This window comes from Salmo salar, chromosome ssa10 (genome assembly GCF_905237065.1).
Source record: "Salmo salar chromosome ssa10, Ssal_v3.1, whole genome shotgun sequence".
NCBI classification, from domain to species: domain Eukaryota; kingdom Metazoa; phylum Chordata; class Actinopteri; order Salmoniformes; family Salmonidae; genus Salmo; species Salmo salar.
This window is the reverse complement of record NC_059451.1, coordinates 97,671,303-97,743,391: the sequence shown is the minus strand read 5'-3', so window position 1 is coordinate 97,743,391 and position 72,089 is coordinate 97,671,303. Positions and strand designations below refer to the sequence as shown.

Genomic DNA, 72,089 nt, shown 5'->3' with positions numbered 1-72,089 from the left:
TACCTTAGTGTTCTTGGGCACAGGGTCTATGGTGGTCAGCTTGAAACATGTTGGTATTACAGACTCAGTTGAAAATGTCAGGTTGAAAATGTCAGTGAAGACACTTGCCAGTTGGTCAGCGCATGCTCAGAGTACACGTCTTGGTAATCCGTCTGGCCCTGCGGCCTTGTGAATGTTGACCTGTTTAAAGTTCTTACTCACATCAACTACGGAGAGCGTGATCACACAGTCGTTCAGAACAGCTGATGCTCTCATGCATGCTTCATTGTTGCTTGCCTCGAAGCGAGCATAGAAGTAATTTAGCTCGTCTGGTAGGCTCGTTTCACTGGGCAGCTCGTGGCTGTGCTTCCCTTTGTAGTCTGTAATAGTTTGCAAACCCTGCCACATCCAACAAGCATCGAAGCCGGTGTAGTACGATTCAATCTTAGTTCTGTATTGACGCTTTGCCTGTTTGATGGTTAGTCGGAGAGCATAGCAGGATTTCTTGTAAGCTTCCAGGTTAGAGTCCTGCTCCTTGAAAGTGGCAGCTCTACCCATTAGCTCAGTGTGGATGTTGCTTGTAATCCATGACTTCTGGTTGGGGTATGTACGTACAATCACTGCGGGGACGATGTCATCGAGGAACTTATTGTGTACTCCTCAATGCCATCAGAAGACTACCGGAACATATTCTCTCTGTGCTAGTAAAACATTCCTGTAGCTTAGCGTCTGCGTCACCTGACCACTTCTTTATTGACCGAGTCGCTGGTGCTTCCTGCTTTAGCTTTTGCTTGTAAGCAGGAATCAGGAGGATAGAATTACGGACAGATTTGCCAAATGGAGGGAGAGGGAGAGCTTTGTATGCGTCTCTGTGTGTGGAGTAACGGTGGTCTAGAGTTTTATTTCCTCTGGGTGCACATTCAACATGCTGGTAGAAATTAGGTAAAACGGATTTAAGTTTATCTGCATTAAAGTCCCCGGGCCACTAGTAGTGCCGCCTCTGGATGAGCGTTTTCCTGTTTGCCTATGGCCATATTCAGCTCATTGAGTGCTGTCTTAGTGCCAGCATCGGTTTGTGTTGGTAAATAGACAGCTATGAAAATGTAAGAACGCAAAAACGACAGGCTGCATGACATCAGCGTAACTGGTGTATTTTAACACCAATAAACCCATCTGTTTAAAAATTAAGTTAGTATATGTCAATCTAACAAACCAGGCAACTAAAAGCAACTTTCTAAACATTGTTTTGGTTAGTTTCTAGCTTGTTAGCTAGTTAGCATTTCTTGTCATGAGTCTTGTTCTGGAGGCAGCTCTGCAGAGTGGTCACTAGCTGGCACAGGCACAAAGTCATAAACCTAACCCTAACATTAACCCTAACCTTAATGACACCGTTAACCCTAATGCCTAACCCTAACCTTAAATTAAGACCAAAAAGCAAATGTTTGTTTTCATGAATTTTTACAATATTGCCAAGTCTGACTTTGCAGCTAGGCCAACTAAGGGGAAATCACTCCATTCTTGCCCAGGGGCAATTTCCCCCAAGTTACCTTAAGCATGTCATGATGATCAGAATATGTGCAAGGAATGACGTCAGGTGCCAGTTTTGCATTTCTTTCTCAGGTTGATGTTTATTGTTATCAAGTCTGGTCCTGGAGGCAGAACTGAGCAATTTCCCCTTAGATAGGACATGCAAAAGTCAAAATAGGCTATATTGTAAACATTTTTGAAAACAAAAATTTACTTTTTGGTCTTAATTTAAGTTTAGGGTTAGGCATCAGGGTTAACAGTTTGTTTAAGGTTAGGTTTAAAATCAGATTTTATGACATTGTGGCTATGCCAGCTAGTGACAACTCTGCAGAGCTGTCTCCAGCACATTAATGGGATGCAACTGAAGCAGCTCAGTTGGTAGAGCATGGTGTTTGCAACACCAGGGTTGTGGGTTTGATTCCCGCGGGGGGCCAGCACAGAAAAATAAAAAAAATGTATGAAATGAAATGTATGCATTCACTACTGTAAGTCGCTCTGGATAAGAGCATCTGCTAAATGACTACAATGTAATGCAAATGTAGCTCGACTGAATCTTGTATGCTAATATTTTCCATATCATTATTTCTCTCTCATTACAGAGTCCTCTCCAGCCACTTTGAACCAAATGATCTTCCATTTACAATGCCTTCTCACAAGGGAATGACCACAGCAGGTCGTAAAGGTATTGTTTGTTGTTGTTCTTAAAAACCTCTTAAGGATTGGATCCTTCATCTGTCACGACTTCTGCCGAAGTTGGTTCCTCTAAACTGCTCTGGCTATTCACCAAGTTCTGCTCTCCTGCGTTTGACTTCCCTGCCACCAGCTACGTACCCCTTACATCATCTAAATTTCTGCCTAAAATAACATACAAATCTAACTGCCTGTAGCTCAGGACCTGAAGCAAGGATATGCATATTCTTGATACTATTTCACCTTCACACCTCTAGAAGGTCAGGCGGGGGTGGGTGTGGCTCCCACAGGTCATGTTACTCTCAACCACTATTGAGGATTAAAAAACATGTTAGAACTCAAGTTTACTATTACTTATTTTATTTCCCCTTTATTTTAGCAGTGGGTGAGCACTGCATCAATACATCAAATACACAACACAGATCCATAAACATGTATTATATATAGTATGGAGAACACAATCACTATAATGAAACATGTGGATCAATAGGCAATAACACACATAGACTATACTAATATATTGTATGCCTCAGGTCTATATATATATTATATATACGTAAATAGAAATCAAAGACAAATAACTTAAATTAATATGCAACCATTTAAACAACTGGATTAGCACGAGAAGCAAAAACATATTTTATTTACTGATCTAAAAATCTCCTTCCAATCTTTTATGCGTGTCACTCCTCGAGTCACTCTCCCAGTCAATTTCTGCAATAATCTCATCCAAATGTGTATACTTGAAGTTCAATTTAGCATTTATAGTCTTAGCAGCCATGTTGTACTTCTTAAATGTTGATTTTTTTTTTTTTGGAAACTATCTAGCGATGCGTAATGTAAACTCCTGTGCGTTCTGTGTATTTTTGATGGGCAATGAATCGCTTTGCGCGCAGCCATAGGACAATGGCCTTTACTCATTCAAAGGGCCATCACATACTCACGTAAAACCCAACTCATTGGCTATCTAGCTAGCTATGTTTCAAAACAATAGGTGGTCATTGGACCAAGAGACTGTCAATGAAGTGAACACCACCTGTCTCATTGGTGAGTAATGATGTCTGTCCTACCTGGGCTAAAATAAGTGTTGTGTAGCCAATACATAATGTAGAAGGATGAACAGTTTTTGATTGCCTTCTATAGTGTCCGAGGGTTGCACAGAAACCAAACTTGACTGGGTGAAACAAGGTTTAGCGTTTTAGATTTCATAGATTGTTTTGTTGCAAGTTGAAAGAGTTGGAATTAATGGGAAATGCTGTATACAACATGGATCGTGTTATAGTGGCCAATTTGTTGATGTAAATATTGAGGGGTGCAGGGCTCAGATTGTAACCCTGGCGAAGGCCCCACCCCTGGTTAAAGGATTTTGTTATTTTCTTGCCAATTTTAATGCTGCACGTATTGCCAGTATACATTGATTTAATTATGTCATATGTTTTACCCCCTACACTACTTTCAATAACTTTGTAGAACAGTCCCGTATGCCAAATAGAATCAAATGCTTTTTGGAAGTCGATAAAGCAAGCGTATATTTTGGTATTATTTTGGTGGATATGTTTATCTATCAGGGTGTGTAGGGTGTAAATATGATCGATCGTGCGATGTTTTGGTATGAATTCAATTTGGCTTTCACTCAAGACATTGTGCTTATTAAGGAAGTTTACAACTCTTACATTTATAATAGTACAGAAAACCTTCCCCAGGTTACTGTTCACACAAATGCTTCTGTAATTGTTAGGGTCAAATTTGTCTCCATTCTTAAAGATTGGGGTTATGAGTCCTTTATTCCAGATGTCAGGTTAATAACCTACACTCAGGATCAAATTAAACAGTTTTAATATAGCCAATTTAAATTTTGCACTAATGAGTTTGAGCATCTCATTTAGGATGCCATCAGGTACGCAGGCTTTTTTAAATTTGAGGGCCTGAAGTTTCTTATAGAGCTCCTGGTCAGTCATTGGGGAGACCAATGGATTTTGATTGTCCTTTATAGCATTTTCTAATCCATTCAACTTCTCATGAATTTGGTGTTGTTCTGCGTTTGTGTCAATTTGAACGGTGTTGTAGAGTGTTTTACAATGGGTTGTCCATATGTCACCATTTTGTATCGCTAATTCCTCTTGTTTCGATTTTTTTAGTTTTGCCAGAAGTTGTTTGTGTTTATGGACTCCTCAATTAATGTCAGCTGCTTGCTGTTACACTGTGTTTTTTTTGGTTCTGAGTGTACGTTTATAGAGTTTTAAAGTCTCACAGTAATGAAGGCGTAATTCACCATTATTGTGCTTTTGGTTGGCTAGTGTTCTAAGTTTTGTCCTTAGAATTTTACAATCTGCATCAAACCAGTTGTCATCTGTGTTTTAAATTATTATTTTTTTAAATCCATTTCAATTGTGCTTCTTTTGCCGTTTGCCTGAATATATAGTTGATGTTTTTTACTGCTGTGAGTGAATGTGGTATCCAGAAAGTTATCTAAGATTGTTTGGATATTTTGGTATTCTTCTGTGCTGTTTTGGGCCCATCTGTATGAATTTCTGATGTTGTACAGCTTACTGGGTTGTGAATGTGTGGTTGTTTTTATGACTGTTCTTTTGAGGAACAACGTAATTTGGCTGTGATCAGACAGAGGTGTTAGTGGCTTGACAGTGAATGAGCTGAGAGAGAAAGGGTCAATGTCTGTAGTCATATAGTCTACTGTACTGTGGCTAAGAGGTGAGCAGTAGGTGAATCTCCCCAAAGAGTCCCCCTATAACCTACCATTGACAAAGTACAGACCCAGGCTTCTACAGAGCTGCAACAGATCCCTTCCGTTTTTGTTGACGGCGCTGTCACTGTTGTTTCTATGGGGAGATGAAGACAGTTAGAAACAGTATGGTCTGTAATAAAGCTGTCCCCTCGTGTGGTCATTAGATCAGGTAGTGTTCCTGTGTGCGCATTTGTGTCTCCACAGATGAGCACATTTCCCTGGGCCTGGAAATGGCATGTCTCTTCCTCAAGGGTGGGGAAGATCTCCTCTGAGCAATATGGGGATTCTGAGGGGGGGATATATATTGCGCAAAGGAACACATATTTTTCTGTCAGTACAAGTTCTTTTTTCAGTTTTAACCAAATATGATATTTACCAATTTTAAGGGGATCAATTATATTTTGTAGTTCAGATTTATAGATAAAAAACATGAGCTGGCGCTCACCCAGAATAATAGTTTGTGTGGAGGTGCTGACTAACGGCGAATAAACTATAAACTATCAAAATAAAGAAAGTTGCACACCATGTATAATCTCCCAGCAATTTAATGGATATTTACCAATGTTTCGGCATCACTGTGCCTTCCTCAGGGTAATTTCATGAATACTTGAACCAGGTTATGTAGACACACAGTGCAATTAGTGTAACCAATGACAGTGGTGTCATAATGTGTGTCATAATGATTAAGTTAATTAAAATTAATTAGTGAAACTGTTAGTTCGGATTTGTGCCAAATGATCAGTCCTCCAGAGTCTCTGCCTCTATTGACAGAGCTGTGTTTCTGTGATGGCACAATTACCTCTCTGTAGCCTGTGGGACAGTGAGTGACAATGTCAACCTTACACCATGTCTCCTGCAGAATGATGACGTCAACATCTTTAAGATTTTTGTTGAACTCCAGTGCTAAACTTTTCAGTCCGAAGGTTGATGAGTTTAGGCCCTGAATGTTCCACATGCTAACTGATAGTGATGTCATGTTGCAAAAAGAAAGAATATCAGTAAAAATACAGTAACTACTAACTAATAAGTTGTTAAGAGTGAGATAAACAGGATAACAGCTAACATTTTTTCTGTTATATATATATATAAATATTCCTATTCATTGAACAAGTAAACTTTTAGTACAAAAGGAGTGTGTGTGTGTGTCTGTGTGTGTGTGTGTGTGTGTGTGTGTGTGTGTGTGTGTGTGTGTGTGTGTGTGTGTGTGTGTGTGTGTGTGGCATGCATCCGTGTATGTGTGTGTGTGTGTGCATGCATGCGTCCGTGTATGTTTAGTGCAGTTTAGTGCAGATGTATTGGAGCTATTTAATCTAACTTAATCCTACAGGGTTCTCTTGTCCTCTGACAACCTCCGCGTAGCTGCGCTGGTCCTGCTGTTGGGCCCTGTGGAGTGGAGGGGGGCCAGGTCTGGGCCGTGGGGCTTCCTCTCTGGTCTGGTAGAGATGGTGGTCTGGTGTGGGGTAGTAGGCTAGGCCCAGTCCAGTCTGGCTAAGCCGATGGAAGTGGTGATGCTCTGGTGGTGGGTGGGGCCTGTGGGGTGCGCTGGGTCTGGTGGTGCGTTGAGGGGGCCTGGGACTCCTTGGTGGTGCAGTGGTCTGGTAGGGGTCTCTGGGTGGTCCTCTGTCCAGTGCGGCATGGGGTGTTTGTCTACCATGTGCCACGTCCTTTAGAGACTTGGCAAACATCCCTACTGTCTGCTTCCTCAGGTGGGAGTGGTCGTGCAGATGCTCTGGGGTGATTGTTGGGTGGTGAGCAACGTGCACATTCGGGAGTAGGCCACACCCTCTGGTGCTATCAGCATTGACTTTCTGAATGATATGGGGATGAAAGTCTTTGCGGGGTAGCAGAGTGGAGATGGTGATGTGGGAGTTTAGGAACCACTCAGAGGCCCTTTCTGCTACTCTGTTGACCAGGCTCAAATCAAATCAAATTTTATTGGTGACATACACACGGTTAGCAGATGTTAATGCGAGTGTAGCGAAATGCTTGTGCTTCTAGTTCCGACCGTGCAGTAATATCTAACAAGTAATCTAACAATTTCACTACAACTACCTTATACACACACACAAGTGTAAAGGAATGAATAAGAATATGTACATATAAATACATGGATAAGCGATGGCCAAACGGCATAGGCAAGATGCAGTAGATGGTATAGAGTACAGCATATACATGTGAGATGAGTAATGTAGTGTATGTAAACATTATATAAAGTGGCACTGTTTAAAGTGACTAGTGATATATTTATTACATCCAATTTTTAATTATTAAAGTGGCTAGAGATTTGAGTCAGTATGTTGGCAGCAGCCACTCAATGTTAGTGATGGCTGTTTAACAGTCTGATAGCCTTGAGATAGAAGCTGTTTTTCAGTCTCTCTGTCCCACCTTTGATGCACCTGTACTGACCTCGCCTTCTGGATGATAGCGGGGTGAACAGGCAGTGGCTCGGGTGGTTGTTGTCCTTGATGGTCTTTTTGGCCTCCCTGTGACATCGGGTTGTGTAGGTGTCCTGGAGGGCAGGTAGTTTGCCCACGGTGATGCATTGTGCAGACCTCACTACCCTCTGGAGAACCTTACGGTTGTGGGCGGAGCAGTTGCCATACCAGGCGGTGATACAGCCCGACAGGATGCTCGCGATTGTGCATCTGTAAAAGTTTGTGAGTGTTTTTGGTGACAAACCAAAATTCTTCAGCCTCCTGAGGTGGAAGAGGCACTGTTGCGCCTTCTTCGCCACGCTGTCTGTGTGGGTGGACCATTTTAGTTTGTCAGTTATGTGTATGCCGAGGAACCTAAAACTTTCCACCTTCTCCAGTATGAGGTTATTTTCCTGACACCACACTCCGAGGGCCCTCACCTCCTCCCTGTAGGCCGTCTCATCGTTGTTGGTAATCAAGCTTACCACTGTAGTGTCGTCTGCAAACTTGATGATTGAGTTGGAGGCGTGCATGGCCACGCAGTCATGGGTGAACAGGGAGTACAGGAGAGGGCTGAGAATGCACCCTTGTGGGGCCCCAGTGTTGAGGATCAGCAGGGTGGAGATGTTGTTTCCTACCCTCACCACCTGGGGGCATCCCGTCAGAAAGTCCAAGACCCAGTTACACAGGGTGGGGTTGAGACCCAGGGTCTCAAGCTTAATGATGAGTTTGGAAGGTACTATGGTGTTAAATGCTGAGCTGTAGTCGATGAACAGCATTCTTACATAGGTATTCCTCTTGTCCAGATGGGTTAGGGCAGGGTGCAGTGTGATTGCGATTGTGTCGTCTGTGGACCTATTGGGGCGGTAAGCAAATTGGAGTTGGTCTAGGGTGTCAGGTAGGGTGGAGGTGATATGATCCTTGACTAGTCTCTCAAAGCACTTCGTGATGACGGAAGTGAGTACTACGGGCGATAGTCGTTTAGCTCAGTTACCTTTGCTTTCTTGGGAACAGAAACAATTGTGGCCCTCTTGAAGCATGTGGGAACAGCAGACTGGGATAGGGATTGATTGAATATGTCCGTAAACACACCAGCCAGCTGGTCTGCGCATGCTCTGAGGACGCGGTTAGGGATGCTGTCTGGGCCGGCAGCCTTGTGAGGGTTAACACGTTTAAATGTTTTACTCACGTTGGCTGTGGTGAAGGAGAGCCCGCAGGTTTTGGTAGCGGGCCGTGTTGGTGGCACTGTATTGTCCTCAAAGCGAGCAAAGAAGTTGTTTAGTTTGTCTGGGGGCAAGACATCGGGGTCCGCGACGGGGCTGGTTTTCTTTTTGTAGTCCATGATTGACTGTAGACCCTGCCACATACCACTCGTGTCTGAGCCGTTGAATTGCAACTCTACTTTGTCTCTATACTGAAGCTTAGCTTGTTTGATTGCCTTGCAGAGGGAATAGCTACACTGTTTGTATTCGGTCATGTTTCCGGTCGCCTTGCCCTGATTAAAAGCAGTGGTTTGCGCTTTCAGTTTTGCGCGAATGCTGCCATCAATCAACAAGGAGGCTCACATGGGGACACCTACTACAGAGAGAAGCTCTCTGCCCCCCCGACACATCCCCACACACCCCTCCATGTACACAGGCCCTGTGTACCCCAGCCACAGACCATGAACGCACTAATCTGGTAAAACCCACTGAGTTGGCATCCTCATTGACTCAAATGGGAAATTCATCCATGAGGATAAACTCTTCCCCCAACACAAGGTGTGCAAAATCTGGTGCCCAAAAACACTGTGTACATCCTGCCTACTCTCTCCTGCTCCTCTATCAGGTTGTTGGTGCCGGTGTGAATAATAATGTGGCCTGGTGTGCCAAAGTCATCCTGTGTTTTTGGGCACCATATTGTGCACACCTTGTGGTGGGGGAAGAGTTTGTCCTCTTGGATGAATTTCCCATTTCAGTCAATGAGGATGGCCACCTCAGTGGGTTTTACCAGATTAGTGTGTTTACGGTCTGTGGCTGGAGTACACAGGGCCTGTGTACATGGAGAGGTGTGTGGGGGTGTGTCAGGGGGGCTCAGAGAGCTTCTCTCTGTCATAGGTGTCCCCATGTGAGCCACCTTTTTGACTGGGGGTGTGGGTAAAGGGTTGTCGGTATGGGGGGATTGTGGGTAAAGGTGGGTCAGTGGGGTTGTTAGGGGTGGTGAGGGGCTGCAGCTTCTCTCTAGGAGTCTCTACAGTCTGCTCTCTGTGCTGCAGCACCCTCTTGATGACAACTCCTTTGCCATCTCCTCCTTTACCTGCACCATCTCTCTCCTCATGGTGGCCTTTACCTCCTCAAGGCTCTCTCTCAGCTCCTGGACAGAGTTCTTCAAATCAAATCAAATCAAATGTATTTATATAGCCCTTCTTACATCAGCTGATATCTCAAAGTGCTGTACAGAAACCCAGCCTAAAAACCCCAAACAGCAAGCAATGCAGGTGTAGATGCACGGTGGCTAGGATAAACTCCCTAGAAAGGCCAAAACCTAGGAAGAAACCTAAAGAGGAACCAGGCTATGAGGGGTGGCCAGTCCTCTTCTGGCTGTGCCGGGTGGAGATTATAACAGCACATGGCCTAGATGTTCAAATGTTCATAAATGACCAGCATTGTCAAATAATAATAATCATAGTAGTTGTCGAGGGTGCAACACAAGAGTAAGTGTCAGTTAGCTTTTTCATAGCCGATCTTTGAGAGTATCTCTACCGCTCCTGCTGTCTCTAGAGAGTTGAAAACAGCAGGTCTGGGACAGGTAGCACGTCCGGTGAATAGGTCAGGGTTCCAGCAGGTCTGGGACAACAGGTCTGGGACAGGTAGCACGTCCGGTGAACAGGTCAGGGTTCCATAGCTGCAGGCAGAACAGTTGGAACTGGAGCAGCAGCACGGCCAGGTGAACTGGGGACAGCAATGAGTCATCAAGCCAGGTAGTCCTGAGGCATGGTCCTAGGGGCTCAGGTCCTCCGAGAGAGATAAAGAAAGAAAGAGAAAGAGAGAATTAGAGAGAGTATATTTCAATTCACACAGGACACCGGAAAAGACAAGAGAAATACTCCAGATGTGTCAGACTGACCATAGCCCCCCGACACATAAACTACTGCAGCATAAATACTGGAGGCTGAGACAGGAGGGGTCAGGAGACACTGTGGCACCATCCGATGAAACCCCCGGACAGGGCCAAACAGGTAGGATATAACCCCACCCACTTTGCCAAAGCACAGCCTCCACACCACTGGAGGGATATCTCCAGCCACCAACATACCATCCCGGGACAAGGCCGAGTATAGCCCACAAAGATCTCCGCCACGGCACAGCCCAAGGGGGGCACCAACCCAGACAGGAAGACCACGTCAGTGACTCAACCCACTGAAGTGACGCACCCCTCCCAGGGACGGCATGGAAGAACACCAGTAAGCCAGTGACTCAGCCCCCGTAATAGGGGTAGAGGCAGAGAATCCCAGTGGAAAGAGGGGAAACCGGCCAGGCAGAGACAGCAAGGTTCTTCAGCTGGGTCCTGCACTGGTTCATCTGGTCCTGTAGAAGCTCTGTGTCTGGGCTGGTGGTGGTGTAGCTGGGGGGCTGCTCCTTCAGCTCAGTAATCCATACTTAATAATCCAACAGAGCCAGCCAGTCTCTCAGCAGACTGATGGTAGTGTGGTCTTGGCTCTGGTGGTTGTAGGCAGGCAGGGGGGAGGATAGTCCTGCTGTTGGGGTGCCTGAGGTGAGCGGAGAGGTCGGGGTGCTGTCCTTTTCTTTTTTGCTTTCTGCTATCTTCCTTAGGGTGGGGAAGTCTGTCAGAAACCTGTTTTCCTGGTCCTTATCGCTGTCCTCAAAAATGTGGATCTGCCTTCCCTTGCGGATGCCTTTCTTTGTGGTATAGCTGAAATGCCTGGTTACAGCTGTATGCCAGGCAGTAGTGTGGTCTGTGTAAAATAACAGGTTTGTAACAGTTCTGTTTTATGAGCAGTCGGCAAACAAAGTTTCTGTGTTCTCTCTCAGAATTCTGTGTTTAAAATTGATTCTTCCCTTCTCTGATTTGATTTCTGCTAGGTATTCAAAAAGGGGGGGCGTCTCTCAGTCTCTGCTGCTGCTGGTGCTGCTAGTGCTGCCTCAGTGGCCATGTTGCTATGGTTACCGCCAGTAAACAGTTGGAGCTAGACGGTAAGCTAGCTGACAGATTTGAATTTGGCTAGCTATCACGATGGAGATTGATCTTTTAACTCTCTCTCTCTCTCTGTCAATCTTTTCCTCCTGTGTTGATCTTCAGTTGTACAATTTGATTACCTATACATGTTTTGCTCATTTAATCGTGTCAATCTCACTCTAAACAAGCAAAAAGTTATAACAAGTCAGGAGCTGTTCTTCTGCATGACTTCTCTCTCAGAATTTAGTTTTTCTCTCTCTCTCTTTCTCTTTCTCTTTCTCTCTCTGTCTCTCACTCTCTCTCACTCTCTCTCTGAGAAGCAGTAACCAGCTTCAGAATCCATTGCATGGTTTCTGCTGTAGTGGAAGCCAATTAAACGAAGCTCCAATAAATCACATTGTCACCTCCGCCTGGTCACCTCGTCAGAGGCCTGCAAATAAATGAGTGATCGTGAAATCACACACTGGGCTTTAAATACACTACAGAATTGGTGTGTGTGGGTGTGTGTATGTGCACAGTAGTATGTGAATATAGGTGCTTATGTGTGCAAGTACTGTATATGTGTCTGCGCATGTATAGGACTGAGTAATATATGTGTTCTGTTTGGTGCCTAAAGCCCCTCATAGCCATGCATGGGGAGGACATGGAGATGGAGAGGGGAGGGGAGGAAGAGAGGATGGGGTGGCAGGCAGGGTGAGTAGATCAGGGGCTAGGAGGGTGGGGATGGGGGTGGTGGTGTGTGTGTGTGTGTGTGTGTGTGTATGTGGGCTGTGTGGTAGTGATAGCGAGGGGACGTAAACACATCACAGAACACCAGTGGGGAGGTTAAATGTAAATGCACGGTCTCCATGGACACAGCAGAACCCTGAGAACATCACAAGACTAGTCCTACGTCTCTCTCATGTCGACAGGAAGGAAGGCGATCTCTTTGTTGTCTAATTCCCTCTCTCTGGAGTCTCCAACGAGCGAGTCAAGGCGGATCTATTTTCTTTGCTCTAAAGAACACGCAGCACTAGCGGCATCCGTAGTACAGCTTGGTTTGACTGTGAAACTGGACTGTGAACGGCCATTTTGTGTAGGCCTACGTCAGGTGTCAAGTGCCTTGCCCCTCTGCCTCTTCATTGCAAACACTCTATAGAGCCCTCATCGCAGCACTTTTCTCAGCATTGTCAGGTGCTTTCCACTGGTCTCAGGGTCATTCTCTAGTTCCCAGCAGAACAGTCAAGTTGTGGTGAAGTGTTGGCCGGCTATGCTGATGTTGACCTGTGAACTAACAGGGGCCTGAGAATACGTCTGCTTTCAGCCGGGGTAGAAGAGCTCTCTCCTCAGGGGAATTAAGGGCCTAAATGAGGACCTTGTCCATTTCCAGTAAACAGGAGGAGAAAGGGGACAGAAAAGCTTTCATAAATCTTGTTCCTGTGCGAAAGAGAAAGTATACTGTCTCTAGGATGCCGTCCATCAAAAGATTTTATTGAACTTCGATCTCCCTCCAAGTATCCTTTGTACAGACTATTCCTACCAGGGCAGTGAGTGTCCAAGGGAAGGCTATGGTCAGGATGTAATTGTTGCCAAGAGCAGATTTTCTACAATGTGATGTCTCTCAGCTTGCTAATGCAATCTTGTAGATGTCGTCGAAACACCTCCCAAGATGCTTCCTATTCCTGTACAATGAAAGATGGACATCTCACTGCCATTTCCATTTCACATTGCCATGAGGCCACTATTGTATTTGAAACACAAACAGTATATGCAATGATTGCTTGTTTACTCTTCATAAGCTTTGAAGTGCTATCACAATGATGGCACCCCAGCCTAAGCATCATCAGTAACACCAGCTCATTCTCCTTCCCAGAATCCTCATGACTCATAACCCAAGCGCCTATAACACAATCACAGACACAGCAGCTCCCCCAATGTGGTAGAAATACCCCTTCATCTGTTCATCTTTCCGACACTGTCTGTGTGTGTGTGTGTGTGTGTGTGTGTGTGTGTGTGTGTGTGTGTGTGTGTGTGTGTGTGTGTGTGTGTGTGTGTGTGTGCAAGCGAGAGAGTGTGAGAAGAAAGAGCAAGGTGGGCGAAGGTAGATGTGCTGCAATGTATAGCAGAGAACAATGGACACACACACTTACAGTACATCACACACATCACACAAATATGGTCATGATAAGTACAAGCTGATCAAAAACTGTGCTGGGCTTGTGGGCTAGTTCTGACTTCATTTTTTTGTAGATGTTGTGGACATTGTAAGAGAGAAAGTGGAGTTAATACCATTTTGGTGTGTATGAATACCCAATCCCTCTGGCTGTGAGCTTTGGGCTGAGCCTGTTTCCTCTATTTGACTTAGATAGTTTGTGTGTATGTATTGATATGTAGGCTATGTGTGCCTTTTTTAAATGGATGTAGTTCTGCCCTTGAGCTGTTCTTGTCTATTCATCTTTTGTATTATGTCATGTTTCATGTTTTGTGTGGACCCCAGGAAGAGTTGCTGCTGCTATTGCAACAGCTAATGGAGATCCTAATAAAATACCAAAATACCAATACCAGAGCATCCCTCCACATAAATCCATATAAATTGATGTTTTAAAACTGCCACCCTGTGGCTAAATGTTCACACTACACTTTCTCCATCGATTACTTACCAATTTTTCTCTTTAGATGCTTGCAGAGGGGTCAACACTTACATTATTAACTGCGTTATACACACATTATTAACTGTGTAGGCACATAAATGATTTTGTTAATGACTTCAATTTGCAGGTGTTCGATTGCAGCCCTTCATTGTTCATACTTGATCTGGATTAATTCATAGGCTTTCTCTGGCCCTGGCCAAATGGCTGTCTGATTTACATAGCAAGCACCAGGTTCCTTTCTCTCAACTCTATTTAGTAGAATCACATGGGTATCCTTTTAATTAATGCTGGATGAAAGCTCACAGAACCACACTCGATGAACAACTCTAACCAGACCGCCGTGTCTTTACACACAACCACATATCTTTAATTAAAAACAACATTACTTTTATGTCCTTCTATACAATATGTACATCTCTTGAACCACGTGCAAAGCCATAATAATAATACATTACATTATATATACATATCAAAGAATACAATGAAAACCAGCTTTTCCCAGGGAACTGGTTTTCAGGTCGTTTTCAAGTCTAACACCAAATTGAAGGTAAAACCTGAACACTGAAGTACTGTGCTGAGTGGAGGGCATCTCTACCTGATCAGTTTGTGTTAGGGCCTTCTAAAGTCAGCTCAGAGCACTGTACAGTTCAGTGTTACTCTGATCTTTACTGATCACACTCCCTGCGTCGGTATGACAAGAAGCAGGTAGATGGGAGGAGGAAGGAGGGAGAATGGAGAAAGATGTTGGCAAATAAAAGTAAGAGGGGGAATAATGATGAAGAAAAAGAGGGAATTGTTGGTTGAAGAGAGGGAGGAAAAGAGAGATACAGGGCGAGTCACATCCTTGTGATGTCACTTCATATGGCTCTCTATCCAGTCTTTAAAGTTGGCCACATGTGTGTACACTGTAAACAGGTCTGGGTCACACTCTCCCTGGTCATACCCGAAACTCACCAACCCCAGCAGCCGCCACTCCCCTTTGGACTTGTCCCGCCCCCCTGGAGAGGCAAGAGAAGGGTCCTGGGCAGAGCCTGTCTGGGCAGGAAGGATCAGGATACCCCCTGTGTCCGCGGGACAGATGTTAGATGGGCTGTAGTCGGGTCGCTGGCGGCCACAGAGCATGTTGTCCGTGACGCTCACGGGCACCCCTTTACGGGCATACTGCTGCTCGCAGGGCACCACGTCAGCCAGATGCTGCACACCCACCCTGGCCTGCTCCTCTTCCCCAATCCGGGGATCTGGTTGGGGGCCCAGCCCGTCACCAACCCTTCTCTGGAGGTCACCTCTCCACCCTGGGTGTCAGGTAGGCAGAGGGGCAGGACCTTCTCCCCAATACGAGCCTTGTCCAGCAGCTTGATCACTGCCAGGTCTGAGTCAAGAACCAGCGGGTCGTAGTTGGGGTGTATAGAGATGGAGGCCACCTGAAGGAAAAGAGGAGGGATGGGAAGAGAGACAGAAAGAAATGATTATCAGGGAGTGAGAGAAAATAGACTGGTCAGAGAAAGAAACAGTACAGGTGGGATGGTCAGGGATGGTCAGGGAGCGAAGGGATAGTTAGAATGAAGAAGGAATTGTCAGAGATAGAGAGGAGGGATGGTAAGAGAAAGAATAGAGAGAGAGAAAGGCCGTGTCAAAAAAAGAAAAGCTGTAGAGAGAATAGAGATCCTGTGCCAAACGTAACAGCAGGGTGACAGCTTGGCTGTCAGTGGAATGACGTTAGCTGTGCTAGTTACCTGGCAACTCACTCACACTCCTCAATCATGTGCACATACACTATATATATATATATATATATATATATACACAAAATTATGTGGGCACCCCTTCAAATGAGTGGATTTAGCTATTTCAGCAACATCCGTTGTTGACAGACATAAAATTGAGCACACAGCCATGCAATTTCCATAGACAAACATTGGCAGCAGAATGGCCTTACTGAAGAGCTCAGTGACTTTCAACGTGGCACCGTCATAGGATGCCACCTTCCCAACAAGTCTGTTCGTCTGTTCATCATTTCTGCCCTTCTAGAGCTGCCCAGGTCAACTGTAAGTGCTGTTATTGTGAAGTGGAAATGTCTAGGAGCAACAACGGCTCAGTCGTGAAGTGGTAGGCCACACAAGCTCAAAGAACGGTACCGCCGAGTGCTGAAGCATGTAGCGGGTAAAAATCGTCTGTCCTCGGTTGTAATACTTACTAACGAGTTCCAAACTGCCTCTGGAAGCAACATCAGCACAAGAACTGTTTGTCGGGAGCTTAGTGAAATGGGTTTCCATGGCTGAGCAGCCACACACAAGCCTAAGCTCACCATGCGTAATGCCAAGCCTCGGCTGGAGCGGTGTAAAGCTCGCCGCCATTGGACTCTGGAGCAGTAGAAACACGTTCTCTGGAGTGATGAATCACGCTTCACCATCTGGCAGTCTGACGGATGTATATGAGTTTGGAGGATGACAGGAGAACGCTACCTGCCCCAATGCATAGTGCCAACTGTAAAGTTTGGTGGAGGTGGAATAATGATCTGGGGCTGTTTTTCATGGTTCGGGCTAGGTCCCTTAGTTCCAGTGAAAGGAAATCTTAATGCTACAGCATACAATGACATTCTTGACGATTCTGTGCTTCCAACTTAGTGGCAACAGTTTGGGGAAGGCCCTTTCCTGTTTCAGCATGACAATGTCCATGTGCACAAAGTGAGGTCCTTACAGAAATCTTACATCTAGTGGAAAGCCTTCCCAGAAGAGTGGAGGCTGTTATAGCAGCAAAAAGGGGACCAACTCCATATTTATGCCTATGATTTTGGAATGAGATGTTCGATGAGCAGGTGTCCACATACTTTTGGTAATGTAGTGTATATTACTTGACAGCCCTTTATAAAGCGCATAATGTACCATTAGACCATATTATTTACAATATACTGCAAAATGGCAATATGCTACTGTATATGTTGGTTAGATCCAGACTAGCTATGTCGCGCAACCACATTGGTGTTTACTTACGGTCAAAGTAGCTTTCTGGCACCTATTCAATGATTGAACGTAAAAAAAACATGGGGCTGTTTTACATGGCTAGATGTAGTAGACATGATGTAATGATTGTGAAATTATACATTTTAATTGGACACAGGTTCAAAACCATCCAGCCATTGGTATTATATAGAGGTAGACCTTGAGCTTTTACCATCTCATAAGGCTTGAAAATGTACCTATAGTGTGTAACATCATGTGTGGTGAACTGTACACCATAGCTGTATTTCAGTCTAATCATTGCAGTGTGTGGCTGAATACAGGTGGTCTCAGCCGACCACATCATTCATCATTCCCTACTTCTCTCCAAACTCACTCTCACTGCCTACCCACACCCACTAACCCATTTAGCCACTCTCACTCTCTACTCCCCACCCTTAAGCCCTCTCCATCCCCTCTCTTACCCTGAGATGCTGCAGGCCCTTGGTCTCTCGGAGGTCACTGCGGTAGTGTTTTCCCATCACCACCTTGACCGTGGCTGCATCCAGAGGGTACAGCTTCCCCAGCTCAGTCACACAGTGGGCTGCCAACACCACACTCCGCTGGTTCACCAGGGCCCCGCTACACACCAGCTGCCAGCCTGAGGCCTCATCCTGCCCCTGGGATCCAGCCCCAACACCTGATTCAGCTCCAGTCCCCTTCTTTAGTGACCCCGCAAGGCTGGCCTTCTTGTCCATCTTGGTCCCTGCTCCGTTGGTGGGGCGTTGGTAGATGGCGGCTAGCCAGGGCCAGTGGGACTCTGCCGGGCTCTGGGGGTCAAAGGTGGGATGCTTCCCACACACTGGGAAAAGAGAAGGATGGAGAGACAAGGGTGGAGAGGAAAGTGTGGCCGGGCGTGAGAAGGGTGGGAAAGAAGGGGAAGGAAGATATTAAACCTCAGATCTACCAGAGTGATGAAACAACACTTGATACTGTATGGAAACCTTATTCCACATCACACCCACCCTGAAATATTACTTTTTCAATCCAATTTTCTTGATTGCTTAGTGTCTAAGTGTGGTTTGAAAGCGCAATTCTAGCATGCCTAGGTGGCATAACAAACCTTTCCTTATATTAAGATGTACATCAAGTAATGTGGCTCTGCTGCCCTCACCTGGCGAACAGGAGACATGACGTCCGCTCCACTTGCCAGTCTTGAGGCAGGTGCGGCGTGCACTGCCTGAGTGCTGGTAAAAGAGAGAGGCACACTCGTACGCAATGTGAGTGTGGAGGTGGTGGAACCCCTGGGGCAGCTGGGATAGCATTGGGGGAACTTTGGTGGGGCCGACAGACTGGAACATCTTCACAAACCCAGAGGATGAGTAGAGCTTATGCACAGGGGTCTTCCTGAGAGATGAGAGGGTTCCATTGAGATGCCTTTACAGAAACAAACTAGTGTATAATGTACCTAAAGAGGCTAGCAGTATGTATAACTCCTTTTACGTTTTTAAATGGTTCATTTATAGGCAGAGGCTGCGGATCTGTAGGTAACCGCCCCGTTCCACATCCGTCCCGCCCCCCCTGGAACCCCGGGAAAGATCTGTATCACGTTCTGCGCATGTGTTTCTTTACCTCTACTTAACTACCCCAAAAATGTGTGGTCACTCTCCCTTCACATTTCTCACTGTCAATTGTGAATGATCTTCTTAGTTATGTACAGTGTTGTTTTGAATGATGTACAGTGAGCAAATTGTAGAGCAGGTAGTGTTAACAAACTGTAGCATATGCTACCTGTCTTTTGTTTCAATCAATGCACATATTTTGCCTAGTGGCACACTGTTTAGTTATGCGCGCATGAGAGAAAAATGTGACCATTCGCACAATCATCCTAAAATGTCATTGGAAATGAGGTGGTGTTTTTTGTCTTAAAGTAACGTTACAATACATTATGCTATTAAATTTGGTTCTGTTATGTACAATACTATCATTATGTGTTCTTGCAGATATTGATTCAACTTTGATCGAGCACCATTTGCCAGAATAGCCCGTTCTCTATGAGTAGAGAGTAGAGACTGTGCCTAAAGTAGAGAATCCTGCACATGCACAGAAGCTGTGGGACCTTTAGCTGTTGGGAAGAAAGATCCAGGAAAAGTCTGATCCGCAGCCGCTCCGTAATTTATATGTGGGCTTCACATGGTAAAGTGGTTCTGTCACTCACAAAAAAGAGCTACAGTGAGGGAAAAAAGTATTTGATCCCCTGCTGATTTTGTACGTTTGCCCACTGACAAAGAAATTATCAGTCTATAATTTTAATGGTAGGTTTATTTGAACAATGAGAGACAGAATAACAACAAAAATCCAGAAAAACGCATGTCAAAAATGTTATAAATTGATTTGCATTTTAATGAGGGATATAAGTATTTGACACCCTCTCAATCAGAAAGATTTCTGGCTCCCAGGTGTATTTTATACAGGTAACGAGCTGAGATTAGGAGCACACTCTTAAAGGGAGTGCTCCTAATCTCAGCTTGTTACCTGTATAAAAGACACCTGTCCACAGAAGCAATCAATCAATCAGATTCCAAACTCTCCACCATGGCCAAGACCAAAGAGCTCTCCAAGGATGTCAGGGACAAGATTGTAGACCTACACAAGGCTGGAATGGGCTACAAGACAATCGCCAAGCAGCTTGGTGAGAAGGTGACAACAGTTGGTGCGATTATTCGCAAATGGAAGAAACACAAAAGAACTGTCAATCTCCCCTCGACCTGGGGCTCCATGCAAGATCTCACCTCGTGGAGTTGCAGTGATCATGAGAACGGTGAGGAATCAGCCCAGAACTACACGGGAGGATCTTGTCAATGATCTCAAGGCAGCTGGGACCATAGTCACCAAGAAAACAATTGGTAACACACTACGCCGTGAAGGACTGAAATCCTGCAGCGCCCTCAAGGTCCCCCTGCTCAAGAAAGCACATATAAATGCCCGTCTGAAGTTTGCCAATGAACATCTGAATGATTCAGAGGACAACTGGGTGAAAGCGTTGTGGTCAGATGAGACCAAAATGGAGCTCTTTGGCATCAACTCAACTCGCCGTGTTTGGAGGAGGAGGAATGCTGCCTATGACCCCAAGAACACCATCCTCACCGTCAAACATGGAGGTGGAAACATTATGCTTTGGGGTGTTTTTCTGCTAAGTGGACAGGACAACTTCACCACATCAAAGGGACGATGGACGGGGCCTTGTACTGTCAAATCTTGGGTGAGAACTTCCTTCCCTCAGCCAGGGCATTGAAAATGGGTCGTGGATGGGTATTCCAGCATGACAATGACCCAAAACACACGGCCAAGGCAACAACGGAGTGGCTCAAGTAGAAGCACATTAAGGTCCTGGAGTGGCCTAGCCAGTCTCCAGACCTTAATCCCATAGAAAATCTGTGGAGGGAGGTGAAGGTTCGAGTTGCCAAACGTCAGCCTCGAAACCTTAATGACTTGGAGAAGATCTGCAAAGAGGAGTTGGACAAAATCCCTCCTGAGATGTGTGCAAATCTGGTGGCCAACTACAAGAAACATCTGACCTCTGTGATTGCCAACAAGGGTTTTGCCACCAAGTACTAAGTCATGTTTTGCAGAGGGGTCAAATACTTATTTCCCTCATTAAAATGCAAATAATTTTATAACATTTTTGACATGCGTTTTTCTGGATTTTTGTTGTTGTTATTCTGTCTCTCACTGTTCAAATAAACCTACCATTAAAATTATAGACTGATCATTTCTTTGTCAGTGAGCAGACGTACAAAATCAGCAGGGGATCAAATACTTTTTCCCCTCACTGTAAGTCTTCTGTTGTGATGTGTGCATTAATCAGGGTCATACATCGTGTTTATGGTCTCTCTCGTGTGATGTGCCAATGATGTTGATATATGATTATGCACATATACTATAAGTTTTATGTATGTGGTTTTGATATATGATGATTTCAAAAATGGAAAAAAAAAACAAAAATGGAAAAGAAGTGGGCACGGTGGTGGTCCCAGCGTCTCCAGAGGCGCTCTACCCGGCCGTGGGGATGCACTCCCTGGGGGAGGCGGTGCAGCTGGACCTGCAAGCGGAGTGGGGGATGGAGAAGGAAGACGGACTGATGATAGTGGACAGCCACGAGGACGAGTGGGGGCGTCTCCATGACGTCAGGGTCACCGGCTCGGTAAGGTCCTGGCTTTGCCTGTTGTCTACTTCATACATAATTAATGTTATTCACATAGTCTTCTTCTAGTGATTACATTACACCTCATCTGCTCAACATATACAAGATGTAAATTGTGTATTACTATGAATAACATCCTTTGTATGAAGAGAGAGGTTATGGTTAAGTTCCAATGTCCATACTAGCATACCACTTAGAATGCATGCCGAATACTTTGCTTCATTCAGGTAGTATGCCAGTGTGGATATCGGAAATAGTCCTTATATGTTTGTATCTGTGTTTCTGTCTGTGTGTGTTTGAATGTTGGTGTCTGTTGGTAACTGCTGAGTGGATACCTGCCTGGTGGTGTTTGGCAATGGCATGCTTGCTGAAGGCAGCAGTTACTCTTGCTCTGTGAAAACAGCCTTCATACTGTCATGACGTTGCCCTCTTTGGGTTTTCTATGCACCATCCCCCTACCTCTGTCTCCCACACCCAGGCTCTGTGAGAGCAGTCGTAAATTCCTAAAGAGAATGTCCTGCCTCATGGCCACAGTATGGAGACACAGTGGGTTTCATAGAAAGAACCAAGGAGTTCTTCCACCTCACAGGACTGGAGAACTGAACGACATTTATGTTCTGGAGAAGGTATAAAAGATCGGTGAAGAATCCAGCTACGAACTGGTCCGTTTGGTACAATTTTGTGAAGCTCATGAGAGACAATACGGCCACATTACCATGGCGCTGTTTATATAATAGCCTCAGTTGTGAGACTTACATCTAATGGTTGTATAAAATGAATGAATAAGGATAAAGCTATTTGGAATATGTTGGGATGCTTGTAAGATGTTAATTTGCGAGAATTGTATTTCTGTTTAAAGTTTCACCAAGTCATCGGCACGCCCCCATGAACAGATGGGACCTGGCGTCATGAGACAGCCTTTTTCTGTTATTCCGAATATAACCCCCACCCAGGGTTTCTATCACCAGACCAGCTTACCTCGATAACGAGAGGGCCGAGGTTTGACCATGCATTCCTCTTTCTGAACTTTGACCATACCACGTGGTTAAACTCTTAGACTATCGATACCGACAGAATAAGAACAAGTCTTTGATATTAATTACTAGTCTGCTGCTAGGAATTCGGTATCATTGAACGCGAAGACCGACGAAACATCTGTCCTATAACGACATTAATGAATGTCACTTTGAAATATCCATTCTAACCGAGAGAGAGAGGGAGAGCGAGAGAACGCGAGGACAAACTCCCCAACAGAACGAACTTTTCAACAAAGATCCCGACGACACACTGAGCGTAAATATATATATTGATTGCAATTGTTCCCGAATGAGTGAGTGTTTATGTGCAAAGTATTAGCATTTCAATTGTTATAATTATCAACCCTTTTGTCTAACAAGCCGCCATGCCGGTTTAGCCCACTAGGGCACATTCCTCTATCATTTCTTTGTAACGATATCTACTGTTTGTTATGCATTTCTGTGAATTACTGAGTTAGTAAGTAAATGATTTTAAGACAATTGATGTATGGATGACTCATAGTGAAGACTGGGTTCGTGCAGATAACCAACAATTTACGACGTTTGGAATGAGACTGACGAGGTAAACGAATACATCATTAATCAGAAGACTCATAGATCAGATATTATGATATCTGAAAGTTATATTAGGAAAATTATAACTTTAATCTGAATATTTTCCTTGGTGCCCCGACTTCCTAGTTAATTACAGTTACACGATTAATCAGTTTAATCGCGTAATAATAATTACAGAGTTATTTGATAAATATGTCTTCAGTTTTAATGATGCCAAAGACACGACAATACTTTAGCTACACCTGGGATTATCTCTACACACCTGTAGATTACCAAAGTCTGTTTAAGGTGGAAAACTAAGGGGGAGGCCTGGAATGCTTGCTGCTTCAGAAGGAATTTTGATATGAGAGCATGGAGTCTTCCTTTGTTGACTGAACCCTTTACCACATCCTTCAGATCCAAGAGAAATGTCATGGGTTGTCAAGGTGTGACCTAATCATTCATATCGTTTCATAATAGTTTTCTTATTGATAACACTAATCAGTGATTCGTGGTGTTTAGTGTTGTTGTTAACCTGTGAAGGCAGGTAGCCTAGTGGTTAGAGCGTTGGGCCAGTAACTGAAGGTTGCTAGATCGAATCCCCGAGCTGACAAGGTAAAAATCTGTCGTTCTGCCCCTGAACAAGGCAGTTAACCCACTGTTCCTAGGCCGTCATTGTAAATAAGAATTTGTTCTTAACTGACTTCCCTAGTTAAATAAAGGTTAAATTAAAAAATATAAATTCATAAACCTTTCAGTTTGGTTGCCTGGCAACAGCAGGGCTAGATGTTTTGCGGTTAGGTTTCTAAACCCAGTTGCCCAACATCGCGAGACTTCCTGGAATGCTTGTGATGCAGATTCGGCAGACCAGACCGGGGTTTGGGGTTTATTTGTAAAATAAATAGTCTACATCTAAAGCCACAACCTAGATTCGCCCCAATGTCTTAAGTAGCTGTGCATGTTATTACGACAACCTCTTGAACGTGACAAACTGTCACGTTTTCATTTTCATCAAAAACAACTTTATATCGAAGGAGCGCCTTTGATTTGACGAAATGCACATGCCCAGTTCGGTGCGAGACGACCGTTAGACCTGGTGACGCGTTTCTGTGCATGAGCTTAGCTAGCCAACGTCGCCATCACATCGCCTACAAGCGTGATCGGGGATTTCTATTGGAGAAGCAATTACTACATACACTATGTGGACACCCCTTTAAATTTGTGAATTCGGCTTTTTCAGCCGCACCCGTTGCTGACTGGTATAAAATCGAGCACACAGCCATGCAATCTCCATAGACAAACATTGTCAGTAGAATGACCCGTACTGAAGAGCTCAGTGACTTTCAACGTGGCACCGTCATAGGATGCCACCTTTCCAAAAAAGTCAGTTTGTCATATTTCTGCCATGCTAGAGCTGCCCCGGTCAACTGTAAATGCTGTTATTGTGAAGTGGAAACATCTAGGAGCAACAACGGCTCAGCCGCGAAGTGGCTGACAGAACAGGATTTTGGAATGAGATGTTCAATGGGCAGGTGTCCACATACTTTTGACCATGTAGTGTATCGTCATTCGAAACCATATTTGGTTAGGTTGAGAAGATTCTGTACAGGAAGTACCCTGTCTGACCATTTCTTGGCCTTCTTTGTCATCTCTATCCATTACAAAGGATCTCTGCTGTTACGTGACACTTCCTACGGCTCCAATGGGCTCTCAGAGCCCGGGAAAAAGCTGAATGACGTAATTCAAAGCCCTGGCTGAAACACACGAGCGCTTTTGCTAAGTGGTCTATCAGCGGACAAAGGAATTAGGCGCATGCCCGAGTCGACCCCATGCTGTATTTTCTTTCGTCTGTTTACCTAATTGCAGATTCCCGGTCGGAATATTATCGCTTTTTTACGAGAAAAATGGCATAAAAATTGATTTTAAACAGCGGTTGACATGCTTCGAAGTACGGTAATGAAATATTTAGAAATCTTTTGTCACGAAATGCGCCATGCGCCCGACCCTTATTCACCATTCGGATAGTGTCTAGAACGCACGAACAAAACGCCGCTGTTGGACATAACTATGGATTATTTTGGACCAAACCAACATTTGTTATTGAAGTAGAAGTCCTGGGAGTGCATTCTGACGAAGAACATCAAAGGTAATAAAACTTTTCTAATAGTAAATCTGATTTTTGTGAGTGCTAAACTTGGTGGGTGTCTAAATAGCTAGCCCTGTGATGCCGGGCTATCTACTGAGAATATTGTAAAATGTGCTTTCACCGAAAAGCTATTTTAAAATCGGACATATGGAGTGCATAGAGGAGTTCTGTATCTATAATTCTTAAAATAATTGTTATGTTTTTTTGTGAACGTTTATCGTGAGTAATTTAGTAAATTCACCAGAGGTTTGCGGGGGGGTATGCTAGTTCTGAACGTCACATGCGAATGTAAAAAAGCTGTTTTTTATATAAATATGAACTTGATTGAACAAAACATGCATGCATTGTATAACATAATGTCCTAGGTTGTCATCTGATGAAGATCATCAAAGGTTAGTGCTGCAATTAGCTGTGGTTTTGTTTTTGTGACATTATAGGCTAGCTTGAAAAATGGGTAGTCTGATTATTTCTGGCTGGGTACTCTGCTGACATAATCTAATGTTTTGCTTTCGCTGTAAAGCCTTTTTGAAATCGGACAGTGTGGTTAGATTAACGAGAGTCTTGTCTTTAAAATGCTGTAAAATAGTCATATGTTTGAAAAATTGAAGTTTTCGGATTTTAGAGGAATTTGTATTTCGCGCCACGCCCATCATTGGATATTGGAGCAGGTGTTCCGCTAGCGGAACATCTAGATGTAAGAGGTTAAACCACAGTATTTCCTCATTAGAACTTTGTCATATCATTGGGATGATTATTTTGGGATGGTTACTTTTCTTTTTGCGAAAAAGCCGAGTGCCTGCCCGTAGGTATTTTCCCTTAGCCCATGTAAAGTGATAGGTCACTACAAAATCAGCGTGGACTCCACATTTTAATATTTGAAAATGTCTGAAAATTAACATTAAGCTCAGTGACCAAAATAACTATGTAAAACAAGTCCTTTAAAAGAATGTGGTTAAGAAAATCACTTGTTTAAGGTAAGCCACTCGAATTTGGTGAAACGTATAAATGGAACACTAGTCACTTTAATAATGCCACTTTTTGCTCAGTTGGTAGAGCATGGTGTTTGCAACGCCAGGGTTGTGAGTTCGTTTCCCACGGGTGACCAGTACGGAGAGAAAAAATGTATGAAATGTATGCATTCACTACTGTAAGTCGCTCTGGATAAGAGCGTCTGCTAAATGACTAAAATGTAAAATGTAAATGTAATGATTTCAATGGCAATGTGGATATACAGTATAGTGTTGGTTAATGCTTACGTCTGGAATTAAATGTAGACTATATAATGTGTATTATTATGTGTGCTCTGTAACATAATATATTATACGTCGTTGGACATACCTGGATGGAGCTTGTGGAGGCAGAACTCTCTGTCTGACCAGCTCTGAGACCTTGGGCTCTCTGCAGGCTGCAGACAAACACACACAGGGTTCCCATTAACACCTACTGACAGGCTGGCAGCTGCTTTCATTGTCAATGTTGGGTTGATTAGAGGCTGCTAAAAATAGTGCTCAACTGGCAGGTGCTACAGTGTGTCCCTTGTTGATAATCACAAAGTAGAGGCACACGCATGCACGCTCGGATGCACGCACACACACATACACACAAACTCGCACACACATCAGTGCCTACCTCTCACACAAAGGGGTTGAGTGCCCCCCCAGGTGCCGCCAGGCTGGCAGGTGCGTCTGGCGTCACCACTCAGAGCGTAGGAGTGATTACAAAAGAAATCCACTGTCTCTGGCACCAGCCCTGGCACTACCTGCTGGTACCCATGGTAGAGCTGTGGGAGAGGGGGACAGCTCTCCTCTGGAAGGAGAGACGGAGGGAAGAGATGGGAAAGAGAGCAGGCGGAGAATGTAAGATAGATAGGTGGAGAGCGAGCGAGCGAGAGAGTGGAGAACAAATTTTAAGATGCTGAGGGTCATTATAATATCTGTTTCAATAATGCAGTGTATTGTACAACATGCACCTGAAGTGTTCGGGGGGATTCTGAGTCTTACCACTGATGCTTTGGTTTTCTCTCTTCTCATCATCAGACTCCTCTTTAGTCGTTTTGTCAGAATCTTTTCCAGTATTTTCCTCTTCAGGTTTGCTTGTACTTGCCGTTGTATCTTTAGTTGAGCCTATATCTTTAGTTGCTCCTATATCTTTGTGTGGCTTTTCCACCAGCCTCTCGGTTTCCTGACCTCCTGATGAATATGGGGTGAACTGTGTGTTGTTGTTTCTAGTTGGAATAAAAATCTTCACAATGTCTTTTGACATTGTTGTATTCATACCCTGCTCTATGTCATTGGTGCCAAACACATCCGTAACAGTGTACTCTACAGCAAATGTGTCTCCCCTTGGTTTTAACTCAGTGTAATCTATGGCAAATGTGTCTCCCCTAGGTTTTAACTCAGTGTAATCTATGGCAAATGTATCTCCCCTAGGTTTTAAGTCATTAGGATCCATTGTGTTTGGATCAATGCTTTTATCTACTGGTTCCTCTTTCTTCTTCTCTTCCTCCTGTCCTTTATCTTCCACCACCACCACCACTATCCCAGGAAACTCTGTTGTCTTTCCTATCTCCCGTATCACATCTGTGTCTCCCCCAGTATCTGGACTGCCATCTATGTCTGCGGTGGTTTTCCCCTCGTCATTTTCTCTTTCTCCCTCCACTGTGTTTACAATGTCATCCGTTTCTTTACTGTCCACTTTATCCTTGGTACCTCCAGTAGGTTTATCTAGCCCAGTTTCTTTTTCTTTGTCACTTGTTTTATCCTCGTTTCGTCCTGGGATGTTAACCAGAGTAATGTCTATGTTTTTGTCTTTACCATCTTTTCTACCGTCCACTGTTGTGTTCCTCAGGCCTGTGTCTGGATCTTTACCAGCCACGTCCTCTTTGATAGCTGTATTATAGTCTATCTCTTTGTCTTTGGGTTTTTCAATGTCTTTGTCAGTGTCTTTGTCTTTTTCTGCATCTTTTTCTTTGTCATTTTCTGTATCTCTTCCTTTGTCATTTCCTTTGTCTTTGCCTGGTTCAGCAAGTGTATTATTCACTGTAAGAAAAAAAGAGAGAAAACAAGTGAATTTCTGGATTGAAATAAGTGTTGTTATACAGTTGGCTAACCATTCTGAATGGTTGTACACATTCTACTAGTGAAATATTCTCAATTGCCTGGTCATGTAGAACATAGTCATTCCTAATAATAGTATATCCACCTTTGATGTCTATCAACACCTGTTCCCACTGTCTCCAAACTCTGATTCCCATCATGCCTTGCTCTGATCCTAACCTTTACCACATGTGGGGGGTGTTCCGCTCCAGGTCTTGTTGGGCAAACAGGTCCTCTGGTGCATCCCGCTCAGCTTGTAGGGCCGGTAGCACAGGTACTGCAGGGCTATGATGACATCATTGGGCCCGTACACTAGGAAGTGGTCTCCATGGACAGGCTTGGTTGGGATGGCACATAATTTCACCATAGGCACTGCAGAGGAACACAGATAACATGTAGGCTCAGTGATGCTGGGATTCAGATTGTCAGACACTATTGAATTTGCAGATGAGTTGTAAATATGTTTATTCCTTAGAGGAGCTGTTGTGTTAACATGTCTCAAAATGTATTGTATAAAACAAACCCACAGTGTCAAGGTCTCTAAGGTCAATCAGGTTGGATTTTTCACCAAGCATCTAAATTGTTCGTTGTGCTGTGCCCCTCTCTCTCTGGCCTCTTACCACACTGGGGGGCAGGGGCGCTCCAGGTGCCATCCTGGAGGCAGATGGCGGTGCGGATCCCCCTCAGCTCGAATCCAGGGTCACAGCGGAACGTGACTCGCTCCCCTGAGTGATGGAATATCCCCTCTGTGGAGCCATGGACAGGTATTGGGGGCCTCCTGCACCCTACAACTGGAAGGACACAAAAACATATGTACAAAGACATTAGGAGACCTCAGAATGTAGTGCTACGCACACACACTGAAATATAAACAACACCCCCCCCCCCGACCAAACCCTCTCCTAACCCAGACAACACTGGGCCAATTGTATGACGCCCTATGGAACTCCCGGCCACGGCCGGTTGTGGGACAGCCCTGGAATGAACCCAGGTCTTTAGTGACGCTTCAAGCACTGCGATGCAATGCCTTAGACCGCTGCGCCACTCGGGAGTCCACCCCACACACATTCTGAACACATTGTTACAGTGTTTCGTCTTCTGTCCGCTATATTGCTAGCAATCTTCTGCCAGTCCTAAACACAACTTCATCCCACTTGGCCAGAAAAGACCACACAGCTACTGCTCACATAACCTAAGTGCGTTTACTGCTGTGCGGAATTAGTACATTATTATCAAGTGTTAACACACCTTATGAACAGCCACCTACAGCTTCAGGGCTCTCAGAACCCAGTTCACAGCTCACAAACCCATTCTTCCTCCTCAGCATTACATTTTACATTTACATTTTAGTCATTTAGCAGACGCTCTTATCCAGAGCGACTTACAGTAGAGTGCATACATTTTATGACATGTTTTTTGTTTTTTTAAGTACTGGTCCCCCGTGGGAATCGAAACCCACAACCCTGGCGTTGCAAGCGCCATGCTCTACCAACAGTAGCTAGAAGTTATAAATATAGCCTCCACATCTTACTGCCTTATTAATAGATCATTTCAGCAGGCTTGGTAAAAGTGAGAACAGCTCACAAGGGGATGTTAACACGTTGTCTGGAACAGAGGAATAAATAGAAAACTCCCAGTAAAAAGAAGCTTTAGTTAAACTGTTCAATTTTCCAAGGTAGTGGGTGTTTTTATGATGTGGGTTAGTAGCATGCAGCTTGGGTTGGTTGACTGGAATAGAATAGTGTGTAAATGTTCAGACAATGCCCGACTGTGAAATAGAGAACTTGATTGACACAAATAGCACACATCAACTTGTAATTCACCATTGGGTCCCCTCTCTCTGATCTGGAACCAAGCTAAATACCAATCACACACATGTCTGCACAAACACATGCTCACACCTACACAGACTTATTATGTTCATTCTATATGACTGGCCTTACTGTGGCTATTGGGGCATAGCATTGCAGGACCCACCCCATGCCTCTCTCCCTCTCTCTGGCCATGTTCTGACAGCAGTGTAGTCCAAAACCATCAGAGGAACCCTCCCTATAATCACTGTCTCCCTGCCTTCCAGTGTTTCCACCCTTCAGTTGAGCCGCACGTGGGACGGGACAGGGAAAACTCGCTTGGAATTCCAGACATGGAAAAGAAAAAACGTGCACAACCCTATTGAGTCATTTTCTTATTGGAAAAACAGCTCAAATGTATAGGGATGTTGAATTGAGAACCAATCATGTCCTCTGTTTGCCCACACCCAAGTCCTCCCATCCCAGTGTCTGTCTGTCTGTCTGTCTGTCTGTCTGTCTGTCTGTCTGTCTGTCTGTCTGTCTGTCTGTCTGTCTGTCTGTCCATCTGTCTGTCTCTCTCCACCAGTATATCTCCCACTGGGCTCTCTCTACTTGGATGAGTCATAGTGCAATTATGAAAGAATGCTAACAGAGGATGTTATGATTAAAGAAGCACAATTAATTCACCACTAAGTCCTGTCAACGTCTCGGAAACTATGGTTCAATATTCTTAGTCTAAAATAAAGACTGCATCCGACATATACAGAGAGTTAGGAAAGAATCCTTTCTTGAAATCATGTTATTCTGATAATGGTTGTATACGACATTAGTGTTATCCTAAATCTACCACACAAACGAGCAGTCCATCCCTCCTCACGGGAATACCAGATGGACGAAATTCCATCCCTCCACTTCTCCCATGCGTTTTATGATCTCCTCTCATCCAATGGAAAAGCTGCCTCATATTATAGAAGCAGTTTCGTTCAACATTAGTTGTATAGTCTCAATTTTAGCCCTAAAAATATTACAAGGCTCTTGCTGTTTTCAAAGGGTCCGGGGGAGGAGAGGGGCGGGGTGGAGGGGCGTGATGCTGGGTAAGGAAACCTAGGCCTGAGTCCAGACGGCCATAAAGAAGCAGGGTTGTGGTGAAGCTGTGGACAGAAGGAGCTCCAGCTATACAGGGCCATGTTGGAGCCCTCTCGGGACGAGGTAGAGGGCTGCATGGCATGGTTTGGTTGGCAGGCAGGTGACTGACCCAGATTGAGATGGGCTGTGGGAAGCTTAGCCTAGCTTAGTCTTGCTCACTTATTTTCCATTTGCCCATATCTGTCATTCTCTCTCTTCCTCTCTGCCTCTCTCTCTCGCTCTCGTCATTCGCTCTGGGTCGGTCTTTCTCTCCAAGATGTTTACTATCCATACATACAGTAAACTCAGATGGTGAGGTGCAGTTTCATGAAGTCAGAATTCTGTCAGGTGGTCATAGTGGTTTATGGTCCATCTGTCGACATGGGACACAGTTTCCCCAGCTGCTGATTTCACAGGGCTAGAGAGGGAGATGACAGCAGGGAATAGGGAGATGACCAGTAGGGAATAGGGAGATGATCAGTGATTGTGACTTACTCATTGTTGTAAGCACTAATGGGACTCTCTGAAGAGATGGTCATGGGAGAATTCCAACATAGATACTCTGCATGCTTGTTGTCTGAGGTCTTTGTTTTAACTGTACTATACAGCTGGAAGACACCAGTAACACAAGTCACATCACCTCTGTGAATAGATTGACCCAAAGTTTAGTGTACTCACCATTCTCACACCTCTGTCCAGTGTAGCCAGCCAGACAGCCACAGTGGTAGGAGTGGGACGTGTCCAGGATACAGGTTCCATCATGGAGACAGGGAGAGGAGCTGCATGCTGAAAACACACGGGAGCAGAAAGGAGGCTTAGACACATTACATGGGCTACATAACAGTAGTTAAAAAATATACACATAATTGCAGGCTTTCCTCGCTCCCACCCTTCATCTGCACTAATCAAAGGAGACCAGGAGAGGAACCATTGATCTGTCCTGAGTATTGATCTGAAATACAGTCAAAGTTTGTAGTGGATTGTTTATTTGGGGGATATGGCAAAAAAAGTATAAACTGTATACAGGTGAGAAAATACTTTGGTGTTTAAATTCATGTGTTCATGTGGTGTTTAAATTCTCTCCAACACCCATCCCCAAAATGTACAGTAGCCTGTGGTATGTATTTTTTGGCTTCAGTGGAGTGCTTGGAGTACTGTGTTACCATGTGTGTTCATGGTGATTGGGTTTGAATGAGGAGCTGAGTGACAGGTTAAGTTGGTACTTATGTGGTTTCTCTCTTAGGCTGCCAAGCAGGGATTCCCTGGAATGAGTTTGATAAGGGTGTGCTCTGCTTAGTTATCATAACAGCCATAAGTTAACATTCAGGTTGCTACCGAAGCCCTCAAGTATTTTTCTAAACTTTCCCAACTTATGATGGGATATTTGCAAACCACAATATATTCCCAGATCTTATTCATCAATTTGCCAACTTTTGGTACTAAATCTACTCTGGGAGGTACTGTTCCTACCTGAGCTTTCTTGGAAGGTGGCGAAGAAGCCGTCAAAGTTCTTATAGCCATCGGCTACAAACAGGACGTGTAGGGAGTTGCCAGAGCTCTGGATTGGAGCAGGCCTGTTGTTCCCACAGAACCGACCAATCACACGAGAGTTGATACTGTCACCATCACGCACCTCGATGTAGTCGTAGCGACAGGAATGGTCAAACTCCAGGCTCAGCATCATGAACCTGTGGGTGGAGAGGAAGGGATAGAGGGAGGGTGGTTAGAAGTAGCTTGGGGAGACTGTTCTAAATGATTGTACCTGTAGCAGAGGTCAACTGAGTTTATTTAGTGGTATTGACAGTTTACCTCAATGTGAAGTACTAATGGGAGTATAGGGTTTGGGGGGTTGGTTTGAGACACAAATCCACATAAATTGATCTCCTCACCTTGAATAAACCTGGAAATAGATGTGTCTACAGCTAAAACATTGCAGTGAAAAAAGTATTTATTTTGACAACGTACCTATTCTCTTGCAGTGACATTTAAAAGGTGTGTATATGAAAGCCAATTGGCACGGTTTGTTTCAGCTAGTCACTTATACCATTCAGTCATCCCTTCACTCCTCTGTTTATTCCAGCCAGAAAGTTTTCATTGCAGTAACCAGGCCTGGATTTTCCATTTAAAACCAATTAAGAGATTTCTCACTTGGTATACATGGTAAACATGATGTAAATGGAGTGTTATTGCACCTCGTTGCCCCCCTTGACTCTGAGTAGGGAGGCTTCTCTTTCTTTCCTGCTAGATCCCTTGTTTTCCTGGAGCAACCGTAAGAGGGAGCGCCTACCTGGCTTTACTGGCTCTGCCATCCTGGCTGGCACCATCTCACACCCCTGAATTTTACTACAGCCAGCAGTAGTGATTGGAACAGTGATTCCACTACTTTGCACAACTCACTTCCTTTTAAATGGAGGTGAGAATTGAATGTTTAAATTCCTCCCATTGTGGTGGAAGCGAAATCTATTATGGATATGGAATCTTTTCACCAAGGCAACACTGATGAGTACTTTTTCATACGGTCATCTTTTTTATGCTTCCCTCGTCTGCAAAAGAGATCAATGCTAAAAAGAAATTGACTCAGAGTCGTTATAAAAAATAAATCTGCAAGGCTTTCAGCTGAGATCATGTCTAATGCTGTCCAATTTGAGGCAACAAAGCTACAATTGTTACTGTATGGAACTAATGGGATAATAATGCACTTGAGCTAAGATGAAAAATGTAAGATATGACGATACAATTGTTAGTGACACAGGCTGCAAAAACAGTGAGTGATGCCAGCTGGAAACAGTACAGGGAATACAGAAAACAAGGATTTGGATGGAGTGTGAGTTTACATTATATATTTGTAGATTTAAGATCTTTGGCTCGACATACAAAGGAGAATTTTACTTCATATTTTAAATCAGACTTTGTCACAATACCAAGTTCCCCTAAGTGTTATCAAAGTCTCTTACGTCATGGTAGCCTTGTGGTTAGTGTTGGGCTAGTAACCGAAAGGTTGAAAGTTTGAATCCCCTAGCTGACAAGGTACAAATCTGTCGTTCTGCCCCTGAACAAGGCAGTTCCTAGGCCGTCTTTGAAAATAAGAATTTGTTCTTAACTGACTTTCCTAGTTCAGAAAAAAGGGGGCTTGTGCTAATTGGCCCTGGGTTTTCGTTTTCAGGAATATCTTAGGGCCTTAAAAGTATTGGCGTGCAGCGTGTGTTGTTGTGTAACTCGCTGAGTGTGTTGTTGTCCATCATTAGTACGGCAATAAATAAGCGCGATGTAGCCAAGAGTAGTGAGTAATAAATAGAAGATGGCCGTGCCAGTAAGGTTTAGCTGGCTGATGCCAAAACTCATAACTTTCCATTAATCCAACTATGAGCAGAGCAACATGAAACAGAGAGGAGCACTATTTCATTCATGGTTTATGTGGCGTGTATGTCATAAATTCATAAAACAGCAGTATGAGGCCCTATTTCTTCACTTGGAGATATTTCATCAATCTCTTTCTGTCGATAGACCATGTCGTGTGACGATAGCCCAAGCGGGCATGAAAACCTGTTTTATTTCTTTACTGTACTTGCAGACGCATTTGTCTTCTGATCATGGAGCTTGTCTGAGCTTGGCATGGTTGTGTAGTTTAACCTGGTACTTTATGTGTATGTGAAAAATGCAATTTTTTTACTATGGAACTGTTTATCTTAACACACAAACTATTATTGTATGTACTATGCATTGTGCCAACAGACTGAATGCAGCTCAATATTCAATGTGGCTATTTTTTTTATCATAAAAGCCCTCAAATATATGCTTGCCTGTCAAAAAGTTTTATGTATTTTGGAAAAAATACATCACATAAATGAAATGCAATGACTTTTCCTCAAGACTATGAGTGGTTCCAACCTTCGTCTAGACATTGGGCCATGAAATACCTCTCATAGAACTGTGAAAACTGAAATTAAATTAGTCTTAAATGGGTCAAGTATTAATAACTATTACAGATGGTCACCAGAGAGGCCAAAGTCTAGCCTTTTCATGTCAGAGGAAAATATGACTAAGTGACACTTATTGTTTCACAATGCTAGACTAGCTAGAACTAGCTGTCATTGAGCAACACCAGGCTTAAATTAAAACCTCCTAAGGATCTGACCCTTTTTTTCAATTTTCGCCAAAAATGACATACCCATGCCTGTATCTCAGGACCTGAAGCAAGGATATGCATATGCTTGATACCATTTGAAAGGAAACACTTTGAAGTTTGTGGAAATGTGAAATGGCTGTAGGAGAATATAACACATTAGATCTGGTAAAAGATAATACAAACAAAAAAACATGAGTTTTCTAAATATTTTTTGTTCCATCATATTTGAAATGCAAGAGAAAGGCCATAATATAATATTGCAGTTTGGGCGCAATTTAGATTTTGACCACTAGATGACAGCAGTGTGTGTGCAAAGTTTCAGATTGATCCAATGAAGCATTGTAATACTGGACAATATTTTGTATCAAGTCTGCCCAAAGGTGCCGAATTGGTAAATTGATACATTTATAAGTACATAACTATAGAGAAAATACAAAAATGATATGGTAATATAACATTTAAGTTTACACACTCCCAGGAATGTCATACATGATGGATCATTAGCTTATACACTAACTTTCACACATCTAGATGGCCGGGCGGGGTGGGTGTGGAGCCAGAGGCAGCAGGGGTTCAAACTGTAGAACCCAGATCTTACATTTGAATATAAAAATGGATTTTATCAAACAAAACTGTGGTACATTTTATCTCTGGGACCCTCAGGATTCAAATCAGAGCAAGATTACTGAATGTAAGTACATTATTTACCTTCAGAGGTGAATGTATCAATTGATTTAAAAAAAATTGTTGTGCACTCTCCTCAAACAATAGTATGGTATTTTTTCACTGTAATAGCTACTGTAAATTGGACAGTGCAGTTAGATTAACAAGAATTTAAGCTTTCTGCCCATATGTCCTGCAAAGTTTGCTGTTACTTACAACGTCATGCTAATCACATTAGCGCACATTAGCTCAACCATCCCGGTATGGGGACAGCAATCCCGTAGAGATTTTTAAGTTCAGTGAACTAACTCGGTCTTGAAGTTCAGAGACAACCCAGGTCAAATACGTGGTTGGTCACACCCACCTGAAATCGATGGTGAATGCTCGGTCCACCTGAACAGTCCACTCACAACGAGCGTTGGTGGGGTAGCTCTCCAGGACTATGTGGCCCTGACGTTTATGGATCACTCCTCCACACTCTGTAAACAGGAAAAGAACCAATTCAGAGCTCACACTTTACATAATTATGCAATGCAATAGGCTTTTCATTTCTTGATGTAATTATATGTTACTGTAAGACAGCATACTAGCTGATCGTTTGAATCATAATTTGGCCAGTTTCTATTCATTACAAGTAAATCATTGTGTTGTGTAGCTCATACAGTGCCTTCAGAAAGTATTCACACCCCTTGACTTTTTCCACATTTGGGACTCATTTCAGTGAACTAGGTGTATGTCACACCTCACTACTTCACAGGAGAGGCATTTGAACATAAACATTTTTATAGTATGATAGCTAAGGGTATGAAGGAAATTCTGCCGTTTGATTGCAAATACGCAGAGGGAGTTGAAAAGAGAACACACAGAAGGCTGTTGTATAAAACACCTGGCTCCAGATTACATCTTCAAACTAAGGGCAACCATGGCATTCGTGACAGAGAGGGAGAAGGGTCCATCCATGTATACGGTTAAGATAGTCTAGCTAGCTACATTTTCAGATATTATACGTTTCTAATTTTGTCAGAAAATCGTTTTCATTTGAAGTTAAAACATACTGTTAGCTTGCTAGCTAGCTAATGTTAGCTGGCTGGCTCGTTAGCTAATGATAAGTGTGTATGATCTGTCTAGTAATATTATTTGTATCCCAGAGCCATTTGCATTGCTAGTTATAGCCTAATGTTAGCTAGCTAACCAACGTTGAACCTGAATGGTTAGCTACCTGAAGATTCATGCAGGGTAGTAACGTTATGAGTTGGGATTATGGTTAATTATTTAGCTAGTTAGCTACATGTCTAAACAAAATACTCTACTATGAAAGTAACAATTTCACCACACCTTCTGTGACCTGTGCATGTGACAAATCAACTTAGATTTTATTTGATATAGTATGTGTTTACCAGAGAGGGTAATGTGAAGAATGTGACCTGCACCAAAGTCAAATTACAATATAACGTCAGGTCAATGAGACAGTGTCCAAGTTCTAAAATTCTCCGGTAGAAAGCCCTGCTTTTATTTCATCACACTCACACCCGTAAGCTATTTTCTGTAATTGACTTGCCATTAACTTGTAAATAATGATTTTGTTGTGAGTTTATTTTTCTGTAATAATGAAGACAAATGAGCTAAAGTGAAGATGTTGTCAGCTATATGGCATGGTCATTATTTGAACTGGCTAGCCAGCTAGCTAGCTAGCTAACAAGCTAAAAACAAACCAAAACATTGTTTAGAAAAGTTGCTTTTAGTTGCCTGGTTCGCTAGATTGACAAACACTAAATACATGTTTAAATGGGTGGATATATTGGTTTTAAAAAACACTACAGTAGTTATGCTATTTTGTACCACCAGGCTGCTGGTGTCATGCAGCCTGTAGTTTTTGTGTTTATACTTTTTCAAAACGACAACGACAAGTTTGATGTCGGACGACAATAGCATGTTCATGATGTCACTGCAACAACTGTCAATAGACATAGTATAAACCAGCCTTTAGCCTTGAAATCTTTGGTTGTTTAGTACTTGGCCTCACATGTGAATCCTTAAAGAGATGGGTGGGACTAAGGCTTAAGAGGGTGTGAACGATGCTGAATGGGTGTAGACAAAGGAGAGCTCTCCAGTAGGTTTACCAAAACATTAAAGTGAGGTTACAAATGTATCAACTTTCAAAGCAGAATTACTTTTCCATTGTTCCTCAACTGTAGTGTATGTTAAACCATTGTCTAGTTCTGAGTCTCTTCTTTTATCCAATGTAAAAAACACAATTTCAAATTTTGCCACATAAGACCAAATCGACCAGGTCGGGTCACATTTTGTTATGTTACTGCCTGAACTTAAAATTGATTATATTGAGATTTTGTGACACAAATCTACACACAATACCCCATAATGTCAAAGTGAAATTATGTTTTTAGAATGTTTCCCAATTAATTACAAATGAAAAGCTAAAATGTCTTGAGTCAGTAAGTATTCAACCCTTTTGTTATGGCAAGCTTAAATAAGTTCAGGAGTAAAGTAACAAGTCACATAATACGTTGTATGGACTCACTCTGTGTGCAATAATAGTGTTTCACATGATTTTTAAAGGACTACCCCATCTCTATACCCCAAACATCCAATTATTTCTAACTTCCCTCAGTCAAGCAGTGTATTTCATGACAAAGACCAGGGAGGTATTACAAGGCCTCACAAAGAAAGGCACCTATTGGTAGATGGGTAAAAATAAAATAAAGTAGACACTGAATATCCCTTTGAGCATGGTGAAGGTATTAATTACATTTTGGATGGTGTATCTATATACACAGTTACTACAAAGATACAGGCTCCCTTCCTAACTCAGTTGCCAGGGGGGAAGGAAACCGCTCAGGGATTTCACCATGAGACCAATGGTGATATTAAAACAGTTACAGAGTTTAATGGCTGTGATAGGAGAACATTGTTATTACTCCGCAATCCTAACATAAATGACAGATTGGAAAGAAGGAAGCCTGTGCACAATACAAATATTCCAAAACATGCATCCTGTTTGCAATAAGGCACTAAAGTAATACTGAATACAAAGTGTTGTGTTTTGGGCAAATCCAACACATGACTGAGTACATGTTTTCACGCATGGTGGTGGCAGCATCATATTATGGGTGTGCTTGTCATTGGCAAGGGCTATGCAGTTTTGTTTTGGGTAAAAATAAACAGAATAGATCTAAGCACAGGTAAGATCCAAGAGGAAAACTTGGTTCGGTCTGCTTTCCACCAGACACTGGGAGACAAATTCACCTTTCAGCAGGACAATAACCTAAAACACAAGGCCAAGTGTTTACTTACCAAGACAACATGGAATATTCCTCAGTGGCCTAGTCACAGTTTTGATTGAAATTGGCTTGAAACTCTATTGCAAGACTTGAAAATAGCTGTCTGGCAATGATTATCAACTTGACAGAGCTTTAAGATTTTTTTTAAGAATAATGGGAAACTATCTTACACTCCAGGTGTGCAAATCCCTTAGAGAGTTACCCAGAAAGACTCACAGCTGTAATCGATGCCAAAGGTGATTCTAACATGTATTGACGCAGGGGGTTGAATACTTACAGTATCTAATCAATATATATTAGTGTAAAAATGTATGTAAAAAAATATACAGTTGTTGTCGGAAGTTTACATAAACTTAGGTTGGAGTCATTAAAACTCATTTTTTAACCACTCCACAAATTTCTTGTTAACAAACTATAGTTTTGGCAAGTCAGTTAGGACATCTACTTTGTGCATGACACAAGTAATTTGTCCAACAATTGTTTACAGACAGATTATTTCACTTATAATTCACTGTATCACAATTCCAGGTGGTCAGAAGTTTACATACACTAAGTTGACTGTGCCTTTAAACAGCTTGGAAAATTCCAGAAAATGATGTCATGGCTTTAGAAGCTTCTGATAGGCTAATTGACATAATTTGAGTCAATTGGAGGTGTACCTGTGGATGTATATCAAGGCCTACCTTAAAACTCAGTGCCTCTTTGCTTGACATCATGGGAAAATCAAAAGAAATCAACCAAGGCCTCAGAAAAAATTGCAGACCTCCACAAGTCTGGTTCATCCTTGGGAGCAATTTACAAATGCCTGAAGGTACCATGTTCATCTGTACAAACAATAGTACGCAAGTATAAACACCATAGGACCACGCAGCCGTCATACCGCTCAGGAAGGAGACGCATTCTGTCTCCTAGAGATGAACGTACTTTGGTGCAAAAAGTGCAAATCAATCCCAGAACAACAGCAAAGGACCTTGTGAAGATGCTGGAGGAAACAGGTCCAAAAGTATCTATATCCACAGTAAAACGAGTCCTATATCGACATAACCTGAAAGGCCGCTCAGCAAGGAAGAAGCCACTGCTCCAAAACAGCCATAAAAAAGCCAGACTAGTTTCCAACTGCACATGGGGACGAAGATCGTACTTTTTGGAGAAATGTCCTCTGGTCTGATGAAACAAAAATAGAACTGTTTGGCAATAATGATCATCGTTATGTTTGGAGGAAAAAGGGGGAGGCTTGCAAGCCGAAGAACACCATCCCAACCATGAAGCACGGGGGTGGCAGCATCATGTTGTGGGGGTGCTTTGCTGCAGGAGGGACTGGTGCACTTCACAAAATAGATGGCATCATGAGGTAGGAAAATTATGTGGATATATTAAAGCAACATCTCAAGACATCAGTCAGGAAGTTAAAGCTTGGTCACAAATGGGTCTTCCAAATGGACAATGACCCCAAGCATACTTCCAAATTTGTGGAAAAATGTCTTAAGGACAACAATGTATATACAGTATATATCATTTATTCCACTCGATCGTTAACAATAAATGACAATTAAATCCATTTTAGTCCGACAAATCTTGGTGTGAACACTTTCTGAAGGCACTGATCTACAATACACACAATACCCCATAATGTCAAAGTGGAATTATGTTTTTAGAAATGTTTTCAAATTACACTGTATGTTATTGCCTTGTAGAGTTGAGGAATTGCATGTTGGTTACTAGTTACGTAGTAAGAAAATGGTATACACTCGTAGAGAAAAGGGGTTCCAAAGGGTTCTTCGGCTGTCCCCATAGGAGAACCATTTTTGGTTCCAGGTAGAACACTTTTGGGTTCAATGTAGAACCCTCTGTGTAAATCGTTCTACCTGGAAGCAAAAAGGGTTCTCCTATGGGCTCAGCCGAAGAACCCGTTTAGTTTCTAGATAGCACATAAAAATACACGAAAAATAATACATTTCAAATGGGAGACAAATTAAAACTGCAGGCTGGAAAAAATATTCAAAATACGCAGAAACCACAGGCCTGCGGCCTAGAGCCACAAACACATGCCAAGTTTCTGCTGTTGATGAAAAGTCTTTCTACCTGTGCCTCACAGCACATTTTGTTATTTGCATATTGTTAAAGCTATACTCCAGACAAGACATATCAAATGGTATTGTGAGATTCCAGGATGTTGATTAACAGTGTCTTGACTTGTTATTTCAGCTCATTGAATGATAAAACCCTGAGGCATTTGGCTTTCATCCACCTAATATACAGTTGTGCCAGACGTCTCTCCTATAGTACACTGAACCAAAATATCAACACAACATGTAAGGTCACAGAAATGTTCCATTCGCATAAAAAGCTTATTTATCTAATATTTTCTGCACACATTTGTTTACATCCATGTTAGTGAGCATTTCTCCTTTGCCAAGATAATCCATCCACCTGACAGTTGTGGCATATCAAGAAGATTATTAAACAGCATGATCATTACACAAGTGAACCTTGTCTAATAATCAACACAATGCTATAGATGTCACAAGTTTTGAGGGAGCGTGAAATTGGCATGTTGACTGCAGGAATGTTCACCAAAGCTGTTGCCAGAGAATATAATGTTAATTTCTCTACCATAAGCAGCCTCCAATCTTGTTTTAGAGAAATTGGCAGTATGTCCAACCGGCTTCACAACCACAGACCAAGTGTATGCCGTCATGTGGGCGAGTGCTTTGCTGATGTCAACATTGTGAATAGAGTGCCCCATGGTGGCGGTGGGGTTATGGTATGGGCAGGCATAAACTACGGACAACGAACAAAATGGCATTTTATCGTTTGCAATTTGAATGCACAGAGATAACGTAACGAGATCCAAAGGCCCATTGTCATGCCATTAATCCGCCTCATGTTTCAGCATGATAATGCACGGCCCAATGTTGCAAGGATTTGTATACAATTCCTGGTAGCTGAAAATGTCCCAGTTCTTCCATGGCCTGCATACTCACTAGAACTGTCATCTATTGAGCATGTTTGGGATGCTCTGGATTGACGTGTACGACAGTGTGTTCCAGTTCCCGACAATAACCAGTTACTTCACACAGCCATTGAAGAAGAGTGGGACTACATTCCACAGGCCACAATCAACAACCTGATCCACTATGTGAAGGATATGCGTCACGCTGCATGAGGCAAATGGTGGTCACACCAGATCCTGACTGTTTTTCTGATCCACACCCCTACCTCTTTTTAAGGTTATCTGTGAACAACAGATTCGTATCTGTATTCCTATTCATATGAAATCCATAGATTAGGGCCTAATGAATGTATTTCAATTGACAGATTTTTTTTATATGATCTGTAATTCAGTAAAATCTTAGAAATTGTTGCATGTTGCATTTATATTTTGTTCAGTTTAACTGGGTTGTAGGTAGAAGGTATGTGCCTATAGGCATGGAAGGGAAGCTAGTAGAAGTTGCCTATAACCTTGATACAGGGTCAGATATTATTTAATCCCCCTAATGGTTTTTGTTTCAACTGGGGGAATAAAGTAAACTGATCCTAGATCTGTGGTTAAGGGTGAGTTTTACCCATAACCATTCTGGGAGGTAATGTGGGTAGAGGTATATGGAAGGAGTGAAGTCACTCACTCAAGCAGTCACCGCCTGACCAGCCGGGTCGACACTCAGCACAGTACTTCCCTTTGACGAAGAAATCATCTCTGGGCCCCCACGTCCCATTGTTACACCGCTTACAGTTCTCAAATATGCTGCAACCTAAGACAGAGAGAGGAGAGAAAAGAAAAGAAAAGAAAGAGGGTGAATGCTAGGAGAAAGAGACAAAGAGTAAGAGGTTAGATAGTGCTGATTGAACACTAAAACATCTAAAACCTCTTCAACATAAGGGTGATGCATTCAGTCACAGTCTTGGTTTGACCGTTCCCAATGACAGTTCGGTTACAATCAGCCACATACCTTTACTGTATTCCCGTTAGTGCCTGTTTGCTCTTTAGCTCAGTCCTGCTAAACTCATCAGGCTCATCATCTACTGTACCAGGGTAACAAAACAACAAAAACACATGTGTTCTTCCTGAAATAGAAATGTCCAGAAAACCCCCAGAAGGACTGAGTTTCAGATGTATTTTCACTTTGGGGGTTCTGTGGTGCTCTGCAGTGCAGACATCCTGAGGACAGGCTGGGAGTCAGGGATATGGGTGTCAGGGATGCAGCAGCAGGACATATAAACACCAACAGGTATCAGTGTAAACATCACATGACTTTACCATGTCTCCTCCTCCATACAGTATCCTCAGGGTGGAAAGGGATGCGCATGCGTGTGTTAGTGTCAATAATGTGTGGGTGTCTGGCCAATAGTTCAGGCCGAGGAGTACATGTGATGTGAAGATGAAGCAGATGAAGAATATATGTTGATAAAGAGAAAGTATTAGCATATTCCCATAGGTCAATAATTCATGCAACAACTTGTGGTTAAATATTATACCTACTCATTGTGCTTTTTTCAGCAATATGTTTTCTCTTAGATTATTTATGCTGTATTAACCTTATTATTGCCAACAGACCTCCCACACAGAGTAAATACACAACAGAAGAGCAAACATAGAGGTGTGAAGGAAAATGTTATGTTTGTGCTTTTCTAATAACCAATTCGACTGGGTTGCATACAACTGACTGATTGATCGTGCCTGGGAGGAATCCTCTCAATCAGTATAAGCAATTTGGCAGTACGCCCAGAACATTGTTTTGAGAACCAAAAGGGGTGTCTCAGTTTCAAGGTCTCAGCTTGGAGAGAAGAAGCCTTTTGAGCAGTGCTTAATTTGTAAATCAGAAGGTGCCAGAACAAAAGTGAGTGCTAGAAGGGGGTGACCTAGGGACTTCTGAGGTATCAGAAAGCATAAGAAAAAAATCACCTTTATTATATAGCATTGTATGCATATCATTGCATTTGTGGTAGTGGCATAGAGCAGTAGAGTACAGCAGAGGCACTTACAGAAGTTGCACACATTGGGATAATTTTTAGTAGCCTCGGGACCATGAAATTGTTGGCCGTTTAAAAACACATTTCATGCAATTCTACGTCATTTTACTTTAGACTTTGGCAGAATCTTTTTTAATACTGCACAAATGATCGAAATGGCACTGACAATCTAAAAATCTGAGATCAATAAAAATGACCTTGTCTTGAATCCATCAATAGCCTAAGCCTAGGTGTGTGGAGACATTATATTGTAGGCTACAATATGAGGATGAAATTATAGTCCTAAAAATGCTTTCCAGTTTCACTGCCGATTGTTGATGAGCTCGTTCCAAAAGCCTCTTTTGTAAAACAATATTTGGAAGTTGATCAAATATTTCGGTAGTGTTCCAGCATAGTCTTCTCTTTTCAGCAGGAGTCATTGCTTTCCAACCTGTGTTTTCCCTCGACTGCATTTGAAATATTGCGAAAGGCCTGTTTTGTCTGCGTGTTGTATTTTCACTGACAGATTTGCCACGTGTTCCCGACTGTAGGCTATTCCTTGTTATTGCGCTACAATCCACAGCAAGGCTATTTTTTTAAACAAGATGTTGATCCTCTGTGGCTAAATTACAGGGATTCTCATGGTGTTGTAGGCTATTCTGAATGATTTCATTCTGAACAGACAGCAATTCTGAACAGACAGCAATACTTCTATAACTTTGGCAAATGTATTTGAATTTATCAGGGGGTGGTGAAGTTCCTCCAGAACCCTTCGCGCAGCTTTGATTCTATAAGGAAATAAATGATGAAGTGCAACACGCTGAGAGATGAGAGTTGCAGGCTCATGTCTATCAGAGCAGAGAGGGAGAGCGATCATAGAAAGTGAATCTAATTCTAGTTATGTGAGAGATATTGCCGCGCTTCTCACACAGTAGGCTGGACAATAGAACAAGTCAAAATTCACCCAAGGCTGAAAAACAGCAAAATAATGTTGGCTAAACTGGAACACTAGCGCGAGCCCATAGCAAATGAATTGAATCGAACGTTCGCAGAGCCTGTTTTGTGATGCTTAAAATTCCATTTTGCCTAAATGGCACAAAAACATTTATCCCTTTTTATTTACCACTACAATCTGTTCGTTGGACGAAACTGGAAAAAAACAACTAGTGTAGAAAGTAAACATCTGCACCTCGATGGTGTCAACTGTGCTTATGTCTGCGTAATGAGAAAGTTGGGAAAAAGGAAAACTTCTAACTATTTCTGGTCTAGTGATCGATTACAAATTAGCTCGCTGCTCACACTTACATAATTACAAAGAGGAGATTGTAACGTAGAACAATAAGTAGTGAATAGAACTTTCGGAAGGCGAGTTGGTGCCACGGTGCTGAATCGAACTAATAGGAACTGGCATGGTGAAAAAGGCCCTAAAATAAGGCCTGTTTTTTTGTGATTACTTCAAAACGACGGCAAGCAGCTGGGAAATATGGTCATATTATGAAACTGGGCTCCATGGCGGATGCAATGAACTAGTTTTTATCAGAAAAAAAGCATTACAATGTTTCGCAAACCATAAACCCGGGCCGGCCCAACCCAAATCAACTCATAGAATATTAGGCCCAGGCTGAAAATCAACTTTTTCACATTAGGTTATTTTTTTGTGGGGGCAGGAGAATTAACGAAGAGGCACCACAACTTGAACTTTGGTCTTGTACATTGCAAAAAGTGATAGTAATTTTTCATGCCACAAGTGGTACCGGATCCGGCCAATTAGGTTCCGGAATAAAACAGTCCAAAACGGAGAGGTGCCGGATCTTGTTCCGGCAGGATCCGACTCAAATTAAGCACTGCTCATGAGGTATTGGTCGGTCACATGCATGAACCAAATGTTAATGATTAATTAATGATGAATAATGAATAAGCTAAATCATGCAAATATAACTTGCTTGTGTAAGCAGTATATAAGAGAACTAACGGGACTGCCCGGGGGAGCTCCTGACCGACGTGTACTATGGTGCATGCATTGAGTTTGTTGGAACCTCTCCAGCTTGCTGTTAATAAAGAATGATTCATTTAAGATTGACTTCAGGTGTCCATGGTGGTAATTTCCACAACAGAGGGATGCACTCAACGAAAGTAAAAGTAAATTTAATGGATTGTACAATGTCTCTCAATATGTAGCTCTCTATTTTCTTGAAAATAATTGGGTTTAGGCATTGCTCTCTAATGTGGTTGGCCGAAACTCACTGCATTTCACTCTAGGTGACATAACACTGCTCTTGTATGTCTGCCAGGCTTATAACAGAGCCTTGGAGGCAGATGGCATAGAGGCTACAACATCAGTCAATACATGATGCTGGATCTAACGGTACTGTAGGGGCAGACATTTCAGAAATGTACTGGTAGAATGACCTCATATACTGTGTATTTTTGCAAATTAAACATGTATTAACAAATCCAGCACCAAGGCATAATGTATCTGACCATGGTGTTGTCAATAAAATCGAATACACAGCATGCAGGAATGCATTCAACCAGTCCTCCATGGGTTTACCAGACAAAATAACCAAAATGGATGGACATCCCAGGTTTTGAGCCAGCATGGTGGTGTGTTGGACAGGTTTACCTGGGTGGATGATGCAGGGGTCACACTCGTTGAGGGCGTTGCGGCAGCAAGGCACAGCGTAGCCAACGGGGGTGCCCTGGAGGGGACACTTACAGCGAATCACGTCGTACTCACAGCAGCCCCGACACATGACGTTCCACTCTGGGCCCGGACAGTGGTTATATAGGTACTTGTAGTCTGGGAACCAACCAGTACATCAGGGTCAAATACATAAGTCAGACACTTTCAAATACTTTAAAGTTTTAGCTTCAAGATTTTGGAACTATTCCATTATCCTGTCAGCCTATAGCTGGTATTTATTAAAGTGAGGGTGATGGAGAAGACTGGATCCGGAGTTGTATTTACAAAATTAATTTACTTAATGGGGACATCCTATCCATATTTTCCACCTCTGCCTGCTCATCTGTGTGTGTTTTGTCATTTTCTTTTACATCAGACTTCATTAATTTGGTAATAACAGCTAGTTTTCAGTCGCCCCCCCACTCAGACCACTCCCAGACAGTCCTAGCAAATTCTTGCTTGAGAAATTGCTCTTTGCTAAGAAGATATTTACGTTTTTTTCTAACCATTTGAAACTTAATTGTTACCCAGAAATGATGAGGAACATTCATTTAGTAAAAAGAATCTCTCTTGCTCTCTCTCTCTCTTCGCTCTTTCAAAGAGGTTTTATTGGCATTGGAAACATGTTATCATTGCCAAATCAAGTGAAATAAACAATCACAAATTAAGAGTTAACATTAAACACACAAAAGTCTCAAAAGAGAAAGACATTTAAAATGTTAAATTATTAACTATGTTTAAAAAATAATTAAAAAACGAGTGCCTCAGTCTGGACCTGTACAGGCCGTCGGTCGATCGATACACTCTAAATAAAATATCAAATAGCCTATAAATGAAGATAAAATAGCTCACAGGTGAATTCAACTACTCGCACCTTACACAACTTATTGGCTCCATTAGGTCCCGCTCAGTAAGCCTGCGTGTGTGCAAAAGCGTGTGCTGTGTGTGGAAAAAGTAGAAGTACACATGAGAGGGCAATAGGGGGGACCCACGCCTCAACCGCTCCCCAGAGAGGCTGATGGACCAGGACATGAGGAGGGAGAAGTCGCCTGGCCGGGGTTTCAAGGAGCAGCAGCCTGGAGTTCGCCAGAGACTCCACACCGGTCACATGCCCCTCACCACGGTCACACCATCTCTCTCTCTCTCTCTCTCTCTCTCTCTCTCTCTCTCTCTCTCTCTCTCTCTCTCTCTCTCTCTCTCTCTCTCTCTCTAACTTCTCTTCTCTTCCTGTCTCTCCCTGCATTGAAGACTTCAACATAAATGTTTCCAGTTTTCATATGAGGTGTAAATTCAGCAAATAAGGCCTGAACTGTTCAATTTATTAAGAAGCTCTCTGGCTCCTCTTTTTGACCCGAAGTCCTGTTGCTGTGCAGGTCTGTCATGGTAACAACCTCAGCAGTATGTTATTATGTTTTAGTCCACACATTCACACACACCCATACACACACAGAGTATGTGACTTAGTGTTGAGGCTTTGATTCATCTGTGAGAGTCTGTTTGAGGACAGTCAGCTGGACAGGATGTACAGATGTCCTGGAATGCCGTTAGATATCACTCCCTACAGTTCCCACAACTCTCTGGCCATGTAACATTAATGAACTCATAAATGATATTCTACTCCTGGAAAGATCTGCACTTCTCCTTAAGAATCTAATCTCTGCCATCCAAGAACAGTTTAGGAATGGCATACTATTCTATATTAATCACTCTGAGAATGGATTACATAAGAGGCCAGGTCAAATGTATTATCAGTGCTAAGTGAAGACAGTTAATGGTGCTGCTTTCATACTGGAAAAATCAATGAGTGATTTTGCAATACTCTTTGTTTTGGATCCATTGTTCTTTGGCTGACGTATTATTGCTGTGGTAACCCTGAAAAGAAGGGTTACTGCAAATGTAAAACAACAAAACAATATGTTCTACTCAGTGAGAACAGGGAGGGTAGTCTAAACAGGGCGTAGTCTACACAGGGCATGCATTATTAACATAATGTCTATGACTTCAGGATTCCAGTATAATTCCAGTATGATGCTATTACTCATGTAAACACCAGCCCCTTGCTCAACAAGCCTGTCCCTCCCCTTCAATAACCCCCAGATGGTTTTATGTGTTCAAAACACATGTGGCCCAGTACTCTTGTTCTCATCCATACATACTTGTCTCTTCTGTATTGTATGATGTCTTCAGAATTGACTGGCTGTCTGCTTCTCCCTTACTAAAAATGAGTAACTCATAGTGTCTATTTATATTGACATTTTTGTGGATTTCCTAGTCTGAAAACCACAAGCATCCTCCTCGGCATGGCCACGTTTGGAGGGATGGGGGAGGGGACATAGAGAGAGAAAGAGACAGGGAGAGCAACCGAGAGAGATAGCATAAGAGAAGTACAAATGAGAGGGGGTGACCCACGCCTCGACCGATCCCCAGGGTGGCTGATGGACCGGGATGTGGGGAGGGAGAGGTCGCCTGGGCCAGGTTTTCGAGGAGCAGAAGCATGGAGTTCTCTACACCAGCTCCGGTTGTATGACCCTCACCACAGTCACACCGTGTCTCTCTCTCTCTCTCTCTCTCTCTCTCTCTCTCTCTTCTTAACTAATCTTTCCTCCCTGTCTCTCCCTGCATTTAAGACTTCAGCATAAATGGTTAAAGAGCATGTAGGGATATTTGAGAAAGCTCCACATTCAGCCTGCCTCACCAGCATTGTTACTGGAGTCAATTACTCATACGTTTAACCAGACCGCATCAGAGGCATGCTCACTGTAAATTACCACATTCCACAGAATGAACATAATAACCATGTTAAATGTTTTTGTCTCTGACCTGTTTGTGTATTTTGTTTAAGCCAACACGTCTCAGCCTTACAGCATTCAGTTTTGACAATTTGACCAACTTCCATTTATCCTCCAGCAGTGTCTGAATACCTTTTCACGTATCCAGTCAGTTTTTCTATTCACGCATCTAGGTTAGACGGCAAGGTAGCAACAATGAACTCTATGCTTTATAAGAAGCACAGTAGAAGGTCTACTTTGTCGTTGTCTCATATTCTGCAGAGCTCGGTACTAAGTTCACTACCAGCAGCAGTCTGGAGGGGATCCATGGTGGAGGCGACAGTGACTGGAGCCTGTGATTTCTATGGCACCTTTTAAGTGTCTGTGTAGACTAATCTAGCCCCCGTGGTTATGGACCTGGACTCCACCCAGACTCACGTCTGCTACACTCACTGATCTACAGCAATGTACAGCAGTACAGACGCTAGGGCGGTAAAAAACGGTCAAATAGTCATCCTCGTTGATATGATTAAAGAATAAAGTGAATTACACAAGATTATAAAATGGATTGTTTGGATCCTGGACGCAAAATACCATGAAGTGTTAAGGCTGGTTAACAGTCCATCTAGTTAGCTACTTGGCTAGCCATTTCAAATAATGAGCATAGCTGACAATGTCTTAACTTAAGCTACTTTTATTCATTATTAGAGGAAAATAAACCCAGAACATCATAATTATTTACAAGGTAATGTCGAGCTTCCTGAAAATAACTCACTGCCACACTGTGATGAAATAAAAGTGGATAATTATATCTGAGAATATTAGAATGCCTGCACAGGAGGATTTGGTCTGGTTGCTGTGGCCGTCCGATAACCACAACAATATACTTTTTTCATGTCTGTGTGACAAGGAAGACCATTGCAGTGATGGTCTACAGACATTCCGGAGTATAAATTAAATGCGTTTTGACCAGTGACACTTGTCGTGTTCTAATTGTCTACAGACATGTCATTAGACCAATTATAAACTGGCCTTTAATCTCATAATTCCACTGTCCCACAGCCCAGGCAGGAAATTCATAAACTTCATCTTCCTTGGGGAAAAATGCGTGTACACATTATTTTTCCATGCTACTTTTTGGTTTGCAACAGTTGGGGGTTGTATAAACCTACCTGTCTGCCTCTATGACCTGTGCAGCAAAGTATCATTTTACAAATGCCAGTAGGATAGCTATCCCCAAAATAAAAATGAAACAAATAATTCACCATGGAAACTGTAAACTCTCAGAATTACATTAATTCTCTCATCATCAATGAATCTCTGCTAGCTAGCTACATGCCAAAGATTTGTTCAGCGTAGCAACGTCGAATGAATAGAATGATTAGAATTAACGACTGGGTCAAAACATGAGAAGAGAACAGTTTAACGACCAGCTGATTGGGTAGCAACTTCAGAATGCAAAAACTAATTTACTCGTTAAAATAATGTTTTAAATGAAAAAATCCATTAATATTTTTATAAATACTGTAATTTATATTGGCCTACAGGGCAACTGGGATGAATAGGTTAATTAATATTGTTACTTGCACTAGAGCATGAGGGCAGTTGGGAACATGGCTACTTAGGATGTCGTTTGTAACATGCCATTTATGCTATTAAATGTGGTAACACATTGAAAAGAACCTACAGATAAAATTATCTTTTATTTAGCTATAAACAAGGCCATTACAGCAAATACAAGAAAGGGTCAACAGGTTTAATGGCTGGTCTGGCATTGTCATCATATCAATCGACACATCGTCTCCGGCCTCTAGAGATGCTGAAATTCATGCTTTGTGGTCTCAAATGGTAAGCTGCCCCAAGCACATTCATGTGATATCAAAACAATATACCACAGTGTATCATATATATAATATGATTTAATATGTCAGTATATCATATAATACGATCTCAGGAGTGCCATGGGTGTACAGTATATTATTGCTTGCCCCATTTAGTGTAGTTTATAACACAGTTTCGGGAGGAGAGCTTAAGCTTCAGATGACACATTTAATTAATATATGGGCTTGTCTTCAGTATTTGAATGCAGCCAGAACAGGAAAGCCTGTTGGTGGTGGTGATGGCGGTGAAGGAGGAGGAGGAATCTTTTTAGGAGGACATTTTTGCCTCGGGGGATGAATTTTCTGACATAGCCATCCCAGAAACTATCAGGGCTCGATTGCATAAAACATCTTAAGTAAATTTCCCCCTTATCTTTTCCCTTAAGATTTACTTAAAGCTGCAACATGTAATGTTTTGGGGGACCTGACCAAATTCACATAAAAATGTGAGTTATAGATCTCTCATTCGCATTGAAAGCAGGTCTAAGAAGTGATAGATATTTTCTATGTGCACTATTTCTGTGCTTCCTGTTCTGAAGTCCAATTTTTGCTTTTTTTACTTTCGGTTTTGTACATCAGCTTCAAACAGCTGAAAATGCTATATTTTTGGTTATTAAAATATATTTCACAGCAGGTTAGATGGTACCTTGATACTCCACACTATACTCACATAAACTGAAATTAGGCAAACTTTTCGAATTTTAGCAAACAGGGCGGAGTGATTTCTGCATAGTGCATTTTTAACTTTAAGTCAGTTGCACAAAAGATTTTAAGTCAAATTCCTCCCTTACATTAACGGTGCCCATGCAGTCCCTTAAGTGCTTCATTCAGTATGAATATCAATGTAAACAGCATTTGTGGAGTTGCATGTTGCTTTCCTCTGCCCTGGTGGCAAAAGGAAAACATCAACCAGCTAGCTAGGTGTATAGCTAGCTAGGTAGCTACTTAGCTAAACAATGGAAGGTGCACACTCCATGGCTACAAATCTAGCTGGCTAGCTAGCTACAGCGCATTCAGAAAGAATTCAGGCCCCTTCCCTTTTTTCCACTTTTTGTTACATTACAGCCTTACTCTAAAATAGATTTTTTTTAAAACCTCATCAATCTACACACAATACCCCATAATGACAAAGCAAAAACAGGTTTTTAGAAATACCTTATTTGCATAAGTATTCAGCCCCTTTGCTATGAGACTCGAAATTGAGCTCAGGTGCATCAGGTTTCCTTTGATCATCCTTGAGATCTTTCTACAACTTGATTGGAGTCCACCTATGCTAAAGTAAATAGATTGGACATGATTTGGAAAGGCACACACCTGTCTATATAACGTCTCATAGTTGACAGTGCATGTCAGAGCAAAAATCAGGATAGAGTCAAGGCAGAGATCTGGGGAATGGTACCGAGACATTTCTGCAGCATTAAACGTTCCCAAGAACACAGTGGCCTCCATCATTCTTAAATGGAAGAAGATTGGAACCTCCAAGACTCTTCCAACATCTGGCTGCCTGAGCAATCGGGGGAGAACACGATGGTCACTGACAGAGCTCCAGAGTTCCTCTGTGGAGATGGGAGAACCTTCCAGAAGGACAACCATCTCTGCAGCACTCCACCAATCAGGCCATTATGGTAGAGTGGCCAGATGGAAGCCACTCCTCAGTAAAATGTACATGACAGCCCGCTTGTAGTGTACTAAAAGGCACCTAAAGGACTCAGACCATGAGAAACAAGATTCTCTGGTCTAATAAAACCAAGATTGAACTCTTTGGCCTGAATGCCAAGCGTCACGACTGGAGGAAATCTGGCACCATCCCTAAAGTGAAGCATGATTTTGGCAGCATCATGCTGTGGAGATGTTTTTTTAGCGGCAGGGACTGGGAGACCAGTCAGGATCGAGGGAAAGATGAATGGAGCAAAGTACAGAGAGATCCTTGATGAAAACCTGCTCCGGAGTGCTCAGGACCTCAGACTGGTGTAAAGGTTCACTTTCCAACAGGACAACGACCCTAAGCACAAAACCAAGACAACGCAGGAGTGGCTTCAGGACTAGTCTCTGAATGTCCTTGAGTGGCCCAGCCAGAGACCGGACTTGAACCCGATTGAACATCTCTGGAGAGACCTGAAAATAGCTGTGCAGCAATGCTCCCCATCCAACCTGACAGAGGTTGAGAGGATCTGCCAAGAAGAATGGGAGTAAGTCCCCAAATACAGGTGTGCCAAGCTTATAGCGTCATTCACAAGAAGACTCAAGTCTGTAATCGCTGTCAACGGTGCTTCAAAAAAAGTTTCCACTTTTTGTAAAAGAAAAATTGAAAACATTTCTAAAAACCTGTTTTGCTTTGTCATTATGGGGTATTGTGTGTAATTTGATGAGGGAAAAAACTGTAATGTAACAAAATGTGGAAAAAGTCAAGGGGTCTGAATACTTTCCAAATGTACTGTACCTACTCTGTAAATTAAATAAATATGATCTCTTTGATAAGACTTTCAGTCAGTGAATCAGGTTGTATCCATGGTAACCAGAGACTCTTTCTGCCTTCAAATTACCATATAACCCCTTAAATATGCCCTTTCCTAAGGAAAACATTTGATGGGCTCTATGTAACGCCCTTAACCTGTTGGGGCTAGGGGGGCAGCATTTGCACGTCTGGATAAAAAAATGTACCCGATTTAATCTGGTTACTTCTCCTACCCAGTAACTAGAATATGCATATACTTATTATATATGGATAGAAAACACTCTAAAGTTTCTAAAACTGTTTGAATGGTGTCTGTGAGTATAACAGAACTCATTTGGCAGGCAAAACCCTGAGACATTTTCTGACAGGAAGTGGATACCTGATGTGTTGTATTGACTTTAAACCTATCCCATTGAAAAACACAGGGGCTTAGGAATATTTTGGCACTTCCTATTGCTTCCACTAGATGTCACCAGCCTTTACAAAGTGTTTTGAGTCTTCTGGAGGGAGATCTGACCGAACAAGAGCCATGGAACGATGATGTCCCATTAGACACCTGGCGCGGAGTTCATGTTGGGTACCCTCGTTCCAATACGTTATAAAAGAGTATGCATTCGTCCACCTTGAATATTATTCATGTTCTGGTTAAAAAAGGCCCTAATGATTTATGCTATACAACGTTTGACATGTTTGAACGAACGGAAATATATTTTTTCCCCTCGTTCATGACGAGAAGTCCGGCTGGCTTACATCATGTGCTAACGAGACGGAGATTTTTGGACATAAATGATGAGCTTTTTTGAACAAAACTACATTCGTTATGGACCTGTGATACCTGGAAGTGACATCTGATGAAGAGAATCAAAGGTAATGGATTATTTACATAGTATTTTCGATTTTAGATCTCCCCAACATGACGTCTAGTCTGTATCGCAACGTGTATTTTTCTGGGCGCAGTGCTCAGATTATTGCAAAGTGTGATTTCCCAGTAAGGTTATTTTTAAATCTGGCAAGTTGATTGCGTTCAAGAGATGTAAATCTATAATTCTTTAAATGACAATATAATATTTTACCAATGTTTTCTAATTTTAATTATTTAATTTGTGACGCTGACTTGACTGCCGGTTATTGGAGGGAAACGATTTCCTCAACATCAATGCCATAGTAAAACGCTGTTTTTGGATATAAATATGAACTTGATAGAACTAAAAATGCATGCATTGTCTAGCATAATGTCCTAGGAGTGTCATCTGATGGAGATTGTAAAAGGTTAGTGCATCATTTTAGCTGGTTTTATGGTTTTGGTGACCCTGTCTTTGACTTGACAAAACATTACACACAACTCTTGTAAATGTACTGTCCTAACATACTCTAAATTTATGCTTTCGCCGTAAAACCTTTTTGAAATCGTAAAACGTGGTTAGATTAAGGAGATGTTTATCTTTCAAATGGTGTAAAATAGTTGTATTTTTGAAAAATTTGAATTTTGACATTTATTTGGATTCAAATTTGCCGCTTCTTGAAATGCACCTGCTGTTGATGGAGTGCACCACGGGTGGCACGCTAGCGTCCCACCTAGCCCCAAGAGGTTAAACAATTCCCTGAAATCAGTCTTGAAAGCTATATCCTTAAGTGAAACACTTAAGATGTTTTATGCAACCGGGCCCAGGTCCCTGCCAGCTGGACAAGCTGCACTTGCTGTGGCCACTCTCATCATGGGAATGCCTGAGCCCCCTTCCCACCACGCCATTTCAAGTCAGAGCCCTCCGATATCCAAGACTGGACATCCACACACTCACCCAGCAAACCAGAGCCACCATCCTCCATGGCCTCGCCTCCAGCATCCTACAAACCTACTGGACTCCATGGAACTCCTTCAGAACTTTCCACCACCAGCACCCACTCTGCTTACCCAACTTCGACCTTCCCACCATCCTATCCTATGTCATGTACGCCCACCAGCACCTCTGCCCCTACACCACCATTAGAACCTGGACTCAGTGGTCTGCAATTCATACTCAAAGTCTTACACGGCTCCCCCTGCACAGCCATCACACATCCCAGACTGCACTTCTACTGAGGGGCCTCCGCAAGAGGCAACCACCGCTCCCCATCACCTTTTGATATCCTCTCTGCCTGCATCACCACTCTCAGGACAGGACTCGTTTCTCTCCACACTAACCGGACCCTGGAAGCCATCTTCACTCTTGCGTTCTTTGGGTTCCTCCATTGCTCGGAATTCACAACCCTTGCATGCATCTTCAGTCCAACCCACCAGCCTTGCTTTTCTGACCTCACTATTCTCGACCCAGAAAGCATACGATACCACCTCAAGTACAGCAAGACAGACCCTCCTTTTTCAACCACTTCGATTCCCTCTCCTCCTACTTCCACTACCACGCCCTTTACTCTTCCCCTTATGAGCCTCTGTTCATAACAGACAGAGGCCACCCCATCACCAGACACTGGTTTCAGGCACACCTGAAGACCACCATCTCCCATGCCGGTTACCCTGCTCACCTCTACTCCTCCCAATTATTCTGGATCAGAGCTGCTACCATGGCACGACATAATGGCTTCGCCGCTGCCATTATCAAGCACCTTGGCCATTGGACATCTGAAGCCCAAAACACTTGGATCCGCTCAAACCCAACACACTTCCGATATGTCCAACAAACCCTTGTGTGCCCCAGGCGTAATCACAACGGGATTCCACATCTTTCCCCACAACAAGGCTAACTTCCACCATCACCGTCTGGCCGATGCCCAAACAATCCAGCCACCAGACATCTTCATGCCCGGAAAGCGCCCACGACCGCTTTCCCGCTCATTCAACAAACAGAAGTCTAAAATCCCTACTTACCCCTCCAGTTGGCTGGATGTTCCTTTTCGGGGTGCCAGCTCCACTTCGGGCCACTACCGGGGACTGTCCCCGCCAGCAAGAGGGCAAACACTTCCTCTGCCTATGGCAGGGAGTTGACCCTGCCAGCAGGCTCAGCACAACCACAGTTCACAACTGGGGGCTGACCCTGCCGGGAGGCCAGCTACCTTCCCCGGTCCATGACCAGGGGCTGGCTTAACAGACCACCATCCACGTAAAAACCCTCATACCAAACTCCATCAACTACTACCCCTTCCGACATGTTCGTTAGATGGTGAGAAGCCGAACTTGTGAATTTTTGGTCTCTATCCAGCCACATAACCTGTGATACAAGTTAGTATTCGACGTCCATCCATGTCTGAGGATGTCGGGAGATGACGTGGAAACCGGCCACTAGGGGTAACAGTAAGCGCTGTTACTTTCAAGTAGGTTTCGGTTTTGGTAGGGCGTTGTAGATGGGTGTAAGCATCTGCCTCTGATTCCAAAGGTTGCAAATTGGAATCGAGTGATAGAATGTTGTTTTTGAGATTTTTATTTTAAGCCTATTCCAAAACTTAACCCTTACCTTAACCATTAACCAGTTAATGCTTAACCTTAAGATGTCATAGTTAATGCATATATTTAAACTGTAGGTTCATGCTCTACAACATTCGCAGAGTACGACCCTGCCTTACACAGGAAGCGGCGCAGGTCCTAATCCAGGCACTTGTCATCTCCCGTCTGGATTACTGCAACTCGCTGTTGGCTGGGCTCCCCTGCCTGTGCCATTAAACCCCTACAACTCATCCAGAATGCCGCAGCCCGTCTGGTGTTCAACCTTCCCAAGTTCTCTCACGTCACCCCACTCCTCCGCACACTCCACTGGCTTCCAGTTGAAGCTCGCATTTGCTACAAGACCATGGTGCTTGCCTACAGAGCTGTGAGGGGAATGGTACCTCTGTACCTTCAGGCTCTGATCAGTCCCTACACCCAAAAAAGGGCACTGCGTTCATCCACCTCTGGCCTGCTGGCCCCCTTACCTCTGCGGAAGCACAGTTCCCGCTCAGCCCAGTCAAAACTGTTCGCTGCTCTGACCCCCAATGGTGGAACAAGCTCCCTCACGACGCCAGGACAGCGGAGTCAATCACCACCTTCCGGAGACACCTGAAACCCCACCTCTTTAAGGAATACCTGGGATAGGATAAAGTAATCCTTCTAACCCACCCCCCCCCCCAAATTAAAAAAAATAAAAAAAATAAGATATATAGATGTACTATTGTAAAGTGGTTGTTCCACTGGATATCATAATGTGAATGCACCAATTTGTAAGTCGCTCTGGATAAGAGCGTCTGCTAAATTACGTAAATGTAAAATGTAAATTAGGGCTGGTGTGAATTCACTGTGTGTGTGTGTATGTGTGTGTGTGTGTGTGTGTGTGTGTGTGTGTGTGCGTTCTTGTGTGTGCACCAAATATGAAAAGTAAGGCTTCCAAGTGAAATGAACACCCCCACCTCTCTGTCATGGTTTAAATCTGTTTACTCAGTAGTTTTTCACATTTATTTAAACTTGATTTAACTAGGCAAGTCAGTAACAAAGAAGTTTTTACTTACAATGACGGTCTACACCGGCCAAACCCGGACAACACTGGGAACTGCCCTATGGGACTCCCAGTCACAGCCAGTTGTGACACACCTTAGATTAGAACCATGGTGTCTGTAGTGAAGCCTCTAGCACTGAGATGCAGTGCTTTAGACCAATGCGCCCCTCGGGAGCCCAGTAGTGCTGCATTTCGGCTTCAGCTGAGCTCCTTTAGCATAGATTTTCATTGCAATTACTAATTTTCGACTGTTGTTTGCGATGCGTTTGATAAAAATAGCCTATGCCTTTATTCCAATGCATTAGATTAATCCATTGATTTGTTTGCTTTTGTCATTCAACTGTTTAGAGCGCTCATTGCTTTGTTTTTCAGGTTGGAGCACGGATACTGGTGTTCTCTGTGCCATCCGTGGCCCGAAGTACACTGAACAAAAATATAATAGCATGATGTAAAGAATTGGTCCCATATTTCATGAGCTGAAATAAAAGATCACAGAAATGTTCCATACGCACAAAAAAAGTATTTCTCTCTAATTTGTCTATATCCCTGTTAGTGAGCATTTCTCCTTTGCCAAGATAATCCATCCACCTCACAGGTGTGGCATATCAAGAAGCTGATTAAACAGGCCACTCTAAAATGTGCAGTTTTGTCACACAACACAATGCACAGATGTCTCAAGTTTTGAGGGATTGTACAAATGGTATTCTGACTGCAGGAATGTCCACCGGAGCTGTTGCCAGAGAATATAATGTTCATTTCTCTACCATAAGCCGCCTCCAACTTAATTTTATAGATTCGACAGCAAGTCCAACTGGCCTCACAACCGCAGACTACGTGTAACCATGCCAGCCCAGGACATCCACATCCGGACTTCTTCACCTGTGGGATCGTCTGAGACCAGCACACCCGGACAGCGGATTAATCTGTGGGTTTGCACAAGCAAAGTATTTCTGCACAAACTGAGAAAGCGTCTCAGGGAAGCTCATCTGCGTGCTTGTTATTCTCACCAGTGTCTTGACCTGACTGCAGTTCAGCGTCGTAACTGACTTCAGTGGGCAAATGCTCACCTTCGATGGCCACTGGCACACTGGAGAAATGTGCTCTTCACAGATTAATCACGGCTTTCAACTGTACCAGGCAGATGGCAGACAGCGTCTTTGGAGTCGTGTGGGTGAGCTGTTTGCTGATGTCAATGTTGTGAACAGAGTGCACCATGGTGGCAGTGGGGTTACGGTATGGGCAGGCATAAGCTATGGACAACGAACACAATTGCATTTTATCAATGCCAATGTTAATGCACAGAGATACCATGATGAGATCCTGAGGCCCATTGTCGTGCCATTCATCCGCTGCCATCACCTCATGTTTCAGCATGATATTGCACAGACCCATGTCGCAAGAATCTGTACACAATTGATGGAAGCTGAACATATTACCGTTCTTCTATGGCCTGCATACTCGTCATACATGTCACCAATTGAGCATTGTTGGGAAGACATTGGTCAACTACAAAACATACAGAATGCTGCAGCATGGGTACTGACCAAGACCAGATGGAGAGCACACATTACACTAGTTTTAAGGTCTCTGCACACTGGCTGCCTGTAAGTTTTAGAATTCAATTTAATATGTTCTATTGGTTTTTAAATCCATACACGATTGGGCACCCCAATACGTCAGACATGCTTTTAAGTTATGTAGCCAGTAGGTTCCTCAGGTCTTCTGGTACTGGCCTATTAACTATCCCAAAGAACCAAGAGGCATGGAGAGGCAGCCTGCCATGGGTGTCGTAAGGATTGGACCAAAACGCAGCGGGTAAAGTGCTCATCTTCTTTCTTTATTAAAGAAAACACTTAAACAAAATAAACTGACGACGAAAACAGTCCAGTAAGGTGCACAGACTATACTGGAAACAACCACCCAGTTGGTAGAGCATGGTGTTTGCAACGCCAGCATGGTGTTTGCAACGCCAGCATGGTTCGATTCCCACGGGGGGCCAGTACAAAGAAAGAAAGAAATGAAATCTATGCATTCACTACTGTAAGTCGCTCTGGATAAGAGCGTCTGCTAAATGACTCAAATGTAAAACGTAAAAACAAACCCAACTAAATATGGCCTCCAATTAGAGACAACGAAAACCAGCTTCCTCTAATTGGAGGTCATTGCCAAAACCCCAACATAGAAATAGAAAACTAGATAAACACAGAAATAGATAACATAGAACATAAACCAAAAACACTGAAACACACAAAACAAACACCCCCTGCCACGCCCATACCAAACTACAATAACAAATAACCCCTTTTACTGGTCAGGACGTGACACAGCCTTTAGTTATTATGTCCCCAGCTTCTGCAATAGCCTGCCAGAGAACCTGAGGGGGGGCTGAAAATGTGGACACATTTAAAAGAGATCTTAAAACACATATTTTTTTGCTTTGCTTTCCTTAGGGTGCTTTTTATTTGTTAAGTTTGTGTCATTCTTTTGTTTTTTATGTTATGTCTGTTGTGTAGTAAATAGTTCAGCTTTTTATTTTCATAATTTTTTATTCATTTTTTCCTGTAAAAAGCACATTGCGTTCCATTCGAAGTCTGAAATGTGCTGTATAAATAAAGCTTGATTTTATTTGATTTTGATTTTCACTGGATTGACTTGTATAACAGCGTGTTCCAGTTTCTGCCAATATCCTGCAACTTCGCACAGCCATTGAAGAGGCGTGGTACAACATTCCAAGGGCCACAATCAAGAGCCTGATCGAATCTATGCGAAGATGAGTGGTCACACCAGATGCTGACTGGTTTTCTGATCCACGCCCCTACCTTTTGTGACCAACAGATGTATATCTGTATTCTCAGTCAAGTGAAATCCATTTATTTAAATTGACGGATTTTCTAATATGAACTGAAACTCAGTAAAACCTTTGAAATTGTTGTATGTTGCGTTTATTATTTTGTTCAGTGTAGTAGACCCTTTATTAAGCTTTATTATTTTCTTTCCTGGATCAGCTGATGATGGTCGACAATATCACTGCACAACTAGCCTACAGCTAGACACCAATGTGCATCCAATCTATCCAACAGGTAGGCTATGTGTTAATGACAGTAAGCCTATAAGGTGACTCTTTCGGTTAGAAGATGTCAATGTTCTGTTAGAAGCATTCGATTTTGCAATGGCATAGGTCTACATTATTTTGGATTTGTGCGCCCATGAGAACTGTTTTGTCGGCGAAACATAATGAAATGTTTAATAGGCATAGTCAGCCTACACTTACAGTGCATTTTCCCAGATATCCAAGATATATGATTCGTACAGGGTCCAATGTTCTACTTCAATTGTTAAATGCTTAATAATGACAAACAATACTGTCGTACATATCAATAATGTAAGGAAAGAAAAGTAGTGTTTTATGTCACACGATCTGTGAAGACTCCACGCAGTAATTAATGAATTATGGACAACATATGAACTAGGGTGTAAAACATGTTTTGATTCAACTAATGTATTATATTGAATGTACGCTACCTGTTCTGCGTGTGTTCATGTGTGTAAAATTGCCTCGTCTAAGAGGGGTAGGCTACCTGTAGTGGTATAGGCCTAGTGGAGGGTAAATGCAAGTAAATGCCATTTACCCACGTTTTTCTGAAAAATGCATTGAAAGTATAGGGAGCAAACTTTTGTTTTTACCGCTGTGAATACGTTCCAACATGTTTTTTTAATAGGCCTATATTTTCATCTAATTGTCAAACAAATCACTTTAAAAATGTGGCTAACTTGTGCATGTTGGTCCACTCCAAAAGAATTCCATCATCCAAACTGCATGTCTCAATAGAGGCCCTGAATGTCATGGTGAAATTCGCACTCTGGCACTAGTGTTGTGTAGCCTACATGTGCAATTTCTTTCAGCAACAGCTGAAAGTGTTACATTTTCAACCACAGAAAATATGCATCCAAAACAAACTGAAATGTTATCAGAAACATGTTGGATCGTTTTCACGGCTTTTCATTTTTATTAAAACCAGTGAAACAGATTTTTGCAAGGGAAATCTCCCCATTCCCTAAACGTTCTTGCTCCATGAGAGAAGCAGAGAAAGGGAAAACTTCAAGCTAAAGATGTCAACTAGGTTGTTGATGATACATTGATCATTCTATTGATTTATGACATTATTCTGGTGAGCAAGGCTTTATTTACGTAGTATTCTAGACTTCAAGTAGGCTAATGACTTCAAGTAGGCTAATGACAGAAGAGAAACTGTAGGCCTACTGTATGTATGTAATTATAGGCAAGTTGACTAACAAATTGCCTACCAAGTGTCAGAACTTATTAGCACAAAAACATCTAAATGAGGCTTAAATTAGGGGCAGCAGGTAGCCTAGTGGTTAGAGTGTTGGGCCAGTAACTGAAAGATTGCTAGATCGATTCCCCAAGCAGACAAGGTAAAAATCTGTTGTTCTGCCCCTGTACAAGGCAGTTAACCAACTGTTCTTAAGCCATCATTATAAATAAGAATTTGTTCTTAACTGACTTGCCTAGTTAAATTAAAAAATGTCAACTATATTTGAACACACCTCCGTGCACGGGTATCCTACATGAGGCTTTTGAAGTAATTCTTTGACAATCAGATGAAAACCTCATGACTGGTTGTGTTTATGACACATTAAAACTTAATCTAATAAAAATCTTAACTTTTAGGCCCACAGAGTTCCTAATTAATTAATAGGGTTCTATATAGCCTAATTCTATGATTAGGCCTATAAAAATGTTTTGTACACTTAGAAGGTCCCCGTACCGGGTAGAAATTAGATCTACCTTCACCCCTGCAAAAATGTGTGCGAATTTCCTACGGCATGCATTTTTGTTACTAATTATCTGTAAATTAGGTGTTTTCTGCAATTGCCAAGCCTGACAACATAATTGTGAGAGTGTGAGGGAAATAGCACAGACTTACCAAATCCTTTCCTATACTCCTTTCTCTTCTGGCTCTTTTCTTTAGACATCAAATATTGAACCTGAGACTGTCTGTCTGGGCATTGAATGTGTCAATCTTACCTTGTTTGCCCTCTTTTGAATTGAAGGCACAGGTTTCATGTTTGTGTTTGCATAATCTTTTATAGTCTCTTTGGCTCCCTTTCTATGTGCACAGGCAATCACAGTATGAGGCCATTATCTGTATGCAAATATTATGCAGATCTGCCAACAACCACACCGGTGCATTGTAACAACCTGATATGGATTGTGCTTGGCTCAATCTCTCCTGCGCAGGGCACTGATAGTCCTACACAACCCCTTACCACACAACAAGCTTGATTAAGAAATAAATGCTTGCATGTTTTGTGATATTGTCTTTGTCTCTTTCCTCACATAGCCTACAGACTATTTCTGATTGGGTTGCTTTTGATCATGCCCTGCAAGCTCGATGCAATTGTGCTAACTGCTCACAGCTTAGAACAGAAAAAAGAAAAACACACTAACAAATAGAAAATTCCCCGGTAAGTTATTTTTCCAGGCTTTTGGCTAGGCATGCATATCTCTGTGCAGTTTGTGTGGCTTCTCTTGCCTTATGTATTGGTATCTGTTTTTTTCATCCCAGATGTTGTGGGAGATGTGCTCCGACAAGAACGTCAAGGAGCCGGGGAAACCAAAATAGCAATAATCTGAGTCTCTTCAAAGAAACCCTGTCTCCTGGTGGATGGTGGAGAGAGGAGACCCCCTTTCCCCCTTTAAAACACCATCCCCCACCCCATCCCATTGCTGGGTTTAGAGACAGGTTGTAAGGTTGTTAACATGTGCCATCCGGCTTTGATGTGGATCCAGATGCTGACATCATTGTTTTTGGGAGCAGAACATACACTCAGACAGTCCTCCTACTGTCACGATCGTCGTTGTAATGAGTAGACCAAGGCGCAGCGTGCGTAGAGTTCCACATGTTTTAATAAATGAAACTCACCAAAACAAATACAGCAGCGACCAAAACGTGAAGTAATGGTGTGCTCACAGGCACAACACAAAAACAAGATCCCACGACTAAAGGTGGAAAAAGGGCTGCCTAAGTATGATTCCTAATCAGAGACAACGATAGACAGCTGCCTCTGATTAGGAACCATACTCGGCTCAACACAAAGAAATAGACCAACTAGATTGCCCACCCCACATCACACCCTGACCTAACCAAACTTGAGGAAAATAAACGTCTCTCTAAGGTCAGGGCGTGACACCTACAGAGGTGCTGATATGTCTGTATCTGAGCCCTGTCCTATTGCCCTGCTACCCTGCTGCCTTACTGCCCCCTCCATGCCACAGGTCTCACACAGCAACAAGACCTTCAGAAATGTCATACACTATCAGACAAACACAAGTAGTATATAAACGACAAACCATATGGACTGATACACCACGTCCAATATGTAGCTGCTCTTACTGATACACAAAATATGCCTATTGTGCAGAATTTTGTTGGCCAAAATCCTAATATTGACCATAAACGAGCATGCACTCCAGCCCTGGCAGCATGCCAACTCATATCAACTCATGGCAGTCCCCCTATAAATGTCAATTTTTGGGTCAAACTCATGGTTGCTCTACAGTCTCTTTATTTGTTGTGTATAAAATGTCCACACACTTCTTTTCATTCCTCTCATCTCTGATTTCACATCCAAATGCTTTGAGGCACAGCTGTGAGTACTGTACTCCCTCCCCCCCTCAAAAAAACTATAGCCTGTCCTCTACTCTAAAAATGGCACCATACCGTAGACTACCTCCTTAAATAAAGCCTGCTACTACAACTGAGGACCATTAACATCACAATAGAGTCAGAAACCACAGAGAGCTAGTGTGTGGGCATGCGTGTGTTAATGCGTGTGTTCATGCGTGTGTTCATGCGTGTGAGCGAGCGAGAGAACTGATGCGCTGAGCTTTACTGAGCAGTGAGTTAACGTCGTATCAGAGATTAATGCCGTCTGCATTCAGGGCTCTGTCAAAGCTGTTAAAAATCTCCATATTTCTCTGCCTGTTGATGGCTACATGTATTTATGTCACAGGAAGTGTTGTGATTCAGGAGCTGTGTGTCTTGTGGCCTCGCCACTGTTGTGTCAGGCTTTTTGTCTGAGTTGTATGAAATAAGCAGTTGTGGCAGGAAACATTGACTATCAATAAGATGACACATTGCATCTGCTACCAAACAAATTGTCCCCGTACGCAAAGCAGAATAGCTGTAGTGTGTTCGTGTGTGCGCTTGTGCGTGTGTGTGTGCATGCTGACTCTCTGTACTCCCTGGCTGCAGATGACTAATATTTTGGGGTCTGAGCGATTTAGCGGCCGTGGAACAGGAAACTCCTCTGGGGGTTGTGGTGTACCAGTGGAGGCTGCTGAGGAGAGGACAGCTCATTATAATGGCTGGAACGGAGGAAATGGAATGGTATCAAGCCATGAATTTGATGCCATTCAACTCATTCCGCTCCAGTCATTACCACACGTCCGTCCTTCCCAATTAAGGTGCCACCATCCTCCTGTGTGGTGTACAGTATGTGGGATGGAGTGTGTTGGGGATACTGTAGCTCTGTTCACACATATGGATCCTGATCCCAAACATAGGTCTCCATGGACAACCTCTGCAATGCTTTAAATAAACATCTGTCCGATAGGAAACTACAAGCCCATTTGAATACATACACCCGTTTCTCTATTATCCACTTTTGTTAAATGGTGTATCGTGTGGAAAAATGTATACTGAAATCTAGGTCAAACAGGAGCCTGAAATATGCACATTTGTTTTTGACGTGTTCCGTTAACTTGAGACTTGAACTGAACTCTTTCAGACAATATGAAATTCTATTTTCCAAACGCTCAATTTCCCCAACATTGTCTCATCAATGGCAGACTCTCCATATCCTTCTCCCATCGCTCTCTCTTTGTCACGGATCCCTTCGGAACTTTCATTACGCACACTTGTCCCCTATTCCCACTGATTAGTACTTGTATAAGTGTGCCCTTTGGTTTCCATTGTGCGGTCGATTATTGTTACAATGTCCGTTGGTGCGTGTGAGTACCTGTGCTGTGCGTTTTGGCTTTCGTGCCATTGTGGATTGCGCAGATGATTACGGGTCTCGTCCCGTGTGTTAATCATTGTGCGCGTGTGTTATTTATTCGAGGTACTCCTCACTCATTTGTTTTGGGTTTCTACCCTGTGTTTTGTCACGTGTTTGTTTGGTCTTCGCCCCCGTGCCTTTACACGGCACGCCGTAATTTGGCCTTAATAAAATAAAAAAAAACGCATTCCTGTGTCTGTCTCCCGACCCATTTACAGTATACCAACGTGACACTCTTCTCCTCTCACCTCTCCCACCTCCACTCTGCCCTTTCCCCTCACCCCTCATCCTTCCCCTTTTTTCTTCTCTCCCCTATTCCCTCTTATTTCTCCACTCTTCTTTCTCCTTTTATCCCTCTCCCCTCTCCCTCTCTTCTATCTGCCAGTGACCTTGGTCTCTATTTAAGACTGCTAACAACCCATTAGCCTAAACCAGCCTCCTGGGGATCTTAGCCAAATAAGCTGTGAGGAGACATCATTGACTGACTGGAGAGTACGAAATATGTAAGAAGTACAGAGGTCCTTTGGAAGCACAGGGGAGGGAGAACCCCACATTTAACAGGAAAGAATGTCCAGGCAGCCTGCAGCCTGTTGCTGACTGAACTCAGCTTGAGCCTCAGACTTAAGGATTCTCACAAGATTTATCTGTCTGTCTTTGTCTTTGTTTTTATATCTCTCTCCTGCCCCCCCTCCCCCCGTCTCTCTTTGTCTCTTTGTCTCTTGCTCTCTTACGCTTCCTCTCTTGCACTGCCCTTACCCCATATACTTGGCTCCAGTGTGTAATCACTTCTGCTCTTTAAGAAAAACCATCAAACCCACAACCTTCCCTCTCGGCACAGTTCCATAGTGATTGCTGTTTTGCTCAACCGATTTCATCCTTCATCAACTGATTGTATAACGAATTTGAAGCGACTGGTACATAAATAGCCTGAGTCAGCCTCACTGCTGTAATTGCTGTTTAATATCAGGCAAGTAGTAAACTCTGGCACATCTCTCATCGCCGAAGGGAGGTATCTTCATTACAGGCATTTAAAACGGTTGTAGTCTACCTCGTAAAATGTTTTACATTAGGCTTTATTGTACTGCCATAACACCTGAAGGTGCTAGTTATAGTTAGTACGTCTCTGTGTAGTTCACTGGAAAGTTCTGAGAGACACTTTATGGTAGACACATCAGCAGAGACTGCATTATTCACTCCAATATGACACACACCCTGCAGCGGTTCAAATGGTCATGAGGGCCAATAGACAGATGCTTCTGAGCAGACCTCATCCACAACACTCTGTCAATAGACACAGACTGCCAAATTTTTAACAGGATGATAAGCAGGCTCGGAACGGCCCCATCTATTTACAAGGAATGTTTGGCTTTGTTTGGGATCCAGCACATATCTCAGATAAGAGATGGTCAGTTGAAATTAAATAATTTAAAGCGCTCAGCAGATGTGAAATCATGTTTCACAATAAGTAAAGGGTGAGGAAAGAAAGAGCGTGAGGACTCTTAAGTGGACAATAACAAGTTAAAACACTGAGAGGTTGACTCATGCAGGATCCCAAAGCAGGATCCCACAGCAGGTTCTTTAAGTCAAACCAACAACAAACTCTGTTTCCTCCCTCTACAAAACGTTCTACTTAACATCTCACTGTATGGCTCTTTTTCACAAGGCACTCTGAAAGCCTTTCTGCCCTTTAAGAGAAAGAGAGAAGGAGAAATAAAGACAGGAGGAAGGGTGGAGAGACAGAGAGAGAGAGACATATCTGATTTTGCAGGGGCTCTTACCGTAGGGCCATGCTAGCCCCTGGTGCAGGGAGATGAGGATGAAGAGGGTGATGAAGAGGGAAGATCCAGGGGTCCCGGGGGAGTGGTGGGTGCCGGTGTGAGGGAGCGTAGGTGTCCCCCCATGGCTTTCCCCCAGCTGCAGTCCCCGTACCGCAGAAAGCATGCTGCACTCTGGAGCTCTGTTTACTTTCTGAGCTCAGCTGGTTTGACATCACCCTCTTTCTCTCTCCCTCTGCCTCTGTTGCTTTCTCTTTCTCCCTCCCTCTCTCTTTCCTTCCCTCACTCTCTGACTTTGTTTCTTCCCCCTCTATCGTTTCCACCCTCTCTCTCTCTCTCTCTCTGTTGCTCTCTCTCTCTCCCTCCTTTGCTTCAGGTTACAGCCCAGCCTGGTAAGGAGCTCTAGTCAGGAAGGGCTTCCAACAGCCCTGCTCCTCTCTTCAGACAATGTCACTGCTCTCTTACTGGTCCTATTCCAAAAATAAATACACAGTGAATAACAATAATCAGTAAAAATAACATGGCTATATTTGGGAGTACCAGTACTGAGTCGATGTGAACGGGTACGAAGAAATTGAGGTACACTACAGTTCAAAAGTTTGGGGTCACTTAGAAATGTCGTTGTTTTCCATGAAAACATACATGAAATTAGTTTCAAAATGAATAGGAAATATAGTCAAGATGTTGACAAGGTTATAAATAATGATTTTTAATTGAAATATTAATTGTGTCCTTCAAACTTTGCTTTCATCAAAGAATCCTCCATTTGCAGCAATTCTAGTTGTCAATTTGTTGAGGTTATATGAAGAGATCTCACCCCATGGTTCTTGAAGCACCTCCCACAATTTGGATTGGCTTGATAGGCACTTCTTACGTACCATAGGGTCAAGCTGCTCCCACAACTGCTCAACTGTGCCAGCCACTCCATTATAGACTGAATACCAGCTGACTGCTCTTTCCTAAATTGTTCTTGCAGAGTTTTTATTTTATTTAACTAGGCAAGTCAGTTAAGAACAAATTCTTATTTTCAATGACAGCCTAGGAACAGCAGGTTAACTACATTGTTCAGGAGCAGAACAGCAGATTTTTACCTTGTCAGCTTGGGGATTTGATCTTGCAACCTTTCAGTTACTAGTCCAACGCTCTACCTGCTCCCCAGCTGTGCTTTGGGTCATTGTCCTGTTGTAGGAGGAAATTGGCTCCAAATAAGCACCATCCTCAGGGTATGGCATGGGGTTGCAAAATGGATTGATAGCCTTCCTTCAAGATCCCTTTTACCCTGTACAAATCTCCCACTTTACCACCATTAAATCACCCCCAGACCATCACATTGCCTCCACCATGCTTGACAGATGGCGTCAAGCACTGCTCCAACATCTTACATTTTTTCTGCGTCTCACGAATGTTCTTCTTTGTGATCCGAACACCTCAAACTTAGATTTGTCTGTCCATAACACTTTTTTCCAATCTTCCTCTGTCCAGTGTCTGTGTTCTTTTGCCCATCTTAATCTTTTGGCTTTTTCTTTTCAACTCTGCCTAGAAGGCCAGCATCCCGGAGTAGCCTCTTCACTGTTGACGTTGAGACTGGTGTTTTGCGGTTAATATTTAATGAACCTGCCAGTTTGAGGACTTGTGAGGAGTCTGTTTCTTAAACTAGACACTCTAATGTACTTGTCCTCTTGCTCAGTTGTGCCTCCCACTCCTCTTTCTATTCTGGCTAGAACCAGTATGTGCTGTTTTGTGAAGGGAGTAGTACACAGCTTTGTACGAGATCTTCAGTTTCTTGGCAATTTCTCGCATGGAATAGCTTTCATTTCTCAGAACAAAAATAGACTGACGAGTTTCAGAAGAAAGTTCTTTGTTTCTGGCCATTTTGAGCCTGTAATCGAACCCACAAATGCTGATGATCCAGATACTCAACTAGTCTAAAGAAGGACAGTTTTATTGCTTCTTTAATCAGAACAATAGTTTTCAGCTGTGCTAACATAATTACAAAAGGGTTTTCTAATGATCAATTAGCCTTTTAAAATGATAAATTGGATTAGCTAACACAACGTGCCATTGGAACACAGGAGTGATGGTTGCTGATAATAGACCTCTGTATGCCGATGTAGATGTTCCATAAATAATCAGCCGTTTCAAGCTACAATAGTCATTTACAACATTAACAATGTCTACAATGTATTTCTGATCAATTTTATATTATTTTAATGGACAAGTTTGTGGAAATTTCTAAGTGACCACAAACTTTTGAACGGTAGTGTACTTATAGGTATGGCTAAAGTGACTAGCCAACAAGATAGATAATAGACCGTAGCAGCAGCGTATGTTTTGTGTGTGTGTGTGTGTGTGTGTGTGTGTGAGTGAGTGAGTGAGTGAGTGAGTGAGTGAGTGAGTGAGTGAGTGAGTGAGTGAGTGAGTGAGTGAGTGAGTGAGTGAGTGAGTGAGTGAGTGAGTGAGTGAGTGAGTGAGTGGCGTCAGTATGCATGTGTACGCATGTTATTTGTGTGTGGGCATATATAGTGTTAGTGTGTGTTGGGGTGTCAGTGTAAGTATGTATGAGTGTGTGGGTCCAGTGAGTCAGTGCAAGAGAGTTATTGCAAAAAAGAATCAATGCTGGTATTCCATGTAGCCGTTTTATTAGCTATTTAGCAGTCTTGTTTAGCAGTCTTATGGCTTGGGGGTAGAAGCTGTTCAGGGTGCTGTTGGTTCCAGACTTAGTGCACTGGTACAACTTGCCGTGCATTAGCAGAGAGAACAGTCTATGGCTTGGGTGGCTGGAGTCTTTGACAATTGTTTGGGCCTTCCTCTGACCCCCGCATGGTAAATATATATTTGTTTTATTTATTTCATTTAACCTTTATTTATCTAGGCAAGTCAGTTAAGGACCAATTCTTATTTACAATGATGTCCTACCAAAGGCAGAAGGCTGGGATTAAAAATAATAAATTAAATAAAAATATAGGACAAAACACACATCCCGACAAGAGAGACAACACAACACTACATAAAGAGAGACCTAAGACCACAACATAGAATGGCAGCAACACATGATAACACAGCATGGTAGCAACACAACATGACAACAACATGGTACTGTATCAACACAACATGGCAGCAGCACAACATGGTAGCAGCACAAAACATGGACAAAAATTATTGGCACAGACAAAGCACAAAGGGCAAGAAGGCAGAGACAACAATACATCATGCAAAGCAGCCACAACTGTCAGTAAGAGTGTGCATGATTGATTCTTTGAATGAAGAGATTGAGATAAAACTGTCGAGTTTGAGTGTCTGTTGCAGATTGTTCCAGTCGCTAGCTGCAGCGAACTGAAAAGATGAGCGACCTAGTGATGTGTGTGCTTTGGGGACCTTAAACAGAATGTGACTGACAGAACAGGTGTTGTATGTGGAGGATGAGGGCTGCAGTAGATATCCCAGATAAGGGGGAGTGAGGCCTAAGAGGATTTTATAAATAAGCATAAACCAGTGGGTCTTGCGATGGGTATACAGAGATGACCAGTTTACAGAGGACTATAGAGTGCAGTGATGTGTCCTATAAGGAGCATTGGTGGCAAATCTGATGGCCGAATAGTAAAGAACATCTAGCCGTTCGAGAGCACCCTTATAGTGGTCCTGAATGGCAGAGCTCAGGCCCAGTGATGTACTGGGCTCTCAATGGTGTAGCTGTTGAACCTTTTTAGGATCTGAGCGCCCATGCCAAATCTTTTCAACCTACTGAGGGTGAAGAAGTGCTGGCATGACCTCTTCACCACTGTGTGGCTGCGTGTGGACCATGTTAATTCCTTAGTGATGAGGACACTGACGAACTTGAAGCACTCAACCCGCTCCACTACAGCCCCATCGATGTGGATGGGGACGTGCTCACCCTTCCATTCCTGTAGTCCACGATCAGCTCCTT

The 72,089-nt window shown here is 43.0% G+C and overlaps 1 protein-coding gene across 1 annotated transcript; it reads right to left on the bottom strand.

Annotated features, from left to right (window-relative positions):
• Nucleotides 1-14,500: 14,500 nt before the first annotated feature.
• Nucleotides 14,501-68,589, bottom strand: LOC106561310 (inactive serine protease PAMR1). The gene is given in 15 exon segments (XM_014125125.2): nucleotides 14,501-15,383; nucleotides 15,386-15,580; nucleotides 17,581-17,957; nucleotides 18,270-18,502; nucleotides 26,355-26,421; nucleotides 26,646-26,822; nucleotides 27,017-28,054; nucleotides 28,292-28,483; nucleotides 28,732-28,902; nucleotides 31,705-31,812; nucleotides 32,497-32,714; nucleotides 36,180-36,294; nucleotides 42,741-42,866; nucleotides 46,688-46,864; nucleotides 68,168-68,589. Coding segments are annotated over 15 exon segments (3,729 nt in total). The 5' UTR covers nucleotides 68,331-68,589; the 3' UTR covers nucleotides 14,501-15,011.
• Nucleotides 68,590-72,089: the final 3,500 nt, after the last annotated feature.